Source organism: Saccostrea cucullata, unplaced genomic scaffold (assembly GCF_032062105.1).
Source record: "Saccostrea cucullata isolate Sc308-1 unplaced genomic scaffold, CSIRO_AGI_Scuc_v1 ctg4553, whole genome shotgun sequence".
In the NCBI taxonomy this organism is placed as follows: Eukaryota; Metazoa; Mollusca; class Bivalvia; order Ostreida; family Ostreidae; genus Saccostrea; species Saccostrea cuccullata.
Genome location: NW_026937090.1, coordinates 5,188 through 77,276, shown reverse-complemented (window position 1 = coordinate 77,276; position 72,089 = coordinate 5,188). Strand labels below are relative to the sequence as shown.

The 72,089-nt window shown below is 32.6% G+C and overlaps 2 protein-coding genes and 2 pseudogenes across 5 annotated transcripts in view; 3 read left to right on the top strand and 1 right to left on the bottom strand.

Moving 5' to 3' along the window:
* Nucleotides 1-3,819: 3,819 nt before the first annotated feature.
* On the top strand, nt 3,820-14,446 carry LOC134247277 (uncharacterized). Of its 3 annotated transcripts, none has more exons than XM_062729643.1 (5): nt 3,820-5,400; nt 6,319-6,367; nt 7,114-7,293; nt 11,636-11,883; nt 12,450-14,446. In XM_062729643.1, the coding sequence occupies exons 1-5, from the start codon at nt 4,321-4,323 to the stop codon at nt 12,501-12,503; spliced, it is 1,611 nt and encodes a 536-aa protein (XP_062585627.1). In that variant the 5' UTR covers nt 3,820-4,320; the 3' UTR covers nt 12,504-14,446. The 3 variants fall into 3 exon arrangements, with proteins under 3 accessions (XP_062585627.1, XP_062585626.1, XP_062585624.1); XM_062729642.1 differs by having other exon boundaries at nt 6,319-6,382; XM_062729640.1 differs by having other exon boundaries at nt 6,319-6,400; nt 12,450-14,445.
* A 14,466-nt stretch (nt 14,447-28,912) lies between these two features.
* LOC134247279 (uncharacterized) lies at nt 28,913-30,921 on the top strand (annotated as a pseudogene).
* Nucleotides 30,922-36,868: 5,947 nt separating this feature from the next.
* On the bottom strand, nt 36,869-38,947 carry LOC134247278 (protein IMPACT homolog; annotated as a pseudogene).
* Nucleotides 38,948-67,478: 28,531 nt separating this feature from the next.
* LOC134247276 (uncharacterized) overlaps nt 67,479-72,089 on the top strand; it is a 4,644-nt gene continuing 33 nt past the window's right edge. Inside the window, exons 1-8 of one of the 2 annotated variants that reach the window (XM_062729639.1) lie at nt 67,479-67,641; nt 68,763-68,860; nt 69,130-69,253; nt 70,475-70,629; nt 70,719-70,831; nt 70,943-71,082; nt 71,324-71,552; nt 71,854-72,089. The exon at nt 71,854-72,089 is cut by the window's right edge and continues 33 nt beyond it. In XM_062729639.1, the coding sequence (XP_062585623.1) occupies nt 70,477-70,629; nt 70,719-70,831; nt 70,943-71,082; nt 71,324-71,552; nt 71,854-71,869 (651 nt within the window). In that variant the 5' untranslated portion in view covers nt 67,479-67,641; nt 68,763-68,860; nt 69,130-69,253; nt 70,475-70,476 and the 3' untranslated portion in view covers nt 71,870-72,089. The remainder of the gene's footprint in view (nt 67,642-68,762; nt 68,861-69,129; nt 69,254-70,474; nt 70,630-70,718; nt 70,832-70,942; nt 71,083-71,323; nt 71,553-71,853) is intronic. The other variant, XM_062729638.1, reaches the window with a different exon arrangement.

Sequence of the window (72,089 nt, the reverse complement as noted above, 5' to 3'; positions counted from 1 at the left end):
AAGTTATCTCGTGGTCTTTGATGATATAATTGTCGTGGGCCTTGCTGGTAGTGTTGTTGCTGTGTATGTTGGTATTGAGGTTGCTTATGGTTGTATTTAGGTCGAGGTCCAGAGGGGTAATGATTTGGTGGAGGAACACTGTATTGGCTTGGATGATCCTGTGAATTACTGTTAGTCGATCGAGCAGTAGTATCCAAGCTGGTGTTGTTTGGTACGCTAGAATGCATAGCTGCAATTGTTTGTTGAAGCTGGTTAGTAACATTACACACTGCAGACATGGCGTTGATAACACTATTTTCATCATTGTTTGTAAGTGTTTGAGAATCCATTTTGATTGTCATTTCTGCAATAGAAGCTGAATTCAGCAAGTTTTCTATTGTTTGTGGGAACTGTGGCATCACTATTTTTCGAATTGGGGCGTGCAATCCTTTCATGATCATCGTAGTAAGACAGTCTTCCGGCATGGTGGAGTCAGTGGCTACCTTTTGAATTCTTGAGATATACTGGTCAACGGACTCTGAACCCTGTTGTTTTATATCGAATAATCCAAGACTGAAGGGAACTTGTGGTTTAAAACAGGTCAGGAAAGCAGCTTTCAGACGGTCCAGGGATGTTCGAATTTCTGGTGCAAGTTGAAAGAACCAGTCTCTCGCTGTGTCTTTTAGATAGAAAGAAAAGAAATCGTGAGCAACTTCGATCGGTATGTTCATTAGGGTTATGAAGGTCATAAACTGTGTCCAGAATTGGGCCGCAGAGGTCTTCCCATCATAATGTTCAAGGCTAATATTTGCGCGCGGGTAAGGCACAAATGTTGATGTTGGTACTGTTTGCGGAACAGCCGTACTACTCTGTGTAGGTGGAGGTAGTACATAGACAGCTGGTGTTGCGGGTATCGCTGTGTTCTGCATTATGTCTGTAGTTAGTTGATCGTTCTGAGAATGGTACAGGGCAGCTCTAGATGGTGTTGGTGGCAAGTTGTTCTCAACACATTGGGATGTATCTGTCTCTTGGTGAAGTTGAGGTGGTGGTGGGGGAGGATCTTTTGGTGGTGCCAATGAAGATGCAGATGTTGTCCCTGAATAGGGATAGTTGTCAGCTGCAGTTGCGACTGTTGCTTCCATCTCGGGATTGTTCGTAGAAGTTGCTTGTTTTTGATAATTTAGTGGGACATTTGGTTTGTATCCTAAGCGGCGGAAAAGAGAACTACTGGACGATTGGAGTCTAGTTGTAGGTCCAGGCATAATGTAGATAAATCACGTGAAGAATGCTTTGATGGTGCTGACTTCGTTGAAAGAGATGGTATAGTTGTAGTAACTGTGGGGAATTTGTTGAGTTTGGGGAATTTCTCTGGTAGAGCACGTCAACTTGGCAATGAGAGGTTGGGGTCGAATGGATCTCCGCCACTTTGTCTCACACGGTTTGGGTATGTTTTTAGTTAACTGAGCCCGATCCGTATATTGAGACAATTCTTTTTGTCAATTAGACTATCCTTGCAATCAGGTTTGTCCTTGATCTAGAAATAGAGGCGAAGAGTGGGAAATATAAATGTTATGTCTTTATTAGCGCAATCATAGAATGGATCAAATTAAAGTAACACGGTCAACGGTCAAGTTGAAATAAATGTTACAAAATACATTATATGTATATACATAAAAACATTAATGATGACCGGATGTGACAAAAGAACAGCAACTTTCACAATAAAACAATGTACAAATTATTTGACAAAATAGACACATAAAAAAAATGAAATATCAATTAATTCAGCTAGGAATAAAGAAATAATTATTTACATATCGCTAACAAATTTTGAACTCTTACAAAGTTTTAAGAATAGAATTTTCGCTCGTCATTATGCACTTCTCAAAACGATTTACATATTTAAGAATTACAAAAATTCTTTCTCCCTACATACATTGTAGAAGAGTTGTACTTAATGATACGTCTTATTTCCCTTTAGCTAACTATATTTAAAATTGTCAAAATAATTAAACAAGATATAAATGCAATAAGCGTATTTACAAAAACCATACTTAATTTTTGAGAGTACTAAATGCAAATCTTAATTAATTCCAAAATACATTAAATTCATATAAAAGAAAATAAAATGAAAGTAAATAATTTCAATACAAGTACATACCTAGAAATAGAGGCGAAGAGTGGGAAATATAAATGTTATGTCTTTATTAGCGCAATCATAGAATGGATGCGCATTTCCCAACTCTTGCCCAATTTAAAGGAATAGGGTTTGAAAAAGAACCAATCAAAAATTTAACTCAAGATTTTAAGATAACAATTAGTGAAAAGGCAATTAACGAGTAATGATAATTAAATGACAGTTATGATTAATTTGAAGCGAAAACAACTCAACATGAGAAAACAAGGTACTCGCTCATGACATCTTGGACCTGAACAATTAATTTAAGTTTGTTCAAATCAAGGCCCATGTCTATACCAAGTAGATATTACCAAGAAGTAGTTAAAACTGGGTGGTGCTATTTTAAAAAAAAAAACTTCTTAAGAACCAGGGGATTTGAAAAATATGAATCTTATTTGAAAGATTTTTGACAAAGAGATAGTTTTACTTTATGTATAACAGATTGCCAATTTCTATTAATTTCTTTCTAACAAATATACCAATTTATGGACTCAACTTTGTGCTTTCATTTCTATTAAAAATTTTCTCCTGAAGACTTGCTCTATGATAATTCAATGTTCTTAAATTTTAAGAATTAACTATATGATCATTTGTAAATAACAACTTGAATTAATTCTATCGATTATTTATAAAATCTTGTAAAAATGCAATACTTGATAGCAATACAGTTGAGTAATAGAGGAAAGTCTTACGTCAAATATGACGTCATCAACCTTGACATGACGCAGCACAAGTGATCCAAAGGACTAGATTTACTGGTTAAATAATTATAAGAATGCTTATTATGACGTCATCAACCTTGACATGACACAGCACAAGTGATCCAAAGGACTAGATTTACTGGTTAAATAATTATAAGAATGCTTAAATAAATTTGATATTCCTTACAGAAATTTCTGATAAGTGACTTATAAGTGATTTATTCTTTTACTTATAAGTTGTTTATTCTGGACTTACACTTCACTGATACATTTAACTTGTAAGTGACTAATATGTTACTCATTAGGATTTTATATGCAAATGAGCTGCTTGACCTATGAGTGACTTATAAGCCAGTATTAGCCACTTAATAAGTGGATTATAAAACACTTATAAGTTTCTATTAGTTTTTTCTGTAAGGGATCATGGCTAATTTTTAGATCTAATCATTTAAACTAAAAGAACATAATTTATTAAATACAATGTGTATAGAATATAAATTTATCTAGTAGCAATGGAGCTGCGCAGGGACAAGGAATGTAGAGAATATATTGCTAAAACGATGAGCATATTCGTGATTAACATCAAAAGTGCAAGGGCATAGACTATTTTGTTTGAGCTGAAATTTGGAATATTTATTGCTTATAAAGTGTTTATTTTGAAAAATGCTGTGAGCTGATCCTGGTCTGCATAAAATTATTTTATTTATAACAGAATTTAAGCGAAGTGAAAATTTTTAGCTAATATAAGAATTTTCGGCAAAATTTTCAGTACTTCGCAAACAGCACTGACTAGCTTCTAGCACTTTTTGGGTAGAGGAAATAAACATATTTTAATGTGTATCAATTTTTTTCTTGAAAACCAAGCGTATGCCCTTGCACTGTCCCCATTTCCTACCTTCAGCTTAACAATTCTATTTTGAAACAAGTCACGTGACAAACAGCTGATATGCGGTATAACTGGTAATAACTACGGCCCAGTCCTATCCATTATTGATAGCTATATTACATTTTCTACAAGTATTCAGTTGCTTTGTTACAATTTTTTAAAAGAAGCAATGCATATTAAAACGGTGCTAAGGTCACATTTTCCATATCCACAGTTTGTGATCAAAATTTTAATTATCAATATAGAGAAGAAAAATCTCAATAACATAACGGCTATGTTTAATCATGTTGACATGTAAGGATCCTAATGTAAGGTAATGAAGATTCAAATTTCTCTTAATCAATCTTTTAAATGATCCCTAAGTGTAGGAGGAAGTCACAAATGAGGATCAAATTTTTACGAAGTAAAATAAAAAAGCATTTTTTCAAGAACAGCTAAATCCATTGTCTGCTAGCTTCATACTTTTAAACTCAATAACTCTTTTTTACCAGGAGAAAGAAAAGTTTTTCCGTGAGATATGGACAAGCTTGGAAACAAAGGATGCGTCTCTGCAAAGGCATTTTGACAGGGAAAGGATGTTTGCTGTTGGATTCCATGAGAATGAATGCATTGAAAAAATCAAGCTGTCAGTTGTTTATGTTGTCAAAAATCTTGATCACTGCGGAGAGAAACTTCCATACTCCTGGGCAATGTTTGAAAAATTCTTCCAAGAAAAGAAAAACCTTAAAATCATCAACAAAGAGACACTTTTGGCTTTCAATGACGCATTGCCACAGGAATTGAAGCTGGAAGCAGTCAAAGATATTAACACCATGCTGCACTTTTTCCATGACATCAGAGAAATTTTACACTTTGACCAAGAATTTCTTAGAGGAATCATAATTCTTGATGTTCAATGGTTTGCAGATGCATTCAAAAATGTCATTACCGATAAAAACCATGCAGCAGAGGATTTATTTAAGCTTGCCTCACAATGGGATAAATTTAATGAAACTGGAGAACTGAGTGACACACTGCTGTCTGCGATATGGAAAATGAACAACAATGGGTACCTTGAATACAAAGAAGATTTCATGTGCTACATGGAGAAGCTAGGACTCCTGGCTAAAATGGATGAAAACAAATGGTATGTCCCCTGTATGAACAAGAAACCATTTCCTGCGGAATGCTTTTCATCCTACCCTGCCTCATCCATCCTCTGCTACGTCTTTGATGCTCTTCCTGCTGGAATTTTCCAGCGCCTGGTAGCTATTTGCATTCAAATACCATGGAAACACAATTCAAGTCGTGATGAACTATGCATTTACCAGACAGTAGCTGTGTTTCGTTTTGAGAATCATAACATTTTGATTGGTATGACACCAACAGAAATTCAGTCACAAGTGTTTGTAATTGAAGGAGAAGTCGATAAATCTATATGTCAACAAATAAAGCACAAGATCGACAATATACTGAACATTCTCTCAGAAACATTTCATACAGACTCTAAATTTTCTAACGCTTTCAAATGCAAAGCTACAGGATTCTGTGATAACAATGAAAGTTCCGTGATCAACGAATCAGAGTTTACAAAACCTAATTTTCAGTGCCCTGCCTGTCCAGTTGGGAGAATGCATAACATCAACTCAAAGGATATCACGAAATTTTGGATCCAGGTATTTAATTTTAATAGCTGTTTTTTCCAGAAGAAAAAAGGAGTTAAATTTTACTGTAAGATTTAGTTTCTGAAAATTTTTAATATTCTGGATCATACTTTGAGTGTTCTGCACGTATATCTTGGCTACATGACTCCTATTTGAACTTTACAGTCTTAAGTTAACTCAATTAAACCTCAGAAACGTATTGGAAAGTATATCATTCATAAAAACTGTTGAATAAGTTTTTCAAAAAAAAAATTTAAAAAAAAAATAAAATAAAAAAAAGGTTACGATGGAAGTTTTAAATCTGAAGAAAAAGAGGGGGAAAAAAAATCATTAAATTTCTACAAAAAATGTTAAAATGGGTTAGATACGATAAATTTGAAATTAAAGAAGGAAAGGCAATCTAAAATTCATAGAGAGTAAATACAAGTTGTTTAATTAATTTCCTAAAATAAAGGAATTTGGTAAAATTTGAAGTATAATTCCTATTGGGGTAAAAAAAAGTCTTTAAAGGCTGATTTTGATAAGAAGGTCATCGTAGCGTTCAGAGAAATATACATCATTATTGTGCAACATATGTGTATACTTATTCAAATCATAATTCCAATATTTACTGGGGATGTGTGAAAAAAAATGTAGTTTTGCTTTATTTTAGTTAAAATCAGAGTTTATATATGTATATATTATGTAGTTTTCAATATGAAAACTGCAAGTCGAGAGCAAAAATGGAACTTGTCATTTCACTCACTCATTGTTTTCACTGAAACATTCATTTGTAATGTGAGAGTTCAACGAAAGTTTGTTATACCTTTTCCGTGTTTTCCATTTGTGAAATTTTGTGTGTAGTATTATTTGATTTCAATTGATCATTAATGATGGGCATACAGTGTGCACCGTTTTTAGTGTAAATATTTAAACTTTTACATATTAAAGGTACACGACGATGAAACTAAGCTTACTGGAGATAAACGTTCACCATCAGGTAGTTCTGGAACCAGTGGGTCACATCCTAAAGGTATCTCTACTAAATTTTCAGATAGAATCCTCTGTTCGTTTCACATTTCCCTTGAATTTACGTAGCACAGATTATAGAATATCAGAGAGACTAAGTTTTCTAGTAATATATTGTCTTGTGAAAGGGACATTGGTGTACACAGAATAATTCAAATCAATGAAAATGAATCAGTCATATATATACAAATTATATATGTATGTAAATTTTCGCTAGAAATGATTCTCAATAGTATTGTTATTTTATATCATTTTGTTAGAAAAAAGAGAAACTTATCAAAGAGTTCAGTAAATCAATACAAAATTCTAAAAATATACAATTATGAGGATTTTTCCAATTTCAATATTCACTTAGCATTGAAGCAACATATAGATAAATGCATTAAAATCAAATAATTTGTCAGATATGTCCCCTTATCTCTTGCGTATCCTGTTTGCTTAAACTTAAACTGTATGTATCATATGTATAAACTTAAACTGTATGTATCATATGTATAAAAGGAAATCAACTTAAACAATCACATGAGGAGCAGATACGGCCTTTTCTTTTCCTAATATTTATTAATTAGTTCATATCCTTTACTGTAGACTTATTTTCATTTGATATATTTGAGAAGGTATTGAATGAATAATTTATATTTTTCATTTTCTTTCATCTTACCCATATTTTTTTTTTTCGATTAATGGAGACAATTTGGTTATATTTCTATTATATAGATAATTTTGCCAAGATATTAATGTTATTGCAAGTTGGAACTGATGCAGTAAGAATTTGCTTTGATAAATTCTTCCCAAAAGAAGAACTAGGAAAGACTCTGAAAGAAAATGAAACAGACATAAGAAGAGGACAGTTTCGATTCCAACCACCTCAGTTAGAGATTCTGTTCCCAAAACAAGGTACTTATTGGTTTTCTTCTTTTAATGAGGAATGTTATGCTTCTAAAAAATGTTATGGTATAAAGGAAATATAAAAGTTTGTAAAAAAAAAAAAAAAAAAAAAAAAAAAAAAAACTTCTTTACTTAAAATTACTGTAAAATATTTTCTATTCTATATATTACACAATATTTGTTTTTCCTTTAACAAAGAAATTGAATCCCTTCAAACCTCTAAGTTTTTCTCAAATCAAGAAAATGTTACCCCTAAAAACAGTGATTTTACAACTTTCAACTAATCACTTAAAGAACAAGATCCTCTTATTTATTTACAAGTTATTCCTTTTGAAATAGTATTGGATAAAAGAGCAAAAAAAAGTTAACAGAATATTAAAAAAACGACAAACGTCTATAAATAATAAAGCTAAGCAATTTTAATATTAAAACTAGAACAGAAGAGTACAAGTTGAAACGAATTTAATGTTAAAAAGGATAGAAAATAAGAGTGGTTTCAATACCAAATTTAAATATTAGAAATGTTTTGCTTGATTTCAATGTTTCTTCATATAAGATATTGTAATTACCAAAAACATTTTCTTTTTTTTTCTTTTTCTTTTTTAAGGTCTTCCGTCTTCATGGAAGACCTTATAGTTATTCTACTGTTTCTTATTATTATTAGGGTCTTCCGTCTCCAACGGAAGACCCTTCTATTATTGTATTGTTTCTTTTTCACTTTTATTATTATTATTATTATTATTATTATTCCACTTTTTCTTTACAATTTTTGTGCAGACGATATCTCAAAAACGGTTTGATCTATTTTAATGAAATTTCCAGTGATAATGTGTTTTGATCTGAAGATGATCCTTTTTTGTTCAAATCCTAAAAATTCACTTCCGGTCGGAAGTTATCGCCCTTTAATCGAATTTTTAGTGATCATTTTGTCGACACAAAAACTCAAAAACGACAAAAGCTAGAATGTTGTCATTTTCAGGGCTAATAGACAACATATTGTTGTTTTGCACCTATACTTTCAAATCTTCCGGAAGTGCTTAGTATGGAAGCTCGGTAGGGGTCAAAATTTAGGACACGTTTTATGAGTGATTTTTTGAGACATTTTGCATCATATCTTTTAAAGTATAATAATTTTGTTAAAACATACTGAACATAATTTGTGCAGAATGACAAGATCTGAAATATGATATCAAGAAAAAAGTGCTGACTCATCACATTAAGAATCAAAAGTGGCCAAAAGTCTTTTTTCGATAACTCTTTAACAATCAATATTTTGTTATACATTACTGAAGCAAAAATGTTAAGCTTAACAATCTACAACTATATATTATGATATTCATGTTGTATGATGCATAATTAGGGGCCACAAGGGGCCAGAATGCAAAATCTTTGATGCTTTATATCTCGAAAGGGAGAAATATTTTGATAAGCAATATTGAACAAAAGATGTCCAAAATAATGTTCTGAACAATATGCAACCTTTCATTTTTTGCTAAACGTCCCCATTAAGGAGTTGAAGGGTTGGCCCCTAAATATTTCTTTTGCTAATAGCTCAAAAACGAAAAAGAATTTCTGAATAGTTGTTGAACAAAAAATGTTCAAAATCTTAAGATCTTTAAGATGAAATCCCGAAAAAGGGGCTGGGCACTCGAATTAGGGACCAAGAGGGGCCAAAAATCTTTTTTCGATAACTCTTTATCAGTTAATATTTTGTAATACATTACTGAAGCAAAGATGTTTATCTCAACCATCTACAACTATGTATTATGGTTTTCATGTCGTATGGTCAAAATTAGGGGCCGCAAGGGGCCAGAATGCTAAATCTTTGATGCTTTATATCTCGAAAGGGAGAAATATTTTGATAAGCAATATTGAACAAAAGATGTTCAAAATAATGTTCTGAACAATATGCAACCTTTCATTTTTTGCTAAACGTCCCCATTTAGGAGTTGAAGGGTTGGCCCCTAAATATTTATTTTGCTAATAGCTCAAAAACGAAAAACAATTTCTGAACAGTTGTTGAACACAAAATGTTCCAAATCTTAAGATCTTTAAGATGAGATCCCGAAAAAGGGGTTGGGCACTCGAATTAGGGGCCAAGAGGGGCCAAAAGTCTTCAATTGATAACTCTTTGTCAGTTAATATTTTATAATACATTACTGAAGCAAAGATGTTTATCTCAACCATCTACAACTATATATTATGATTTTTATGTCGTATGGTACATAATTAGGGGCCACAAGGGGCCAGAATGCTAAATCTTTGATGCTTTATATCTCGAAAGGAAGAAATATTTTGATAAGCAATATTGAACAAAAGATGTTCAAAATAATGTTCTGAACAATATGCAACCTTTTATTTTTTGCTAAACGTCCCCATTAAAGAGTTGAAGGGTTGGCCCCTAAATATTTCTTTTGCTAATAGCTGAAAAACGGAAAAAAAATTCTTAATAGTTGTTGAGCAAAAAATGTTCAAAATTTTAAGAGCTTTAAGATGATATGAATAAAAAGGGCCGATTCCTAAAATTAGGGGCCGTTAGGGGCCAAAGGCCGATTTCTTAAGTCTTTAATGTTCAAATGTCTTTTTACAGATTGTGGTAAATCATTATTTTAGAATGAAAATCACAATCAAAATCTTATTTCATTTCATCAAGAATTGGACGGAAGACCCACTCGTTGCTCGCAACGAGATCGTATCTAGTTCTTTTTATTATTTTTTTTCCAAAATTTTGTGCACGCAATTTCTCGAAGACTACTGGATGAAATTACATGAAATTTTCAGAAACGATGTGTCCTAATGTGAACTTGATCTATCTGAGCGATTTTTTGAAAATTCTTATCTGGTGCCAAGTTACGGGACATTTCCTGATTTTAAAATGACATTTTGTCTGTGGTTAATCTCAAGAACGGTAAAAGATATCGATGTGAAACTTTCAGGGATTATAGATCGTGATAGATACTATCCAGGATTATCCGCGTCGTCAATACTTCCTGTCGTTAGGAGATGCGAATTGATAAAAGCGTATTTTCTAACTTTTTTGTTTTCCAATATTTTTTATTTAATTTTGGAATATCAATAGAGACCTTTCTACTGATGCTTACTATATAAGTTGTTTGAAGATTGGTTAATCTGAACTCAAGATATTAATATTTGAAAATCTGAAGCGGCCCAAGATGGCGGCTGCCTCTGTCAACTCCGCCATTTCGCGAGTAGGGGTTAATGGAGGCAGCTGAGCGTTTGATTAAATGATTTTGACATAAGGATACATGAAATGTAAAAAACTACTTCGACTCTCACGTAGTAGTGAAATAGTTGGAGGATTACATCCCGTTACTTTTTTATATTATAATAGATAATCAATGTAAATATTGTAATTAATTGGTCAATTGACAAAAGAATTATACAAGTATTATTGATAAATGATGTTCTGTTAGAAAATAATAATAGTGTTGCCAAAAGAAAGGCAGTCTGTTGTATTTTATCAATATGATATCAGATATCTGATAACATGATCATTGATTAAGTTGAGGTACAAGGGGGCTGTACAGCCAATTGGCTTGTGTCTTCACTTTGGTACAGAAACCAATTAGTGTATCGATCAAATCGAATTGTGCAAAGTTGCCGTAGTCAGTGACTAGTTAAAATATAGCTGTGTGACGTTAACTATAGGTTTGTCATTAGGACAGAGAAGCTCTTACAAAGTTAAATACTGTGTAAGTATATTGTATCTACTTGGCTAGAGTTATATAGGCAACTTGGTAAGCAGTAAGACACCAGGCAGGTGTTAAAGGCTAAATCAAGAGGCACCAGGCAGGCTGTTGGGGATAAAAAAGTAAAAAAAAAAAACGCATTCACGTTGGCGACATGGGTTCAATCCTCCTTGTGACCAAAATTTTGAATCTCTTTTCAGCTCGATTTTACGTGGGTTTCTTTTCCTAAAACGGACGGAAGACCTCTCGTTGCTCGCAACGAGATCGTATCTAGTTTTTTTTCTTTTTTTTTGTGCTACAAGTGATATCATGTACATAACAAACTTACGACTGAATTACTAAATTGTTCAAAATATAACAAATCTTTATTTTTATACAATTTTAAAGCTATTCTGATCTATGTTTACTAAACTTAAAGACATTGAAAGCATTGTTTTAGCCTATTTGAAGAGTTCCAAAATGAATTTTGGAACTGATTGTTAATTAAATTAAAAACCACATACTCCCTTGGCAAGTTAGGTTGTGGGGGGTTAAGTAATTCTGACTGTGTATATAAATAAATGAGTGTAGAAGAAAATCATAATCTCTACTTTATTCGTTTCAGACGAGAAGGTCTAGTAATTTTTAGTAATTTATTGAAGGTGGACCCAACACTGGCGTATCATCTTTATCTATGGACGTTACCATCATGTATAAATTGTTGAGGAATTTCTCTGACATTGCTCCCCCTGGAAATGGATGGGGAAAAGAACCTAGAATAGTGGACATCACAGAGAGTGACGACGTAGAGAGAATCCGTTTATATAGAAATAAATACAGCCATGATCCAGGAAGTAGCCCCGTGATGAGTGATGATGTATTTAACATAATCTGGGCTGATATTTCTCAGGTGAGTTTAAGTAATATGTGTTTAAGGTAATTTTGTTTTCCAACAGTGAAATTTAAATGAAATAATTTTAATTGTGGTTGTGGAACATCTCTCAACTGTTAAAATTTATTTCCTCTGATAGAGTAAGACCAGGCATTCATTAATGTTTATGGCGTAGGTAAAAAAAAATATAGGGCCAATTTTATATCTAACAATAAATTGATTTTTAGAGCATATATCTCTCAGAAGAAAATAATGCAAATTAAATTATACGATAGAAACAAAAAAAACATGGGGATAAAATTTACATCTGTATAAAACAATCCTATCTGTATTTTTGTACCTCTCTACAGTATTTGCAAAGTTCAAGTATTTTCTCAATTATTTAATAATGCCATTTATTTCTAATTCGTATAATTAGTCTAAAAATAGTTTTACAATAAAAAATCTTTTTAAAGACTAATTTGTTCAATGTCTGTGTTTTTTTTTATATAAAAAAAGAAATAGTCTCTATATGATAATCCTTGTCAACTTAATCTCTAAAATGTTATATTTTTATAGGAATTATCTGATTTATTTCTTTCCAGGCCATATTAAGACTTAGTGGTGATGTTTTGAAGAGAAGAATAAGTGAAATATAGCTGAGTGGATAATAAAATTTGACAACATTCACGTGACAACAACACACATTTTAATGAAAAATGTCTTTATAATGAAATTTAGGTATCTCCATCCTCCTATGATGTCATAGGTTTTTGCAAAAACTGTTATTAATCTAAATTCATATTCAAAAGAACAATATCTGTTGAAAGAATGATTTTTTAATGGTGCAATGATAGATTTAGAGGTTTTAATTTATTTTTTTTTTTTGCTTTATGCCTGTACACTCCGGTAATATTTTCATTGTATTTAGTTTTACTTTCAAAGCTTTAAGGTGATGTAGTTTGGTTAAATTGAGGTTATAACAAATGTACAGATTCAGACCGATGTTAGATTAGAACTAAAATGAGGAATAAAATTGTACAGTTTCTTTGCATATAACATTTCCTTAAAACTCTTTTTAGAACAGCAATTGCAAGATGATGTTATTATACCCCCCGCAAACGAAGTTTAGGGGGGTATATTGGAATCACCATGTCCGTCTGTCTGTAGAAGAGATTTTGTCTGGACCATTACTCAGAAACTATTGGAAGGATTTGTCTGAAAATTTGTACAAATATTATTCACCATATGAAGTTGTGCATCTGATATTTTCATCTTGATTCGATTATTATTTTGAATTTTACAGGTGTTTTTTTTTTCATTTTTATTTTGTGGTTTTGTCCGGACCGTTTCTCAGAAACTATTGCAAGGATTAATCTGAAAATTTGTACACTTATTATTCACCATATGAAGGTGTGCAATTGGAATTTTCAACTCTTTTTGTTCATTTTACAGGTTTTATTTTTTATTTTAATTGACTTGTTCATTTTGGGCTCATGTATAAGGTTTGAGACATAGAATCTAGATTATCTGTGCAAAAATACTACAGCTTAAAACTACTCATATAAACTTTAAAAAAAAAGAAACATCAAGTGTTAAAAACAGTTTTTATATTGCATAGAAGATAATGTAATTTTATTTATCTCTTGGGAATAATGACTGGACATGCATCCAGTTAAAGATAAATTAATGAGTTTGGTGTGGGAAGTTGAACATTAAGGCATCTTATTATCAACCGTGTGTAATCTCCTGGGAATCAGGCACAAGAATTAAAGATCTCTCTTCTCTTATTCTCTTAACTGTAATTTATTGTCTGTCAAAGCACTTCATTACTGGATGACCAGCTCTTTATTTTCAAATGAATTTGATATAAAGTTATCAAGATTAATTTGATTTTGTATAAAATGATTTTTTTTCAACAATTAGTTTGCAGAGTGACATAACACATAATTGCAATATATTTTTTTAATGCAGAAATAAAAAAAATTAAATAAAAAAAATAATGTTACAATAGAATTACAATGTGTTAGTATTGATGTTTCATTTGGTTGCACCTTTGTTTCATTCATTAAGAAACATGATGAGCAATTATATTTCACTGCAAATTTTTGTAAGTAAATTGTGAACACCTCTAGATTCATAAAGTATTTTTGAATTGGCACCTTCTCTGAAAAACCCAGCGGGGGGTATTTGTCCCTATTGGACAGTTCTAGTTGATACTGAAAATGAAACGCACTTTTGTAGCGTGCATTCAAAAACCTTTTTATACGCCCGTCTTAAGACGGGACGTATTATGTTATAGGCTTCGTGTCCGTCCGTCTGTTAGCTTTTCTCGTGTCCGGCTCATAACTTTAATACTATAAGGCCTAGAGTTATCAAACTTTGTCAGCTGATACATCTTGGGTAGAAGGTGTGTCGCACACAAAAAGTAGGTCGCTCTGACCTTTAATAAAGATGCTATAGCCAAATATGGAAAAATCCTGTCCGGCTCATAACTTGAAAACTATGAGACCTAGAGCTTTCAAACTTGGCAAAAGTATACGTCTTAGGTAGAAGGTGTGTCGCGGCCTATTTCAAAGTCACTGTGACCTTAAATTTAAGTGATTTTTAAAAAAAAACTAAGTCTTTTAAATTTTAAATTTCATAATCCTAAAAAATGTAAAAATATAGTGGTATCCTTATTAAAAAATGTTAAATTAAGTAAAAACTTATTTTTTCATTATATACTTTACAGCAATCTGTAACAAATGTTTATGCTTTGAGAGGAATTCAGTTTGTCCCATGGGCATAATTATCAAGCACTGGTCAAGAAGAATTTTGATAGCAGAGACTTGCATGTCAAATTGGAGAGAAATTTATGAGTTTATTGTCAGGAGCTAAGAGCATCTGTAGATCTGATGCAGCTGTTATCTTAATTTATCTCTTGGGAGTTGGGCAAAAAGAAATGGCCTCATAGTTCCTTTTGTTAATTAAGAGTTCTTGATGGCTAGTCCAGATAAAGATCTTTCAATTGGTGTAATGTAATTAAAACAAATTTATGTTTTAGTGATTATTAAAACTAAATTAGTATTGTATAATATAATTAAAACTAAATATACATGTGTTCATTGAAAAAAAAATTATATTTCAATTTTTATATATTTGCAACAAATTGCAGTTATGTCTCACTTAGAATTTTATAGTCTGAAGAATTATTATAATTTATGTTTGATTTTTTTTATTAAACTGTAGCATTTCCATTACTTCATAAAATATGCAGTAAACAATTTAAGTTTAAGTAAGCTGCATATGGATTAAATTTGTTATGCTCTAACACAACCAGTTTTGAATGATATGATGTATTTGTTATAATCAATCCCTACACTGTAAGTCTCTTTGAGATGTATGATAAGAAACGGAAATTAGATCATTTAAATCTGTGTCAATCTGTTAATCAAGGCCTACCTGAATGAATTAACATAATCTGAACATATATAGATCAATATACAGGTATAATGAAAAAAATGCGGTTGGATCGGAAATCAAACTGGGAGCCTTGAAAACTAGCTATTGAGGTTCAGAAACTACTGAGCATTCCAGGTTGATGTCTTCAGTCCACCCTAAACTACTACAAAACAATACAAATTATTAGCAGAGGTGGGAATAACCATTCCATGCAGAACAAGTTCTATCCATCGAGTCTCAATTGCATGATTTGATAAACTGGTGCATTTCGGTGTCAAAAATATAATTGATATGTAGGGATGGCAATTTGTAACCTGGTTATCGATAAATTGGTCGGAAGGATGGTATTAGTTAGAAAATCTGTATTCGTTTAATCGAAAAAAAATTTCAATTTGAAGGTTATTTTCTTAAATTTTAATTAAGATTATTTAGGGTTAATAATGGTATTCAAGATTAAGATTGCGGGATAATTGATTAAGAGTTAATTACATAGTTATAGATATTTCTTTCATTCAATAGATGTTCAATAGATCTTCCTTCGGTATGAAGAATCCTTGAAATACTATGGTGGCAGAGTAAAATTTGTAGATATTTTTATCACTTTATTATGATTAATTAATTTAGTATTTTCATTAGTTAGAAAATTATTTGAACCATGAATTTGTTGAATGTGAATATATATTTAAACTACTGTAAGTTATTTTCTAAATGAGTATATCACTCATGTGAGTATTTTAACTTTTACACACTGTACCTATATTTAGAGGGAATACCCTTTTCCTTGCTTTTCATTGGTCAGTGTGGTCAATTGTAAAGAATTTGGTCATGTGATACTTTTGGGGGGAGATTTACTGTTGTGTGTTATATGTAGTTCCTGTGCTGCATTCTGTGTTGTGTCAGTCAGTTTTGTCCAAAATTTTAAGCTGTAATTGGAATCTGTTTACATAATCAGGTCAGAAAATTTGTATTTACCTATATAGTCTTTATATTAGATACATAAGTATGTGTTCAGTAATATTAGAAATAGTTAGATACCAATTCTATTAAAATGGCTGATCGTACTGAAAGAACGAGTATGAGTGTAACATTTATTTTGAAAGGAAATACAGGATTGGTAATATAAATATAGATACAGCACAGTGAACTGAATAGCTGAATTAAGTTAGTGAATTTATTTTTACCTTTAGATAGATTTCACATGATCAGAGGATGTAGGCTTAACTTATTGTAAGTCTACCTTTACACCTCATGTGAGGTAAGCATTATTTCTAGAGTTTTAGGTTTGAAATATATATGTCCTGACACATTTATGATCATAATACTGATGAAACATACATGTAAACATGTTCTTCATGAATTCATGTGAAATAAGGTTTTACATGATAATATGCAGTGAGACTTAAATGAGTATATTATCAGTATATTTATAATACTTTGTTTGTCATAATAATGAGCAGTCATAGATAATTTTCACAGACACAAATATTTTTGAGTCTTGTGTATAAAGGGAAATAACTGGTATTTTCATTTTATTCGGAAACATGAACGTGAGAGTGTTCGTTCTTGCAATGTTGTTTATTAAGCTTTTACTATGTTACAGGGTCAAAACCTCAACCGATGTATTATCGTTAAATAAATGGTGTAAACTTTACTATAGTCATTTCATCCCTACTAAATCCAAAACGCCATAAGACCCCGGGTTACACTATGATTAGCCTAGAATAGCACTTACCTTGTTAACCCGAAATTCCTTTGACGATATGTAAACTTAAACAGGATATTTCACCTCTTTTATCTAGAAATATATTAAGAACTCATTATATGGTAAGATTATTCTGAGTATGGATCATTCTTCGTAAATTAAAAACAAAGAATTCCTCAACAAGACTGCTGAACATTATTATAAATGTTGGGGCGAAGAGAATTTTCAAGACCAAACAAATTCAGTCTGATGCGCGTTACAACATTTAAGAAATAATATACAATTATTGCTGTTTTTTGAGGTCAATACAATGATTTAGCCATCTGAGGAGTGCAATATTTACCGAGCCCGAAGGGCGAGGTGAATATTGTACTTCGAAGATGGCTAAATCATTGTATTGACCGAAAAAACAGCAATAATTGTTTTATTATATGATTCACTGAAAAAATAATACATCTCATTACTTGTTTGCATTTAATTAAATCCTAGCCAACTACAAGAGAGAAGCAGAATTAAAATGTGAATAAACCTTACCAGTCGTATCAATTTGAAATGGTTTTTTTTAAATCAATTTTAGTTGCCATGAAAAAATATATAATGTCAGTCTATTTTATAGGATAGATTTTGAAAGGAAGGAGTATTATCAGGAAAAAAAGACTGCCAAAAAGTTAAAAAAAATTGTTGTTCAGTAAAAGTGTTGGAGGGGTGTCCCTGCATCCCCTCTTACCACCCTCACCCTAAAATATATATTCGTTTATGTTTTGTTCACATGAAGAAAAAATCATAGTCGTTTAAATAGCTTTCCAAAACAATTTGTATCAATTTGGAATTTCCCAATCTATTTTTAGATCAATGTAGAGGAAATAAATCCTTGTATTGACCTGGCACGTCACGTGCAGGTCAATACAACGTAGTATTTTTCTAACATAGTTGGATCTCAGCCAATCAGAGAGATGGAAATTATTCAATCATATAATAAACAACGTTATTCAGTGAACATGGCGTTATGAATAGCAATTGCTCTGCTGGCATATTCCATGATGCGCGCTAGCGCATCATGGAAAATATGCCAGCAGAGCTATTGCTATTCATAATGCCATGTTCACTGAATGATCGTTGTTTATTACTTATATTTGCATTCTTTGATTTTTTTCAAGAAAATCAGAGGAAATCCTAACTTACCCTCGAATCATGAGTTTTCGTGGCATTACGGTTAATTTGTAATAAAGTCCTTCAAAACTGAATAATTCAGATGTTTGTTATTTATCACATATACAAACAATAATTCTCCTTATTTTAAAATGATTTACCATCAGATAGCATTTGTTATTTGTTCAGATGGTCATTGAATTCTTGCATAATTGCTCTTTCGATTTTTTTGCTGACGTCATATGATTTCGTGGTATTTATAAAACAAGTAAACTATGGAAATCCAGTCGGGGAAAATCCTTATAAATTTTACAGTGTCCAAAATACTAGTTAATTGACAAAATGATTACATTATTTGACATGGTAATTTATTTGTTGTTAATTAAGACCACATCTATCTAGGCGTGCCTAAGCTGTATTGCTAAATAATGTAAAAAAAATTTCTCTTTCTCAAGAGTGGCCTAGAAGTAATTTTATAAAGCTTTATTTGAATGTTTCATGTTTTAAGATATAAATTACATGTATATTTAAAAAAAATTAGATGTTTAATTCAATTAATTATCAATGGCACAATATTTTTTTTTATCGTATAACTTTTTAACACCCCCGATATTTTCTTTGAAAATTATACAAAAAATGACGTTACTAGATCACCGTAGAAAAAATTTCAAATGTGGGAAATTCCAAATTATTGTCACTTGACCGGTAGCTGTATGGATAGTTAACAGACGATGATATGCAAGATCGCCGGCTATAAGTTTGTAAGTTTGGTATTCTAGTTCAAAACACGACGAATAAGCGTATATTACGCAAATGGTCAAATTTGCGAACTATGCATAGCTCACTCGCTATATTTTATTTTGGCAAAGGCTAAAAGGTTTAACACTTGGTCATAAAACGTGCAGAGGGTTCCCCTATATTAATAGCAAATATGACGACATTTCGATCTCGCATTGTGCGATTATTCCTAAGAATAAAAAATACCACGAAAACGTATATACCACGAAAATACATGACGGGACGGTACATAACACCCAAAGTCAATAAAAGCGTGCAATTAAGGGTTGAGAAAAATGAAAATTTCAGTATTGGTATTTTCTTTTCAAAATATAGCAGAAATATTGACAAATACCTAAATATGTCTATGCTAAATGGATTTCAAGTTAACTTTCGAGGTTTTTGTAAAACCATCTTTCAAAGTATGGTAACATTTTTCACATTTTTCTATGGTGTAACATCCGTTACTGTTCACCATCGTTTGAAATTTATTAAATAAATATTTTTCCCTGTATTCTTGGATTAGGTAATTCTTAGTTTCACTTCAAATATGTTTCGATGAAGAAACAAAACGACAGACAGATAAATTATGCATCAAATTTTATTTTAAACTGTAAAGGAAAAAGAGTAAGAAAAACGACCAAAGAAAAAATTGGCAAAACACAAAACATGACTAGATTCCAATATCAATACTTTTTATTTGCGATTAGAAATTGAACAAAAACCAGGAAAAAAATCTAATATGGTATATAAATGATATAAAGTAAGCGTGCACGAAGGTTCAAGTGCTATTTACACAAAAATATATAGATGAAATTTAAAAGTGTAATCACAGTAACGTATGTTACTCCGTTTTTATGTGTACATAAAACAGCTCTGTAAAGTGCATTCAAATGAAAAATAACAGTTTTTTTCCTTGAACACATACATATCACGTACAATTTAACAGCTGGTCATACCAGAATAAAGCAATGGTATTTTTATTATTAATTCAAAGTAAAATTATTGGACAAAATCATAAAAATGACAACTGTACATTTATAAAATGAAATTGTACATTAAGGTTGTCTTTCTAGCCAAAACGATCATCGTAATTCCTATTTCGTGTCTAATATTCAACATGATAAAAACATTTTTATCAAGTTAAGCTTGTATTAATGTTATTTACAGTAACGTATGTTACAATTCAAAACTTAAATGTACACGTTCAACTGACAGAAAAGAAAATCCACAAATTACTGAAACTTAAAAGCAGTTAAGACACTTGTTTAATAATGCATTTTACATCCTTAATGTGATTCTGTAAGTGATTCTGTAGATTACTTAATGTATCATTCTATTTGTTAATAAAAGAATCAAATTTCTCTCTAAATTTGACTATGTACTGCTCAAATCTATCAAATTTCTTCTGCCTTGTCCTTCCTTTTGCCAGAAACTTTCCTTTTTTTGGCCTCTTTTCTCTCTCTGTACATTTTTTTGAATTTCAGCACTCGAAAGAACTATTTTTGTCTAAAATAAAGTAACCAAATATAGTAACATACGTTACCCAATGTCTTATATATTTATTATCGTCTATATTTTTGAATACCATTTCATAAAATGCTTTTCCCAATTTAAGTGAAGTAAAGTATTTAAAAGGAATTCTTATACAATGGCAGCATAAAATTTCCCACGTTTGTGATCAAATCGTTTGTACAAAATTCCGAACAAATAGAATTGACATTAAATCCCAGGTAGGGTCTAATTATTCATTTTACGGTTAAATGTAATAAAATATATTAAAGAGATTTATTTTATTAAATCATCTTATCTGTATTGAAATTAATATGCAAGAAGTTTTGATTTTTCACATTATTTAATGTTTTACTGAACTGTGAAAAGTTTGAGTAGCATACGTTACCAAGTGTAACGTATGTTACCTTTATTTTATTGCCAAATTCCAAAATATCCGAGTAAATTTGAGTAAATATTTTTTTTTCGATTACTAACTAAAGGTTTTCTGTCATAATTTAAATAAGAGTCGTAAGAATAATTTCACCTTATTGCCTTATAACAGCTCAACATAACAAACCTTACTATTTACAGCTGTGATATGCCAGGATCGAGGAAAAATTGTTCACACGTGCTTTTGTGTTGCACGGTTCATGTTAAGGCGTTCTTTTATGCTCCACGTGACACCGAATTTCGCGGGTAAATGTCGCAGTGTAGTCAGAATAGAAAATCCTGGTATCGTATGTTACATCACGTATGTTAATCACAATCTTAAATCTTCCGATGGAGTTTCAGAATCAGTCGTTGCCTGACCTTAGAACTTTTAATTTATTAACAAATGAGCATGATTGAAAGTGCAAACTTTACTAACCTGTCCCATTAATAGATAACCTTAAAAATGAGGAAACGTATGTTACATTCTTATTTCGAGAAAAATAAATTTCCCAATTTTGAAAAAGTTGTCATCAAAATAGCATTACAATTGTGGTTTTCTCTTTTTTAAAATGATTCATCATATAATATCTCCAAATTAAACGTTAACATTCATGAAAAAATAAATTAAAAATTCGTCATTCGGAACATTTGAAAAACTATATATGTTTAAACACTAACCTGGCGACACAGTAATTGTTCCATGAAAATCATAGTTAACAACCAAAATGATAGTGAAGACTACTGCAAATTCAAAAAGGAGCATTATATACAGCAATTAGTGCTATTTGAAAAAGCAGTGCAGCATTTTTCTTTTATTTTAAGAGCGTTGAAGATGAAAACTCCATCTGGCGACAGTAACGTAAGTTACCAAATGACGCATTCAGAGCTCTCTCCTTAAGAAATGTTTTGCCAGAATTTTCAAAAAACTATATATTCAAGTCAATTAAGGTATAAATATATTATCACTAATAATACATGGATCTTATCGGTAACCACTTGACTCAGAAATGCCGGCGACATTAATTGCACGCTTTTATTGACTTTGGGTGATAAGGACGCGGCTACTTGTCTTCAGAAAGAAAACATACGGCTTTAAAATCAGTACACCTGATCAATGCTCCTTTTCTCTAATAAAATACAAACAATTTTTAAAGTATTTCCCTCTCAAACACAGTTATCTGGATACAAGCAGCGCCGTCATCACATTCTCTTAATTTTTGTTTTGATGCAGTTGTGACGTCATCGATCAACGTTATTGAAACCCTCTGACAAAAATCAATAATTTAACGCTATGATGAAAAATGAGAATGCTTCCATAATGATCATTACTCCAGAATGCTTTTCTGTGATTTTTTAAAATTTTTCTATTTATTTTTAATAGCTGAAATCATTCTTGAAATAGATATACTAGTTAAAGAAATTTTCTCTTTCTGAAAATTATTACCCAAGTTTGAAGAGTTATCGTTCTTTGTACAAATATGCATGATACGAAAAAATAAAAATATGGCAGTTCTCTAAAACTTTTTAAAATTTTATTTTACAATTAAATACATTGACCAAAATTAAATTTTTAAAGATATAAATTAGCAATTTTAAATATTCTGAATTTCTCTTTATTTTAAAGAATACTATAAAAAAAAATTATATTTATTCCTCTCACGAAACATTTCATATATATACTTCTCAACATGTAAAGTCATTGTAGTAGATCTTGAACTACACGAGTGCGATTGAGCAATTGCACTCATAGCAGGAGCAGTTGCGTCTATAGTCCTATAATTGCAGTTGGTACATACATGTTCATAGTGGGAGAGAGCAGTGGATATGCAAATATAATAATATGGCGGCCTGTTCGTGTAATAATTGTAATTTTTTTCTGCAAAAGCTGCGACCGTCAATTCTAGTAATAACAAACAAAGAAAGACAGTTTATTGTTTATATTTATATCTGTTCAAATAATCATTTAAAGAAGGATTAAAAAGTTTAATTATTGTATTTATGATGTGAACGTCTTTATACGTTTCATTGATGGAACAGCCACTGATCAAGAAATCTGTACAGGCTGCATGCCTAATTTAGTTCATGCAGTGATTAATGCAATGAGTTTTCTTAAGAAATAAAGGAGAAAATATTCAGTGGATGTAAATTTATGTGAAATAGCTATCTGTTTACTTTACCTACTGCTAAATGAACCGCAATGCATTGTGGACTAATATAAGTACCCAGCAGTGTTGAAAATAAAGGGCAACTTGAATTGTCCCTTGGAAACTTATTTTCAATTCTTTTTTTAGATTTGTGAAAGAAATGTTTAAAATGATGTATAATCTTTCATTTTTACGCTCACATTTACAAAATTTACTTTATGAAGCCTTATATCAACTTATAATACATCGGCTTAAACCATTGTTCAAAGAGACGTAGACCTGTGCTATCGAGTCGATAAAACATTGAGATTTATTCACGTGATAAACGTGTACAAAGTTTTAGCAGGTGGTATATAGGTCCTTGGTTTTAGACAGCGGGAGAAGGTGTGCAATTATTATTTAACCCCTCAATATTATCAGGAAATGTTTTATGTACATGCAAACGTCAAAGCGTTTGTACGGTATTCGAAGCAACTATTAATCATCGAAAACAACTCCAATATCAAATGGTTAAATGTGAGCATGGTGCAATGTCTTTAGAATATAATCTTTCAATTACGGTCTTATAAGGTGATAAAGAAGCTCTACACTTTTTCCGGTGACGAGTTAAATAATGTGCAGTAAACCGACGAAAACTACGTATCGCCATTGAATCGTAAACCCGTAGTAGAGTGTCATGCTTTGGGACTCATTCACTTGATTGGAGAACGAGTGTGACGAAGACATCGTCACGTGTTGAAAATTGCCTTCCATATAAGGTAGTGGTCTCGACCTGTTTAAGGTTGATAAGGATCTAAACTGTAAAGATAAAATGGTCAATAGAGAACTTAACTCCCGATGATTATGACCCTTAAGACATGGAACAGTTGTGGAGCTTGAGGATAGATGACAAAAACACATCTTTTCTTTGAAGAAGACTTAATTTCATCTCACAGGCTTAGTAAAATGGATGATTCCTTGAATTTTTTCTCCTTAGGGAAAATGAAATAGAAGTTGAAAATACTATGCAAAAGACAGACATAAACAGGTCGGAGAGAATACTCGAAATCGGGTATTATCCGTGAAATCGCGTATAATGCCCGATATTATGGTATCGTTTAATCCGCAAAATCGGGTATAGGAGGTGTAATCACCTAATTAAACATAAACAATGGTATGGCGCATGTTGTCGAGTTAATTTTCATCTAGATACAAATGTTTTCTAAAGGTATCACTAGCCAAGTAAGAATCTGGGCGTCAAGATTAATGCGCTCAGGACAACAAATACCCGTGGAGCTCAGTGCATTTCATGATCTGCACACAAAAAGGCTTTCGATTTGCTTTATATTTTTCATAATGTTGAAAGTATATGCATCTTCCCCATGTTCATTCCCAACACAACAGAACTGTAAAGTATCAGAATTCGGGAATTTATAATAAATCCACATCAACACGACAAACATGAACAATTTGTAAATAAATCAAATTATACGGAAGAACATTTCACACACAAGATATAATGCCATGTATAAACAAGAGATTGTCTAACGTATCTAATTATGCGTCATTAATTACTTTCACATTCATCTTGTGCATAAAATCAAATTTATTTATCAATGTATAAATAATGTAATGATAAAAATGTCTAAAATTTAGGCTAAAAAACCCTCCTTCTCTTCTTTTTTTTTTTTGAAAATCTTTTTCTTTCATTCATACATATTTGCAGAATATGTCTTCAACATTTTAGCAGAGACAGTGATAGTTTCAGGAATACAACTTATGAGAGAACATAACTGTTGATCGTTTAATTTCGCTAAGTCCTCAATATTTTACCATTTCTTAGCGACTTCAGGGAGGGGGGGGGGGCTAAAGGCTTCTTGACCACCTCTGACAAAACAACCTGACTGTGTTCTGCATGTGTCCAAGAGACCTCTCCTTTCGCAATTATTGAATTAAATGTTAATGCAAAGTTTTTTGCTATATGTCTTTGAATGTCACGGTCGTTTAAACTCGGTTATATATTTTTTACTGTAGGGAAGATTTATTCATCAAATAAAAATTATACAGGTAAACAAAAAGCAACCTGTTATTTTCTGACACAATACTACCAGTACTAAATTCATGTTTATTTTTTTAACACATTTTTTCTTTATAGATGAGTATTAGGGAACGTTATTGCCATGAGTAATAAGTATCATAGATAAAATAAATAAAAGAAAACTGTGACATATTGTCTAGAACCAATCAGTGCGTTGTATAGCATATTATAATGAGGTTTTAAGATAGCGATATAAAAAAATGCGTAAAATAGACAACAGAAGGTAAAATCTACCCTGTCTATCAAATAGTATAGTAAAGAAAGGAAGTGGCTACAATTTTTATGAAATTTTAGTGCCCGATGAGGAATTAGATTCCCAAAAAGTAAGACAAGAGTTTCCAAGGAGGAATTGAACACTCCATCATTTCAGTTTGTTCATTAACATGTTCATAAACGTAAAAACTGTAAGAAATGTGAAAACTTAACTATGTAATTCATATTTGAATATGACTGTACCTCGATCTATATTGAGAAATTCAATGCATAAGCTCATGAAAAGATGTACACATTTGACTTTTATTTATAACCCCCCCCCAAAAGAAACCCCCAAGAAAATCCTGTTCTCATGACTTCTCGCTCTCAATTTTCACAGAAATGCATAAAATAAAGGTAAAACAGCATATACTGTATCTATTAAAATGCAACCAAAAAATTTACTGTGTCTTTGAATAAAAATTTCCATGCTAAATTTACATTAAAAAGATACTCACCTTCAATTACCTATTTTCAACCTGTTTTCCCGTGGGTATTTATTTAATCTTATTCTATTTTCTTCTTTATAATAACGTTGGTATTCTATTATGGCAGACGTATACAATTATGATTCGCTTATCCTGTTCTCTCTAACTCTTAGGAATAATTTATATTTCACGTGAAAGGGACGCCATACATTTTTCAGTAAAATTACATAACACGGCGTTAGTCGTTTAATTTCTCTAAAGTTTCACATTTTGTGAATAGTGCACAAATTAGAAAATTAAGTATATGGAATACTTTAATGGGAAATAAAGACAAAAGAAGTGTAGATATTTGCTTTTTAGAAATTATATTGAAAAATAATAACGCCATCGTGTCTTCTTTGTTTCCCCAGCAGTGTTTGTCGTGTGATTTTAAACTTATTTGACAACCATATGAAGTGGGTTTAATAAAAATAAATCCACAAGATACTGATGTACAAGTAACAGTAACTGGCATAATGCGCCGTTGGTTTATCCTTTAGTTTTTATAGAAAGTTGCACGGAATACCCGATTTCGCGGATTCAACGATACCCTAATCACCCCTACTAATGTGTTCGGAACCTTTTATTTTTCGGTGTTCTGCAAATTATAAAACCCGATGGGTTCAGAGTAGCTCTGGCAGTGGCTCTGGCGAGAGTTAGGAAGACTTCAGCGAGATAGGGTAAATTATTCACGGAAATGTGGCTAGGAAGTGACTTGCACGTGGAGGCATGGTAAACAGAAAAGTTACGTTGCGTTTCAGTTTTCACCACCCTAGAATCAGCTGATAATGTCTGTAGAAATGTACTTCAATCAATCGATCTCTCTTACATTCATTCAAACTTAAATAAGAACTCTCTATAATACAATTTTCTGCAGTCATGAATTAAAATTTCTTTTTGGACAAATATTTTTGCATGGGAACCGGGACTATATTTTTTGGCGTCAAATTAGCAAATGAGGCACCAGCGTGATTTTAACTGACCAATCAGCTGAATGAGTATTGCATTATGGGTTTCTACGAATACTGCAGGAATTTTACGCTTTAAAAAAAGGAAAATCTTATGGTAAAACTAAATAAAAAGCATTTTTAAAAATATCATTTTCATGCTCATAATGACAAACAATTCATTTGTTAAATAAAAGGCGGAAGTCTAGGTTTCAGAAAGTCATACTGCAAAAGCGATTTGCGTCTGTATTAATTCCTTTGTTGTACTATCGGTGAATACAATTGCCAGGTGAATTCCCTGGCTGAACACGTGATCACGGACGTAAACAGAGTTTTGTCCATTTAAATGCAGATGCTGCTCATTTTTCTTACCCTTGAAGCGCTGGTGTTCTGAACTAAACACAAACTACATTTTATTAAACATTTTCTTTTCCATTAAACAACAAATTAAAAACGCCCATAACATCTTTCATAATTTCTTATCTTTGTATTTTGTTCGTAGGAACATTTTTTGTTATTAATTTTTGCAGTCCATTTACTTGATCGTAGATTGACCTGAACTACGTGTTCGAAGTAAAATGTAAACATGTATTTGGCGTAAACGTTGCTATTCATAATCATTCAACGATTGGTCAGTTGCTCGTGATTTATAAGATCCTCTGTGCGCATTTATAACAATAGCCATATAAGGCAAACAGAGGTTTGTCAGTGTAGATGATAATGCACATTTTTTACCAGCGAATCGGTCACTAGTGAGCTCTAATTTTCGTCGAAAAGTATAAGATATATTGTTAATTTAACATCCCCTCCTTTAGCCACCCTTTTTCTGTTGAACATCATGAAAGTCTTTCAGAAAAGTTTGGAAACATTAATTACAGGACATGTTTTCACAAGAAACAGGCTATAGCAATATCATGTTTACTGCCAATTTTATTTATAAAACCGGTTCTACCCTATAACCTTTGAATAGATCAACCTAAACCACGTGTCTTGAATTTAAATCACAATAACATTAGTAGGGGTGCTAATATCAGGTATTATACGCGATTTCACGGATAATACCCGATTTCGAGTATTCTCTCCGACCTGATAAACTCCCAATATTGATCTAAACTCTCAGTACAAATGATATCACAGTCAAAAGAAAACTAAACTCCCAGATCAAATAAAATCATAGTCTAAAGAAAACTAACCTCCCAGTACAGAAACAATGGTCAATAGAGAATTAAACACAGAATGTTTATGACTTTTTGAATTGGGCACAGCTTAAGTCATAATAGAGACGCAATCCTCCAATACAGATAAAATCAGGGTTAAAAAGAATGAAACTCTCTATGATTATAACTCTCCCAAAATCTAAATTTAAAAGCTGTTTAGCTCAAGTCATGTGCACTGTGCAGCTCTTGTAGAGAGCAAAATGTTAAAATCAGTTGGTTTAAAAATTCAGTTTCAAAATTGAAATCTTTTCAGCCAATGAAAAATGTAGAAAAGTTTCCGTCATAGATAACGACATAGCACTTTGTGTTTTGGACAAATTTTCTCGACGGCGAACAGAAATTTGATACTCTTTACTTCATAGATAAAATATAGGAAGCCGTCCATAAAGTTTGTTGAATTATTATCGTAGAAGATAATGGTTAAAACAATATTTCTCTGTGCATTGTCCCTGAAAGTGTGAATGACTGCACTTCTGGAGAGATGGATATTCGATGTAATTCTGAGTAAAATACGTTACGTAATTTATCCTAATCATTTTTTTTTTTTTTTTACATTTTTATTACTTATTATTACCAAACCGTTTGATGTATTGAAATCAGCTGTTCTTGGTATGATAAAATCATATCATTACGCCTTGTTTCAGTCTTTACTTAACTCATGTAATTCGCATCAGAAAAAAAATATTGAGTAAGAGAGACCGGACATTGAGAAACATTGACATTGTCCGACGTCATGAAACGTAACGGCGACAGCGCCTGATGATCACACAGTACCTTCCGTATAAAATGATGATTTAACCAGATATCACAAGTTATAGTTAAAGTACATTTTATCGAGTGTATCATGGATAACCAAGGGGGCGGTGACGAGTTTGCAAAGCAAACGAGTCTCCGCCCCCTTGATTATCCATGATTCACGAGATAAAATGTAATTTAACTGACCTGTATCAATGAACCAATCAGAAAGCTCGAAATATTAGGGCAAAAATTTTCCATGAAACAGCGTGGGAATTTATTTCGGAAAATAACCCGCGAAAATATCGGGGTTTTCGTAATACAGGCTCGAAAGTATCGGCAGCATTCGATAGATTTCGTAATCATTTCCCGCGCTGCAACCGGCATATTATTGGTTCTATAGACTCTCGGGACATTCCGTAGTCATTTCCCGCTAATTCTTCGTGATATTCTGCGCATTTAGTCATTAACGTAGATGAAGTTGAGGAGGATGGACGTATTAGGCCTAATTAGGCGTATTTGCATTTGTCCACTATTAACCTGTGCGATTTAGGAGATTAAGACTTTTTTAACATGTGTGGAGTTACTGACGAAGATATCGAACTCTTGCAAGTATGTAATGAAATTGAAGAAGAAAATGCCATATCCGAGGGTCTATGTGAAGTGCTGAATTTAAATCGTGTCGAAAATATGGACAGTGAAATTGGTACCAAATTTACGTCTTTCAACCTAGATACAGTGGACCCAGTAGGTAATATTTCCGATGCAAAGCCTCGACCAGTAAAATCGGAACCTGGTGATGATAACGTTGAACGGTTCTGAAAACCGGTGACAGATGATGAAATTTCAAAATTGATTGCGTCGAATGAGAATATTAACACCAAGAAAAATACCACCTGGGCTCTCAAGGTTTTCGAGGAATGGCGAGAAAAAACGTAATGATAATTCCGTTGATGAAATACCCACTTACATTTAATGACGGCAGAACAGTTGAATTTCTCCTTGGGGTGCTCTATTGTGGAAACTCGAAGAAAAGATTGCTTTGAATACTCTCCCCGATTTCTGTACCTTGTATCGTGTGGGATATTGCGCCACCTCAGAAATAAAAAAAAGTTTTCGACAAAAATATTTTAGACAATAATGACCCAAGGTTTAGTGAATTCCGGAAATTTCTTGACAGCAAAATGAAAGACATTCTGAAGCGCAGGTTTAGGACGGTGATTAAGCAAGCTGAGCACATTATGCCACAGGATGAGGAAAGCATGTGGGAGGAAGGTGTATTTGAGGATGGGAGTTCCGAAAGTCTTACATACTATGTTTTTCTATAACTATAAACTCTTTGGTTTAAGGGGGCATGACGAGCATCACGAACTTGAGTGTAGTCAGTTTGATCTTGGGGAGGACAGCTCTGGAAAATACGTGGAATTCATTGGACGTGCTAGCAAGACTTAAAAGGGTGGGTTGGCCCAAATGCAGCTGACAAACAAGCAGATTCGACATTATAGTTCACCTGGTAAGATACGATTTCATTGAGTATATAATCTAATTTTAATTTCAGAATTATTTGTGCATCAATATTGATACGTAACGACTCGGAAATATTCATGAATAACATAACCCATATGCACCTCATTTTATTTATTACTATTAATCATTCAATTTAGGTGAACGTTGCATCGTCGACTTTTACAAGACTTATTTGGCTGGCCTTTGTAACGAGGGACCATTTTATCGACGTCCGTTGCAAGGACATCCGCCGAAATACGGGAACCAGGTTGTTGGTGTAAACAAGATGAAGACCATGGTGAAAACGATCTGCGCAAAAGCTGGACTGTCTGGACAATACAGTAACCATTCCGGAAAACGCACGTGTGCCTCTCAATTATATATGGCAAGGGTGGACGAGCAAGAAATAAAGAGGAGAACAGGGCATCGAACTGAGAAAGCAGTCCGTAAATATTGATAATAAACCTTGTGACGAAATTTCCAGAAAGGTTTCGGAATTACTCGATCCCGGAGTACCACAGTCGCGAGAGAAAAGAAAGCGCGAGGAGTCCGACATGGGAAGTGAAAGTGAAGGCCATCTAAAGAAAACACCCCATGTTTTTGATTCCGATATAACAAATGTACAACACTTTCATAACTGTAATATTTCTTTCAATTTTTTAGAATTGAGACTTGCTAAAAGAAAGTATGTAAATGTAAAGTTTTGGGGCAAAAAAGTTCAGTTTACTGATTAATGTTACAAGAAGTACTAAAAATGTTGTTAAAATTGTTTTCCTTTTTTCAAAAGAAGGTGGGGTTTCCTAAGACTTGGTAAGAAGCTACTGTACAGTTTTCTGTACAATAACTGCCTGATATTGGAAGTTATTGTTTGTTTGGAAGCTCCACCTCCTTGATGTATCAAGATTTAATGAACTGCTCCCAGTAAAGGAAAATACACAGGTACGTGATACAACATCAAGTTAACATTTTCATCGGTTATTCAACTTTCCTTGATTGGTGTTCCTTATAAGTTTATAAAGCACCAATTGCATAGAATAAATTTTATTTCATTAGTTCACAATTCTTCTGATTGCACCCTCGTAGCTCGGGCTAATCATACTATAGGTAGCTACATACCTACTTTTCTGCTTTTTCTGCATTTCTTGCGAGTATTTTCTGCGAGTACCAGTTTTCTTGATACAGTCATATTGACGATGAACTTGCGACCCAAAAGATTGGTCGAAAGATTAGTACATTCCAGCTTATCAATTCTGTATTAATCACTTCGCCCCGTTTTGCTTTCTTGGAGATATAGGTCAAAGGTAAGAAGCCTTCAAAATGATGTAAAATGTTCGAAAGAAACTTTCCACAAACACACATATACACACAAATAACCTCTCCTTCAACAATCTTTTTCTCTTTAAAATTCGTGTTAACTCTTTACATTAGCTGTTTAATTTTGTATTAAAATTTTTTACAGACAAATGACCTTTAATCACTCGTGTCGTACATATCTATTGGTTATGCCATCATCTTTGACCAAACCAAAATATTAATAAATATTCCGCCAAATAGCGCAAAAAAATCATACATGCTTCCTTTTTTTTTATCCTATGAGATCAATTATCTTAAAGCTTTAACCCCTCACATCCCCTCAAAATTATAAATTCTGTTCTTTCTATTTTAGGAAAGTTTTTTTTAATTAAATCAATAAACATGCGTCCTCAGATTCAGATTTGTTTTTAAAAAGGTTTCCGGTGTCCAGGTTGGTGTGTTTTAAACATCAGAGTTTAACAAGAGATATGGGAGGAACAAATTATTTAGAGGGATACAATACAACATTGATTAATAAAGTAGCAAATATGCCTTAGTTAAGCTGATTTATTTTTTTCTCTCCAGAATTTGAAACCCTTGTAGTTTTAAGTTTATAACCCTTTTATTTAAAAGCCCGGGCTTTAATTTAAGATTTAAGATGACATGTGTGCACGGCAAAATAAATAATTTAAATGTTTAATTTGTTTAACATTTTTTACAGTTATCAAGAACGCATGAACAGCCTGCTTATAACTTCATTTGCAATGAAACTTAAACTAAGAGTGGTCAGTTTTCTTTAATTGCTACTAGCATTTAGTTCATACAACAACAAAAAAAAATCCAGAGAGATTAAACTGTGATGGAAATTGATAATCAGATAGAAATACATAGGAAAATTCTTTAAAAATTATCTTCTCAAGTATAGCAAAGCCATGACTTGTCATTTGACTACTTTTGGAATTTTTTTTTTAATTAATATCAATTGTCACATTATACATGTTTATAATATCTTATTAACATAAATGCATCTTATTAACATCAATGCATCATTAATACATACATAAATAGATAATAAATACAAAAAAAATATAATAGTGACAATTGAGAGGGGGAAAGAGAAAGAGAGAAAGAAAGAGGAGTGAGAAATGGTGAAAGAAGAACAGAAGAGCATGTTCAAAGGAATAAGGTAATGGTATATGTATATGTCCAAGCATTGCAAAAGGTCTCTTGGTGTCTGGTTTCAGGGTCTTACATAAGTAAAACCAGTCTTTCTATTTATAATTAAATTCATTAATTTGATTACTTATTGTTGCACCATATTTCATCATAGATAGCAATGTTTTAATATCTCCACGTAATGCTTAATCTCAAAACCTCATTCCGGCATTTAGTTCTATAAATAAAAAAATATTGTGTTTAATTCAGTATTGTTGGGTTTTGGATTTCCAAATATGAAATTACAACTATCTTTTGGAAACTCTAAATTATGAGCTTCAGAAAGAATGGTAAAACTATGTAAAAGCTCCTGAACCTTCTGGCATTCCCACATGTTATGAAAGATTGTTTCCTCACATGTCTCACAGAAGCTACATAGTTTAGTATCCTCCAAACCTTTTGACCAATCTTTTGTCATAGTTGAGTTTTGGAACTCTACTTAAGTCAACATCAAAATAAATACCCAATACTTTAAATTGTGTTGTCCATTTAAAATCCATTTCATGAAGAAATTTTTCATTTGAATATTTTTTGCTTCCTATCCAGACTATTTGTGTTTTCGAGAGATTTATTTTAAGTCCTGATAATTTATAAGATTGATTTATTTCTTCAATGCAATTTATGAGGGATTTTTCTGTTCCATCTAGTATAACTGTCGTTCGCATATTGAGACATTAGGTATTCCTCCCCATCAATTTTAATCCCTTTAATATTTTTATTATTTTTATTTTTAAAGCTAGAATTTCTGCACATAGTAAAAATAAATATGGTGAAATTGGATCACCCTGGCAACAACCACCTAGTTTAAAGAAATTAGATAGGTGGCCTGCTTGATTGATTGCTGATACAATATTACATTGAAATAATGAATCCCATGTTCTTAAAGAAGGACCAAAATTAAAGAATTCCAAGGCTTTATCAATAAAATTCCATGACACAGTGTCAAATGCTTTTTGAAAATTAATCATTAACAACATTTCAAGGATATTTTTTTCTTCTGTATAATGCATTAGATCATAAATTAATCTTGTATTTTCTCCTATGTATCTTCCGGGTAAAAAACCTGTCTGGTCTGAATTTATAACTGTATTCAAGATATTTTTTCATTCGACTTGCTATACAGCCAGAACCTATTTTATATACAACGTTTAATAATGATATGGGACGCCAATTTTTTATGAAAAATTTACTTTTTCTTTCTTTGGGTATACAAGTGATAATTCCATGTTTTTGTGTTACAGAAGATCTCCTTTTTGGTAACCATAATCTATTGATCTTACTATGAAATTGCCCAGCTGTTTCCAGAAAACTTTGAAAGATTCTGTTGTAAAGCCATCGCTTTCAGGACTTTTATTATTTGACATATTTTTAAAAACTAGTAATGCTTCATTTAAAGTTATCTCCCCTTCAAGACTATTCTTTTGTGTATCACTAAGTTTTTCTGCAGCAATGTCCCACGTATGATCCTTCCTTCTCATTGCTTTTTTTTCTTTACATAACTAGAATAAGAAATTGTCTTGCCTCTAATTTCCGTTAATAGTGTAAGCTACCCCAGGGGTGGCTAGTATTTATGAATCCTCAGCATATATATAGGCCATTGTTTATCATCTAAATAATTCATCTTCTGTCTGGATGTAACAGTAATTAAATTTGTTCTTATGTAATTTAAACAACCAGGCACCACTCTGTGTAGATTCTTTGTTGAATGATACTCAAGATGATTGATCAGTCATACTCAGCATTTATTGTATACATGTGCAGCATCTCATAATCATAACAATACAATATATAAATATCAATATAAAACAGCTGATTCTTCAGAAACACAAGTTTACGTCGTCCAGTGTGGTAGGAGATTTCTAACTAGGTTAAATATACGTAAATAACATTCTAAGTATCTCACCGTTTTGGTTTTCTTTCTTTTTAACTTTCAAATGTAGCCGCCATACAACTAGCTGAAATCTGTCGTAGCGTAGTACGCGCTTGGTTTTAAAACCTCCTATTCCCTGTCACATGACTCGAATTATCCAATGAAATTATGCCGTATGAACTATTAACCAATCAACAGCTTGTACGGGAAGCTGAGTTCCCACACAAGTTCCCACACAGAACTACTTTTGCCACACAAGCTACCGTACAACATCGTAACAAGTAAAACTATGTAAAATTAACATGTGGAAATTTAACACATAATATAAGCTTGACTAGACGAATTAATAAATTCCTTCAATGTTTATAAAACATCCCTAGACTGTACAATATATGCTGAACAATGTAGCGTATGAATATCTAGCATACACAAATGTAGTCCCGATAAAGCTGACTGATTATAAAGTTATTGCTCACAATAAATAACACCTTGTAGCTTCAAATCACAAAACAACTCAAACTAAAATGTAGAATACGATCTCATATTCATAACTTGAATAGAATAATACATTACTAGTAAATACATATAGGTCACCAAACCGAAAATGACGATCCGAGTAAATAATGATGACTTCCAAAACATGAAATGTAAAATCCACCCTCTATTCCCCGATATAATAAGTCCTACGATATTACATGAAGCGACAACAGGTAAATTATGATGATAATAGCTATTACTAAAATCGTATTTAGATAAGTTGACATATTATTTTCAATAAAATCATAAATGAACAATTTTCCTGGCAGGCACATGTTGAACATAGATTTAACAAGAATGAGAACTGGACGACTGCATAATATTACGTTTACAAATCAAGTGATATATTACAATAGTATTTCAAGAAAAAGCTGTTCATCTGTAGTAAACTGAATTTCTGCATCTGATATTCCTTTCATACATTCTTTAGAATAGTTAGGTAATACATAATTTTCCTTTGTTTCCTGAATAACTTTGTTGACTGTTTCAGTATCTTTAATATCTTTAAGAAGTGAGTTATTAAATTTCCACAAACCTTTTCAATGAGTAAACTCATTCAATTTAATCTTTAGGCATATCGGTGAGTGATCAGATTTATAACTATTCAAAATTTTACTTTCTTGAACGTTATTTAAATAAGAATTTGATATAAGAAAGAAATCTAATCTTGCTTGTTTACTAGGAAAAAGTTTAAGCCAAGTATATCTTGTTTCATCAGGATGCATTTCTCTAAAAATATCACTGAAATCAAAATCAGAGATGATTTCTAGAACTTTGCTTCTTGCCTTTGGATTATTGATATGAAGATAATTAAAATAATCTTTTTCTGGGTCTAAAACTAGATTAAAATCTCCAACCAAAATAACATCTTGATTTGATAAATCCTTTATAATATCTGACAGTCTTTCATAAAATGAGGGTGAGTCCTCATTTGGTCTATATATTGATATTAAACTCAGACGCTTACTTTCAATTGTTAAATCTAAAGCCAAAAGATTCCCCGCATCATCAGCTATTATATTATGAACCTTATGCTCAAAATTATTATTTAAAAAAATAGCAACACCTCTTGACTTTGACGAAAATGAATTAAAATATGCCTCAGATCCCCATTCATTTCTAATATCATTCTCCATATCACTTGTAAAGTAAGTGTCTTGTAGACACAGAATATTGCATTGAAGTTGCTTATAATATTGGAACACGTCCTTTCTCTTTTTAAAATCATGCAGACCCTGACAATTCGCTGAAACTACTGTAAACCCAGACATGAGATATAAAACTGAACTGGTGCAAAAAACTTTGACAAACATTTACTCACCATCAGAAAAAGTGTTGCTCTAAACATGCTAAAGGTAGAAGAGTAGATAGAAGAGGAGATTAGAGAATGGTTTAGTAATAAAGACACATGCAACAAAGTGTGATAGATGTGCACGTCGTGTTAGAGATTTAGTCGATATGGCAAAAACATTTTTATATATAAATCATATCGAATATGTAAATCCGGAAAAAGTACAAATATATTTACCAAGTTGAAAACTATTTTTAAATCCGGTTTTACACATTTATATGTTAAACAAAAATAATATTCTTAATGAAAACTTTCATTATATTAAATTTGAAGAGAAAACGGCATTGATATTCGTACTTAGGCCTACATATGAAAAATGAACATATTTACAAAATCAAAAAGGTCACCTGTTATTATGGATACGTCAGTCTTAAACTGCCTGACTTATGTGTGTATATCTGTATGACATCGAAAGTCACATTTCCAAAGAATTGGCGACTTCATTTAATAGTTTTTCCATGATCGAAAATCTCTGAGGTCCAATATGGCCTCACCCATCCACCTTGTGATAACGAAAGCTGCATTGTAAATGTTGTTTTCTTTCATGTAGCGCAGCATCTTACGCCCAGCTCCATGTTCTGAATCGTCATGATAATTTTCGTGCACGGTACAGTCCTCTGTAGAGAATCTGTATACCAAGATTCGGTTATCTGCACTTGCTGCGTAGGGATCTATTAAAACTTTGCTGTACATATTCTTCACCCCACCTACGGTTTTAACTCGAGCACCGAAAGCCATAAATTCCGAGCTGTCCTTTTTGATTGGGTCTGAGTTTTTTATTTCAACCGAGTCTAGGTGTTCTGTCTCTTCAGGTGTTACCAATAAAGCATCTGCATTTGTAAGAAATGGTACGTCATCTTTATATCTGGAGCCGTTGGGCAAGATGACCTGATTCTTTTGAATCTTAACAGTGATGTTTTGGCTGCGCAAACACTCTGCCGTATCAAACACCTTGTTTCGAGCGGAAACAATTGATGCAGGTTGCTGCGTTGTAATAAAGAAAGGCAATGGTTGTTTAAGCAATTTTCTTTAGCTTTTGGGCATTTAGAATTGTATTGATTTTACTACGGTCAGTGAGCTTTGCGGTAATGGATACAGGTCGGTCAGAATTATATTGTGGACGCACCCCATTCCTATGAATCCTTACAAAACTGACATCCACCCCCAGAAGTTCTTTAAAAGTAACTGGCATCGATGTGGTTAGATTTTCGTTGGGTTCGTAAGGATAATTATGAATAAGGATATTGTCCCGCATAGACCTTGATCTTAGATCTGTTACATCATCTTCAATAACGGACATTTTCCTGTCCATTCGGATTACATTCTAGTTCTCTCCTCAACTGAGCGTTTTCTTGACGCAGCAAAGATATATCTTCATAATTGCTCTCACTTTGTTCTGAAACGTATTTTAATTTTGCATGTACACACTGCTCACCCTCCAACAGATCATTTCTAATAGTTTCCACTGATGTTTTAATGTCCTCAATAGTGGCAACAATAGACTGATTATCGGCTGGGTCTTCTAACGGTTCACTACCTGCATTCTTCTGTGAGCACTCCTCAGACTGTTTTTAGAAGTAGCCCCGGTTTTTCTTCTGTCTGACGGCATTGTTAATGCAGAAATTTCACAAATATCACAAATAGCCCCCTCAAAGCACAAAAGTAAACAGTTAACCAAGATACGAATATTAAATCCTTCTAGAAATGCCTTAAATTGACCAAAATCTCCGGAGCTCAAAACTAAGCCGCCATAACCTGAGATGTCACGTGATCTTTTTTACTACTTTTGGATTTAATCTTTTCAATAATAAACCAATTTCTACTTTTTCCTAGCATCAATGCTCATGTGAGCGATGTGGCCCATGGGCCTCTTATTTATAAGTACTATGAGTTACGAACTTTCATGAATTTACGTTCATATTATTTTACATGTATATCTTTGCTTCTTACCATTCCTCATCTAATTAATATTTATACATGCGTGCATGAGGTCGATTTAAAAATAAAGTTTCCATTAGTTGGTTATCACCTTTGTTCGCCGCCGACTAGATATTTAAACGTGTGTGCCATTGATCTGATATTTACTCCTGTGTATGGTAGACCGTTAGTTATTACTTGTATAAGCTCTTGAATGAAGTAAACGTTTATGTTTGTTTGCGGTCGGTTCGTCATTTATTTTTATCTATCGTTCAATTTTCAAATTGTATATAACATGGACGATGAATGAACGTATTAAATAATCGACGTTGACTTAAAGTGTATTCGATGTTATGTGCCTTATGGGTTATATCATTAAGACAAATGCTAACTGGCGTTTTTCAAACCAATCGTAAGACCATTATCCATATGCCTGATTATGAATACACAGTATATGTAGGGTCTCACGGTGATAAGACCGGTCAACAAAGGGATGCTTCTTCCTCCATGGCACCTGTTGGACATAAAACTTAGACGAGCTTACTTTTGATCTCAGTCTCACTTTACCCAAAGGCATATATATAGCGGAAAAGACAGACTGAGATCAAAAGTGAGCTAGTCAAATTTTATGACCCCCAGGCCAAATCCCACCTCTGCTGTTTTCGAGATCGTATAAAAATTTATTAAGGTCTTCCGTTTCCAACGGAAGACCTTCTACTGATTCTGTTGGTCAAGATTATTATTCTTTTTTTTTTCTTCTACTTCCTAGACACAAACTTTGAGGCCTCATATCTCACTTAATTATCAAATTTCGCTCAAATTTTCAGAGGTTATAGACGTTTATAAACTCTATCAGAATAATGACTAAAATTTCAAAAAGTCACTTCCGGTTTTGAGTTATTCCCCTTTAAACGAAAAATCATAGGCTTTCGTTTCCGGATAAAGGCTCAGAGACCACAAAAGCTGGAGCAGAAATTTTACTTGTTTTAGATACCAGAAGGATTGAAGTTGTGCACATCGGTTTTTGTTTCTTGATTTCTGCATTCAAAATGGCGCTATATAGGGGTCAAAAATTAGAACGCCTTAAAGAGCGAAAATTTAAAGATATTTTCCTTTTTATCTTGAAAACTAAAAATATTTTGTTAAGACATGTTGAATAAAAGTTGTGCATAATTACAAGCGCTTTCATTTGATATCATTAAAAAGGGGCTGGCCCCTGAAATTAGGGATCTAGTGCCCTTGAAAGTTTTTGCTTAATATCTCAAAAAGTATTGAGAATTTATAATACGTCAAATAAGCAAAGTTGTTCAAAATGTCAAGCTTTATCTAATGAGGTTGTCAAAATACGTCCGGGGATGTCACTTCCGGTCAAAGCGGAAGTAGTCAAAAATTGCATATTTTTTATGTTCTTGACAGGTTTTTGGATATCATATGTAACTGGAAGCTTAAATCTTAATTTTCCGTCCGTTGACGGTACTTCCGGTCAAACCGGAAGTTGCCAAAAATGGCTTGATTTTGCAAAAATGAACATAGATTTGGAGGATTAAACCATTTTTCGACTTCATTACTCTCTATTTTTTCAATTGAAAGTTACTTCCGGTCAAACAGGACGGAAGACCTACTCGTTGCTTTGCAACGAGCTCGGCTCTAGTTCTCTTCCTCATTTGTATTGAATGGACCTTTGAGTTTGAATAATGATAATTATCTCCATATTTTTTTCGTAGGTTTGGGAAATTTAAACAAGTGTTTCAATTTAAAATAATTTTGCATAATTTACTATAGTATTTAATAAAGCAGCAAAGGGGATTTCATCACTTTTTAATCCTTAATTGCATTTTTGCATTCAAAATTAAACAAGCGTTTAATCTTTTGAAAATGTCAAGATTTTATTGAATTTACTGTGGAATGAAATAAGTTGCCATTTATAAAAGAAAAAAAGGGAATTGTCAAATCCTAAAATTGACTGTTTTTGCCTTTCCAAATATTGTAATTTTCACATGAATATACAATCTATTCTAAGAGACTTTGAAATGCATGGTCTAATAGACCAATACTCTTGATAAATTAATATATTGGTCCATGTTAAACATACTTTTTATGCATAGAAAGTTTTTTTTATGATAATTCAAAGAATATTTTCTTTCAAGATTAAAATTTCTTCTCAATATGAAAAAATAATCAATGTCAATCCATCTGTCGCAGGAATAAACATAAAGAATGACATATGATGAATTTGATAATTTGTTCACTCAGCGTGAAAATCTTATTATGGAATTCGAAGTTTATTAGTTAAAAAATTTATGGTGAGTAGATTTAAAGTGTTTCTGATTATTCCTTCCGTCAAACATGAAAGGTCTCACTTTAAACATTCAGCCTAGTACTTCATCATTAAATTTCAGAAAACAATCTTATCATTTTCATTGATCAAGAAGCTGTATAATTTTCATCGGTCTAGAAATCTTAAGATAAATATTACAATTTTCTTCTCAAAAGTCATTTTGATTTAATTTAACAAAATGATGAATACGGTTATAATTTCCAAATGCTAGTTATATTTGTCGGTCTTGGATACAATATTGCACACAGAATATGTGTAAATTTCTCTAAAAATACCGGGGATATACTTAATAATACTGGAATTTTTGATATACATAATATAACCTGAGTTTAGGTGACCTAAAAACACAGATAAAGAGAGGGAATTCTCATCTCAAAATTAATAAAAGATCTTTCCTTAAACCACATGGCAATTTTTCTGAGCAAAAAACGACTTAAATTTCAAAGTAAATATGGAAAATACAATAATTCAAATGATAGAGCTCCAGTTAAAGTGCATATTTGCATAAATATTCATAGAATTTTACAAAAAAATGAATTAAAAATCAAAACTGGACATACAGTTATGCAATATAGACTAGTTATTTAATGCAATTCCAGGGGTTGTCAATGGCACTAAATCTGTAACAGGAAAGTAGAAAATGTATGGCTGGACCGGGAATTGAACAAGGGACCTCCGCATCAGAAGCCCCCCCCCCCATCTCTTATTTTTTGTAAGTTTTTGAATGAATGGGGAGGAAGAAAATGGGCCATTGTTTTATATTTACAATTGATTGAATAGACAGCAATTTATATAAATTTAAAAAGAAATCTAAGCTAGATATAGACACTTGTGGTCATCTTCATAGAAGTCTGTTTTTGCATGTAGAGACCCCCCCCCCCAAAAAAAAATGTTACCAGCAGGCCTACCATGCAGGTGCATAGTGTTAACCAATGGTAAATCTTAAACAATCCATTGATGCTTATTGGTGTATGGCCAGTCTCTTAAAGTCACATAAAGTATAATCAACTTGCATTAAACAAATTAATGGTGACCTGTGTCTGACATGCGAAGTCTCCTTTTTTTAATTTAAAAAAGCAATTGTTTCTTTTTTCTAAATGTGTGTGTGTTGGGGAAAGGGGGGTTACACCTCTGGAGCCTGTGATGCTTGTATATAATTCTTGTATCTGATCATATAAATTACAAGTTATTTGCTCTGCCTCAAAAATTAATTTTGGTGCTTGAGGAAATTCGAACAAGATCTCAAATAGACACTTGATAACATGCAGGAACCAGGATCTTCGAGATCTTACACCCAAAGATTCTACAATTTACTACACATAAGGTTACGTATCTGCTTAAACATCTTTCTTTAGATTGCATTGCATTCAAAAACTTACCAAATCATCTTTGCATGGAATCCGTCCGTCAGTCTCAAGTCTGCCAAATCTCGGGAAATATTCCCGCGAACTTCACTCGTCGTGTGACGCAACGATACTTTTTTTTAAATATTCAGGTGTTTTTTTTTTTACATTGTGCAAAACTACAAGCCAATAAGTAAACTTTATTTAATTTTGAATTAAAAATTATTTTTATGTTTTCGAAGCGATGACCCCTGAAATTAAAAATATTAGAGCTGATTTGCTATCCTTTACAGTGGTTCTTTTAAGAGATAATAATGGACCGAGGTATACTGTATATGATACTGTTAGGCTTTGCTAGTTGAAAGTAATAATATACCGTAGTAGACCGCACAGTCTAAAAGTCTAACTTTATGAGTTTTACAGACATGCTAATAACACTAATAAGTTTGTTATAGTATCAGCTAATAAGTATCGGATGGGGTGAGTTTGAAGGATATCAGCAATGAGAAAGTCTGATATTACGGTTAATATCAGACTGCTCACTAATATCGGACTGCCACAGATAAATTATAGACTACAAGAACAAAGGAATGGCATCACAGCAATGTTTTAATTAAAGCGAATTGAGACTATACTTTGAGAATCATAGATATACACATGTAATTAAATGACATAGAGAAACAGAAAATGAAAGGAGATCAAATTCTACCTGAATCACGAATAAACTTTTGTACACGGTGAAATATCTGATTTACATCAGTAGATAAGGAATAATTTCCGATTAATAAAAGTTGGGTTTTGGTTATTGTCAAATGACTGTATTTTTAAATATTGTTGAAAATTTCATTTCTTGGCCGCTAATACCGTATTTTTTACATGCAAGAAAGAAATGGTAAATTGCAGTTTTGAACAATTAGGAGAATCAATTATATTTTTTCGATATATATCATGATCTGTGTACTATAATGCCTTAGTTTATGTATATATATATATATATATATATATATATATATATATATATATATATATATATATATATATATATATATATATATATATATATATATATATATATATATATATATATATATATATATATATATATATATATATATATATATATATATATATGAATTATATTTAAATATATCCCTATATATATATATATATATATATATATATATATATATATATATATATATATATATATATATATATATATATATATATATATATATATATATATATATATATATATAATATTCCAGTATTAAAAATACGAAGGATGTAAACATATATATATATATATATTTTTTTTTTACTTTTATGAAAGAGGTTGTGTGTCTTACTGACAACTGAAGCATATTCGATAAGGGCCTGACAAGAGTTGTATACACTTTAAAAAGAGTGTTTCGTCCAAGAGTGATACATAGAAAATGCTTTTGATCTTTGTAAATCATAATGTTCAATTCTGGAAAAATAATAATATAAAGACGTCATACATAAAATAGTCAAAATAACTTTTTTTTAAATTGTTAAATGCGTTTCCAATAGAGGATGTGGTATTCTTATTCATATTTGTAAATGTCTTGTAAGCTTCTTCCATCATAATTTTTTTAAGAGACATATAAAAAAAAAATAAGGTGAGGCAAAGCAAATGTTTCATTAATATATAAAATTCTATATCTAAAATGTAAATTGCAAGGTATTTTTTAATTTTTAAGATTCAGATCTTCATACATTATTTGGAAATTCTAGTATGTGAGTGTACATTAACCCCCCCCCCCTCCAAAAAAAATAAAACAAAAATAATCATTTTTTTAGTGAAGGGATTTTAATGATAACGAACTATTTACTAGAAGCATATGGAGATTACGAACAGTATTCAATCTTAAAGTCCATAAAACAATACAAATAGGAGCAGAGCAAACACGGACCTCCGAAACATCAGAAGTGGGATCAGGTGCCATGGAGGAGTGAGCATCCCCTGCTGACAGGTCACACCTGCCGTGTGCTCATTGTCATGATTGTACAATAACGGAAAAATCCGTTATCAATTCAGTGTATAAATAATGGACTAACAATTGGTATGAAAAACGTCAGTCAGCATTTAACTCAATGGTAAATTGTATTTGCTGACAAGGTCATTGTAGCGACCATAGAACTTACGAAATGATAACTTTAAACGAGACTGCTGATATTCTTCTTTCATCAACTTGTTCGTCAATAATTTACCTCGTTTTAGAAATTGTTCATACGTAGAGCATGCGCTTGCGTATCGAACCAACTGAGATATATACACGCCGTATGCAGGTGATGAAGGTATATTGCTGCATAAGTAAGGGAAGTTGACGATAGAAAAGTTAAAGTCGTCACGTTTATCATATAACTTGGTTGTTAGGTTACCATTAACGTCTATTTCAAGTATTCGATTACAATAAACGTACGACAAATTGGTCAAAGATTAACGTCTTTAAATCAAAGTCTCGTATAATTACAAACATAGATACTAATAAATATCTTGTCGTTGGTCTTATTTGCTCCTTTGCCCTTAGATTAGAAAATTAATTTATCATATGCTTTTTTGTAACAAACGCTTTCTTTTTATCTACATATCTTATTCTTTTCTTCTTATTTTCATATATGTCAATTTATTTTAGGGGAATGGCTTCTCTCCTTTGACAAAATTAAAGGTTTAAATACCTCCCGTCGTGTGCTCCTTGTCATGATCAGGAAATAACGGAAAAATCCGTTGTCAATTCAGTGTATTAATAATGGACTAAGCATTTGACTCCATGATATATTGCATTTGCTGACATTGAATCAATATAAATTGAGAACAGGGAAAACGAAGGCTTCTAAAACATCAGAGATAAACACGCACAAATCTTTATTGTTATTTCTATGTTGTTTCCTGGTTATTGCTTGTATTTCTACATTAAAATCCCCTCACACGTTGAATTCTCTGCCTTGCAAAATCCTGGCTTATGATTGGTCGAAGCCTGTCATGTGAAGGAGGGTAATTACCTATACCCAGTAAATTGTAAATCAATATACGTTCGATGTATTACACAATTAACACAACGTGACGTCATAATAGGCACAGTACGAGGGTTGTCCCAGAAAAATGCGAACTTTTTGAATATTTCAAATACTATTCAACCAAAACTGATAACTTTTGGCATGCTGTTTGGAAATCATCTTTTAGATATTTTGACAAAATATCATAGGCCTGTGATGTCATATGCATATAAAATCAGCATTTAAATGTTAAATATCCGTGGTCGGTGCACGACAATTTTATGACTTATACAAATAACATTGTGATTGAAGTTTGCGTCGTTATCAGGGTATATGACAATACAATGTTAAAACTTTTACTTACATCAATACTCCATGATTTAGTGAACTTGTGTTTGAAATTTAATTTATTAACAATTTGAAATCTACACTACCATAGGATGCTTTGATTCCCCATTGTTAAAAATTGATTCCCCATTGTGGCTCCGCTCTTCCCCCAGGGATCATGATTTTAACAATTTAGAATTTACACTACCCCAGGATGCTTCCACATAAGTTTCAGCTTTTCTGGCCCAGTGGTTCTCGAGTAGAAGATTTTCAAGGATTTTTCCCATATATTTCTATGTAAAAATTTGATTCCCCATTGTGGGCCCGCCCTACCCCCAGGGGTCATGATTTTTTCAATTTAGAATCTACACTACCCCAGGACACTTCCACATAAGTTTCAGCTTTTCTAGCCCAGTGGCTCTTGAGAAGAAGATTTTTAAAGATTTTTTTCTCATATATATTAATGTAAAACTTTGATTCCCAATTGTGGCCCCGCCCTACCCCCGGGGGTCATGATTTGAATAATTTAGAATCTACACTACCCCAGGATGCTTCCACATAAGTTTAAGCTTTTCTGGCCCAGTGGTTCTTAAGTAGAAGATTTTCAAAGATGTTTCCCATATATTTCAATGTTAAACTTTCTATGTAAAACTTTGATTCCCCATTGTGGCCCCGCTCTACCCCCGGGGGTCATGATTTGAACAATTAAGAATGTATACAACCCCAGGATGCTTCCACATAAGTTTCAGCTTTTCTAGCCGAGTGGTTCTTGGGAATAAGATTTTTAAAGATTTTTCCTATATATTTCTATGTAAAACTTTGATTCCCCATAGTGGCCCCGCCCTACCCCCGGGGGTCATGATTTAAACAACTGGAATCTACACTACCTCAGGATGCTTCCACATAAGTTTCAGCTTTTCTGGCCCAGTGGTTCTTGAGAAGAAGATTTTTCAATGACCCCACCCTACTTTTGTCTTTTCTTGATTATCTCCCCTTGTGATGTGTCTTGGTCCTTTATTTTCACAATTTAAATTTCCCTTCACCCAAGAATGATTTGTACGAAGTTTGGTCAAAATTGGCCCAGTGGTTCTTGAGAAGAAGTCGAAAATGTGAAAAGTTTACAGACGGACAGACAGCTAGACAGACAGACGGAGAGACGGACGACGGACAAAATGTGATCAGAAAAGCTCACTTGAGCCTTCGGCTAAGGTGAGCTAAAAAAAAGATGTTAACGATGAAAAACACAAACATAACTATGAGGAATAGGCTTATATTTAGTAAAAGAGGTTTCAGGCTGACTTGACTGGTTATCCGATAGAAGAGAATAGACCACATAAATAAAGACAAACTGAAAAGACAAAAGCGAGACGTCATAGGCCTACGTGAGGACCGCTGTTAAATAATTCGATCAGGTAGGTTTATGGTCAGGAATTTGAAATTGTCTATTGAAAGAATTAATTTTCCAATCTTTTAGTAACACTAGTATTTGAGATGTTTAACTTGGTAACTAAAACAAAATTAAATACATTGCCGAATTTGTGCTTAAAAATGAATATTTATAGATGCTCAGTTTTCAGAACAAATTCGTAAACGAGATACGTTTTGACGTCGTCAGTGTTGCGCCGACAGCTGATTTCATAGAGTCGTTTACATAAGAGGAAAATTTTATTTATAAAGATATTTCACTGAATTTTCAGGCATCGTTCAAAAAATATTGATCATGATGTATGCCATTTTTTAACTTTATAGTCCTATTGAAACAAAAGATATTAAAAATGTTGGCGTTTTTCTGGGACAACCCTCGTATATGCGTGATGAAGCATGTAGCAAAGAAAATCATCTATAAACCACAGATAATATGTAAATGTTTCATCAATGGGGTAAATTTGTTTCATAGGTTTTTTTAGTGACAGGTTACGGGATGATACCTGGTTAGTAAATATCATACCTGACTTGACTCCGCCTCTCAAGGCATGAAATTAACTAACCAGGTATCATCCCGCCCCTGTCCATAAAACACTGTGTTACTACATGTAATATTGCAGGCCTGCCTCACTAAATTTTTTATACCCCTCCCCCCCCCCCCCCCGCTTGAAAAGTGGGAGGGTATATAGTAATCGGTATTTCCGTCCGTCCGTCTGTTACGCTTTAGGGTACCCATCTCTTATCCGCAACTCCTCTTATACTACTGGGTGAAATTTAATGAAACTTTCACAGAATCTTTATTACATATTGCCATTGTGCACCTCCTATTTTACTTTTTTATTCGACACGTATTTTAGGTTTCCCATAGCAAAACATGGACATTGCCATTATATGCTTACCTATGACGTCACATATAGAAGCTTCTGGATAACATTTGATATGACGAGTTATTCCTCTTTACACATTACCGTAAAACAATATAAAGCAAAACATGGACATTATGGGAGGCGGGGGGTATTATTTAGTGAGCTCACAGTACCTCTAGTTTAATATTTGTGTTTTATATACATGTACATGTATATTTAATAAATATTGGATTAGGCATTGTTTTGAGTTTACAAAATGATCAAAGAACCCCCTTTCCAGACGTTCAAAAATTATATTATTTGATTATAAACATGCCACTTTATTACAGGGGTTTTCCTGGCTTGTTTTTGGGTCCGTTTACCGGACCCATTTCCAATCTAAAAATCAGCCATATTTTCCCAATTTTGAATCTTTTTTTTCCCAATTATGTATCCATGAAAAAAATTGAGAGTTCAGAAAGAGATGAAATATTTGTTTGAATTGTTTCCTTGCAGGACGTCTGTAAATCCTGACATGATCAACATTGATTGTATCAATGAGCTATAAAAATAAGTGATGCAACACATCTGGTAAATCATCAACTTTGTTTAGCATGTTTAGTGATTAGTTATTTAATCACTTTTGAGCCATTAAACTTACCCAAATCCTATAGAGAAAATAAAAAAAAGGATTGCAGATATCACAAAAGTTGACAATGTGCAGGCCTTGTATCATCTAAAAATAGCAAGGGTTAGACTAATTTGCCTAGACGCACAAAATCTGTCATCCGACTTTTTTTTTTACTTTCTCATTAGAATAGGCCTATTCTGAGAAATATTTTTATTAACTTTTGTTACTATATATAATAAAATCACTGGAAAACAACCTATTCCCAACATATAATTTACACAATTGTTTTTTTTTTTTACTCCATTCATGAATGTTAATTAAAGTAAATCAAATTAAATATTTGTCAATGTTTTATCTCCCTGTAATTTTTAGGTCACCTGAGTAAACTCAGGTGACCTACTGCTATCCGTTTTCGTCCGTCGTCGTGCGTTGTGCGTTGTGCGTTAACATTTGAACATTTTCAGATTCTTCTCTGCAACCAATGAACCAATTTCAACCAAATTTGGCACAAAGCATCTATGGATAAAGGGAAACAAAAATTTTGAATTTTATGATCCCTGCCCCCCGGGGGTCTGAGGGGTGGGGTCAAAACCACTAAAAATAATGCAATCTTTAAAAATCTTCATCAAGCAGTCAAACTTTTTGCATGATTGTAATCAGCATTGAGTCCTCTACCAAAATTGTGAAATTCATGGCCCTGGGGTCAGGGGTTCTAGTGCTAGAGCGGGGCTAAATAAGTATATAGTGAAAATGCATTATTTATTTGAAAATGTTCTTCTCTGCTCCTGGGTATTAAATAAACCAACTAAGTACATAGTTATGATGAGCAAGAGTGCCTCTACCAAAATTGTGAATTTTATGACTCCAGGGTCGGGGGTTCTGGTGTTAGGGCAGGGCTCTGTTGATTATATAGTGAAAATACACGAATTCTTTGAAAATTTTCTTCTCTGTTCCTAGGTATTAAATAAACTAACTAAGTGCATAGTTATGATGAGCGAGATTGCCTCTACCAAAATTGTGAATTTTATGACCCCAGGGTCAGGGGTTCTGGTGTTAGGGCGGGGCTCAATTGATTATATAGTGAAAATACATGAATTCTTTGAAAATTTTCTTCTCTGCTCCTTGGTATTAAATAGACTAACTGAGTACATAGTTATCCTGAGTAAAAGTGCCTCTACCAAAAGTATGAATTTTATGGCCACAGGGTCAGGGGTTCTGGTGTTAGGGCGGGTCTATTGATTATATAGTGAAAATACATGAATTCTTTGAAAATTTTCTTCTCTGCTCCAGGGTATTAAGCAGATGAACTACCTATATAGTTATGATGAGCAAGGGCCCTAATCTTCCAGAATTGTGAATTTCAAGGCCCCCGGGTCAAGGGTACCATAGATGGGAGGGGGAACTGTACTTATATACTGAAAATGAATGAATTGTTTGAAATCTGTTCCTTGGTATTAATCAAATATTTTTGAAAAGCAAGGATGCCTTTTCAAAAATTGTGCAATTTGTGGATCTAGGCCTAAGGGTCCGGGGTTCATGTGTGGTAGGAGCACTATTAATTATTGCTGAATATTACTGATTTGTCGAAATGCAGTTTTTGTTCCCCTACCCTGCCTATTGGTATCAAATAAACAAACTACGCAATTGCTTAGTGTATAGTTATGATTGGCAATGGTGCCTCTTTCAAAATTGTGAATGCCATAGCATCTAGCTTTAAACGCTTAAAACATAAAGCAAATTTAATCATTTGAAAGTTGTTGCATGATGCTCAGGTGACCGATAAGGCCCATGGGCCTCTTGTTATTATTCACAATGATTGTTATGATATTAAAATAATATTTTTTTCTGAAATTTTCCATTATCCAATAAAATAATATTACTTCCTCTGAAACTTTTTTCTTCACATCATGCAGTCATGAATATAAATCTAATTACTTGGGGAAGTAAGATTTGTTCTTTTTGAAATTTTCCCAATTTGACCATATTTCGAGTCAATTTTCCCAATCCTGCGGACCCTGGACCCAGTTTAAAAATGATAGGAAAAACCCTTTTTAAAACAGACGTAACTGGCAAATTAATGTATATATACTAGTGACTATTATATGTTCATTAATTTGCCAGTTACGTCTGTTTTAAAAGTGTTTTTGAAATTATATGTATTTTTTCAATATGCGCCGAGTCTACCTTTTTTTAGTTTTTAGTTGATTAAGATCTAGTGAAGCAATATTTCTTGGCATAAAACTATCAAGATAAGTATTCCCCCTCACTTCAGCTATTAATCGATATCGGTGTCTGTGGTCCAATCACAATAATTTAAGCTATTTCGCTATATATAAATCAGTCTCTCATTTTTCTTTTTGATACACATTGATGAAGAAGTCAAGTTGTCCAGAGATCCGATAGCAAGGAAGAAAAAAGGTGACAATATTTTTCCACAAGGATCGAAGATTTCTGTCGATTGGTGTCTTTTCTGGAGGTAATTTCATTGAGATTGAAAGAATTTCTGTATAAGGTCACTTCAACTATGTTGTCGTATATATTAGATTTGAGATTTTTTCTCGAACGAAAAAATACGATGCATGTATTAATAAATATTGTTTTTAAATTTTCAAATTCATTACTGTAAATTCCTTATTTTTCGCGGGTACTTTTTATCGCAAAATGGTTCTTTGAGGTCAAATCGCGAGAATAATCATTCGCGAATGGAGGTTGATCAAGAGAATTTACATGGATTTTAGAACCAAGAAAATAAAAGCGAGTAATTCTATTTCGCGAGTGATACTTCTCGTGAAGTTACACTACAATTAATTTCCTCTCGTATAATTAGGAATCTACAGTATCAGTTCTGAAAAAAAAGTGTAAAAGAGAAAGTCAAATCTAAATTGATATTCCTTGTTAAAAACACTGACATGTTAACATTGCATGAAATATATTATAGAGATAACTAACAGTTTCAAGCTATAAAAACTAATTAAACAATTCAGAAAAGGAGCTTAGCAAACACGTACCTCCAAAACATCAGAGGTGGAATCATTTGTCATGGAGGAGTAATGATTCCCTGCGAGTAAATCTGCACAGTTTCGTTTTTTTCCCTTCGTATGATTCAACTGACTAATAGACTTCAATTAATTAATGAAATAATAATTCAGTTTATCAATGAAACAATCATCCTCACAAGCCAAGGTTTCTGATACCTATACGCTACTCTCTTCATAAGTCCAGATCCTTGGCATACGGTGTTAAAAAAGTTTTTTTTTTCTCATGCTTTGATTGGAGGCGAACGACACCGCTTGACGAATCGGCAATTTTTTTTTTTTTTTTTTTTTTGGTAATGACAATATCTGCGTTCGGGACATATTTTGACACTCCCCTCTCAGGAATAAAAACGCAACTAAACAACGACCACATGTTTTTCTCTGAAAGGATATGGTTTCATCCAAAATTTTAAGATATAAGAAAAATATAAATTAAAATCTATATTGAAGATGTAGATTTGCACATTAAATAACATGAAAAATCAATACCTTCTTTTTAATTATTCTTCAAAACATGTCACTATCTAAATAAACAAGATCAGGTGAAAAAACAATCCCGTCTTTTCACAGCACCGAATGTCAGACTGCGTGGATTATGAAGAGAGTAGCGTATTAAAAACTCTTGGCTAGCGAAGATGTCTAATGTATAATATCAACTTTGACATAAAGTAATCCTAATGGATACCACTTTAACATTCATTTAATAGGATATTGCCCTGAAAAACAAAACAGTAAAATATTCTGTGTATCAGATTTTTGATGTTGAAAAAAGATGATTGTTTATGATAAAAGAATTAAGCACACACCACAATATTAACATTTTTTAAATTTCAAATATGGTTTTAAAAATCTGCAGCATACATGTAAATCAAATTTGAGAATTTTCTTTGAAACAAAAACCCAGCGCGTATGTAAATGTTACAAATATGCTTGCATCATTTGGTAGTCCAGAGGCTAATTTTATTCCATAAAGTGCTTCAAGGATTTAGTTTCAAAGAAAGTATGAAGATTTAACATTGTTATATACAAATTAAATGTATCAATAAATCAATATTTTTGAGTAGCAGAGCAATACTGAATCATACCAAAGTTGGGTTATTTGATATGTAACTGTTGTTTTCTTTATCATATACAAATATATTTGCAGATTATCAAATTGTTGACAATGCTTCATGCAAAAGCAGAACTGAAATCATGTCCTATTTAGCAAAATCATTAATTTTGGTGGGGTTGTAATTTTAGTTGTATTTGAGGCATAGGGAAACCAACAAATTTATGACCGCCATATGCTTTATACAAAAATGATCAAATTCTAAAATTAAAACGAAAAAATCATAGTTGACAGAAAATAAAATATAATATATAAAAAATAATAATAACTATATTGATCTATTTTAGAAAAAGAGCTCCATGTTAAATATACAAAATTGATCAAATTATAATAATGGAGACTAAATCTTTCCAAAAAAATTTGCGAATTATTTTAAAGAAGAATAAGACAAGACGAATTTTTTTGTTAATTGGAGTAGGGGTCTACTCTGCATTAAAATATAAGTGTGAAAAAAAAATGGAAAACATAAGATTGAACTATTTACTCAAAAAGTCCCTATAAGATCAAATCAATTAAACTAATTTTTAAAAAGAGCTACACTGGAAGAAATACCTAATTAGTTTGACAAGTGTGCCTCGTAAGGGTTTGTCATGATTAGGAATCATTCTGTTTACTGGCTAAGATTGAGTAGTACTGTATTTATGGAAATTTTCACCCTTGGTTTATTTTCGTCCCTTTCGCCCTACCCTCATTTGGGCGAATTCAAAAGGGGGCGAATTCAAGGAATATATATATACCCATAGTTTCTTAAACAAAACCATGACTGTGCGAATTTAAAACGGGGCAAATTTGTTTGCAAGTGTGAAAGAGCAAAATAACACGGGGCTAAAATAACTGTATACAGTACAGTATATGTCCCTTTGAAACTTACAGCTGTAGTATTACCCAAAAACTTTGATTTACTAATGAATTTAACCTTCAAGAGAAACATGACATCATTTAGATTTGTGAACTTTTCTCTATACCTTAACGAGGCCGAGTCTAATTATTTCTGCACTAGGGATTTTGATAATTTTTTGATAATTAATTTTTACTGCTATTTTTATTGTTTTAAAGTTAAAAATTCGAATGTTTACCACCCCGATTTCTTAGGAGGCAATTTCAAAAGTTGTCAAATTTTATCATTGGACCCTATGGGACTTTGTTAGAAAAGCACCAAATTATCACATTTTTTTCATATTTTAGTTATTTTTGCCCTGGCGATTTCTTTTTCATTCAAGTAGACAAAATTTAGTGTGATAAGTTACCAAACTGAAATTTCAAAAAGTTGACCATCTAGGTTGATCTAGGAGATAATTATTAAGTTTATTTTTTCAAAGCCCAATACCTCTAAAATTGCCATATTACCGTATAAATACATATCAGTGCAGATGAATTATCGATACATATGATTTTTTTGGGGGGTAAAAAATAGCAATGTTCAGATTGCTTGTATGTTTCTTTGGATGTTCTGTCATCAGTTTTTAGTATAATATCCATGGGTGTCTTAAACATACAATCGAGTATTGCGTCATTTTCAGCGTCATGCATTGCTTACAAAATCGGAAAATGATGACGTCGTTCAAGTCATTTCAGCGTTTTTTCCTAATTACTGTAAAACGAGAAAAATTGGCGAATACGTATTTTAGCGCAAACGCAAGTGGGAAAAGATTGGCGCAAATAAATTTTAGCGCTTGCATGCACTTGTCATTAAAATATATAAATGATAAATGTGATATTGTTTTCTTTTATCTACGCCCGTATTTGACTTTTTGGTAAGTCAAGCACGGAAAAACACAATCAAAAACTTGTATATAAGTAATCATTCGTCAAATTTACCGTGGCGTTGCAATAACATGGTCGTGGCACAATGTTAAAATTTATTATTATTTTATTGTAAAGTCATTGTCCAAATTCTAAAGCTAGTTTCTATCATTGCCTATAAGAATCATACTCATCAGGATTTTCGTCGATCGAATTTTAAGCATTTTGAGAAAAAAAATTATAAAACTATTTAAAGGTGAATATTTTTATTTGCTAATAAGAGACCGTTTGGGCATTTCAATGATGGCCATCTGAAAAGAGAAGTGAATAAGTAAAAGTGCTATTACTTTTTATTTTCCTGTTTGTCTGTTTTTCTGTCTGTCTGTTCAACTTTAATCTAATCTTTATCTATTAAGTGGGCGGGGCTATGGCTTTCATATTTCATAGGTGTGTTTCTAGTGACAAGACCTTTCCTTTGGGTACAATCAACTTGACCTCTTGACCTTGGAGTTTGTCTTACTTGTACAAAACAAAATACCACACTTAAACCTTGGTCATAACTTTTGAACAGTTGAAGCTAGGGCTTTCATACTTAACATGTGTATTTATTGTGATAAGAAATTTCAGCTGGTATAAATAATGTAGACTGGCAAATAATCAAGATGGTTTTAATTTTGTTTAGTTCGCGATTTATCATTTTTCCACGAAATCAAATGCATTGTGAAAGCTGAATTATTTCTTTAAAAAAGTTTAAATGTTTATACAAATTTTGAATGTATTTCTTGCAGCGTGAAATAAAAACTATCGCAATCGGTACTTTTGAGATATTGTGAAATTTTAACTTTGTAATATTAAAACAATTTACAGTATTTATTTATCTTTTGACCTTGAACTAAGAGTTTCACCCACTATTTAAAAACAGTGCCTTGTTCATAACTTTTGAACAGTTAGAACTAGGGCTTTCATATTTCACAGGTGTAGACTTTCGTTTTGGTACCAACACTTTTGACCACATGGCCTTGATCTTAGACGTTTGGCATACTTTATTTAAGAATTCAACATTCGCTATAAGCTGCTATATGTAGTCGTCAGTGTGTTTAAAGCTAAACAGTTTGGTTCGTGGGTCGACAAAACGCCAATTGCCAGAGAACATAGTCAATGAATATTTTATTATAACATTTAATTTTTATTTTGACATGTAATGATGTATATTTCGTTTTGTCGAAGTCCAACAAATATTAGCGAGCAATGGCAACCCCGCTTATTTGACGTATAATCGACAATCAAAAAGGTTTCACCCTCTGTTAATGTACATCCATTTTACATGGCCGTCAGTATTAACCATTGAAAATAGTGTTTTATGAATTGCATTAGAATTAAAAAGGCAAGTTTTAAAGAGTTTATTTTTTTTTATTTTTATTTTGACAGTGTAATCCATGTACAATGTTATTAAAATAAGAATGGAAATCCTGTGGTCTTCAATGACAAATGAATATATGATTTTTATTGTAAAGTCATTGTTTTACATAAATATCTACATTTGTGTTAACATTGCTCTTTAGAAAGAAAATACACAATACACAGTACAGTATTAAAGCCGCAGTGCTAAAAAAAATTATAAAACTAGTGAAAGGTTATACATTTCCATTTTTTTGATCTAAAATAAGACCGTTACGGCAAATGATGGAGACTGGCCATTTTGAAATTGGAAGTCATAAGAAAAGTGCTATTACTTTTTAAAAATTTGTCTGTTTTTCTGTCTGTCTGTTCAACCTTGATCTAACCTTTAACACAAGTGGGCCATGCTATGGCCGAGCTTCGCAATTTCATAGTATATATAAGAGTTTCCTGGTGTGCAATCAATGTTCACCTCAAACATCGATGTAGTTTGTTCACCACTTGTACAAAACAACATACCACCGTTAACCTGGAACATCTTTTTAACAGTTAGCAGCATCGCTTTCATTTTTAACATGTGTATTTTTGTGATAAAACCTTTTAGCTGGTATAAATAATGTGACTGATTCTTTAAATTACAAGATGGTTTTAATTTTGTTTTGTTCGCATCATTATCATTTTTACCGCGAAATTACAATGCATCGTAAAGCTAGAATTATGTGACCTTAGGCAAGTAAATGTACATACAAATGTATATAAATGTTCAGCGAGTACAGTAAATAATATAATGTATAACTTCCTGAGGAAACTCTCGTTTGTTTTGATTTAAATAATCATTAAATACATGTGTATATATCCTCTTAAGACAACAGAAATGATTATGCTTTTATATTTTAGAAATTAATGCGGAATAAAATGACAACAAAGAAAGACACCAAAGAAAATGTTTCCTTTGGAAGGACCTTACTTCAGATTTTATGTTTAGTAGCCATTTTCCAATTGAAATGTACAAATATAAATTTTCAGGCAAGTACAGTAAATAATATAATTATAACTTGTGAGGAAAATGTAACAAAATTTGTTTTGATTTAAATAATCATTAAAGACATGTGTATATATCCTCTAACAGACAACAGAAATGATTATGCTTTTATATTTTAGAAATTAATGAAGATAAAATGACAAATGTAACAGAAACTGAAGAAAATGTTTCCTGACAAATGTAACAAAATTACTTCAGATTTTATGTTTATGACAAATTTCCAATTGAAAATGATTTTGACAAATGTAACTAAATTTCTGAAGATAGTTGATGACAAATGTGAAAATGATGTGATGACAAATGTAACAGAAACTGAAGATGATGTGATGACAAATGTAACAAAAACTGAAGATGATGTGATGACAAATGTAACAAAAGAGACGATTGAAGTAACAACTGAGGCAGATGGTGATTCTCAAGATACTGTCACATCAGATTGGTTTCTTAATTCAGAGGTTGAACAAATGAAGAACGACTCGGAAATATTAGATATGATGGAAAAAAGCAAGACAGACAATACCACACAGATTCTGACCAATAAAACAGAACAGGGTATTCAGTATTCCTCTCTGCTAGTACCTGTAAGCACAGTATCAGTTGGATTGCTTATTATGGCCTTCAATGGTTTAGTTTTGATTATTACTGGTACAAACCGTAATCTACGAAATAGCACATATCTCTGTTTAGTATCGAGTCTCTCTGTTAGCGATTTTATCTTAGGAATATGTGCATTTTCCAATGGTATTCGTGTCTCTTTACTCACGAATTCAAGCATCATTGAATTATGTGTTTTGTTAACCGTGTTTAGCATTTCATGTTTTTTGACGTCTTTTTTCCAAATCGTATTCATAAGTTTTCATCGATATCTTGTCATTACTGAAAATAGCTTAGACGAAAAACTTTTTGGTAAAAAACGTAAATACCTCGTGTTCATTACTGGATGGGTTTTAAACGTGGCAATTGTGTTCGCCTGTGTATCTCCTTCTCAATACAACTCTAGTAATACTTGTAATTACAGAAATGTATTCGGAGAAAAAATAAGTCTTCTTGGATGGGTTAATACTGTACAAATTACGATGTACTTATCTCTTACACTTATATTTTATTGTTTATCTATTTACAATCTGAAAATCCATTTTCTAAACGCGTCATCCAAATTTTCCGATCATATCAACGATTCAAAACGAAGAAAACTGATAAAATCTATGAAGTTGATCAGCATTTTACTAATTGCCCTATTTTTATTAACACTACCAACTTTAATAATCCGCGCTATTGAAAGCATCATGAACGTTCAGACCGTTGGAAAAAGCATAGTTGTATTTTTATATTTGTTGGCACACGTAAATTCTCTGATCAATCCAATCATATACCTTTTTAATATCCCAGAGTTTCGTAATGCGTTGAGACATCCCAGGTTAAGGTCTTCAAGTACCTAGCATGAGAGCAAATGATAAATTATAAATAATAAATAACCTCATTATCAAAGTTATCATATTTTTTGTAAATTGATCAAATTAATCAACTTAGTAATGTATATTTGGAAATTTTGCACGGCTCGATTCGAATTCAATACATTTAGAACCTCAGTCATTCAGAACAGTCTGTCGGAAGAATAATATTTTTGTTTTACATTCTCTGATCTATATCTATTGACAAACTCTTGAAATCTGCTGTTCTAATCAAAAACAGAACTTGCATAATTGTTTGATTGTTTGATTGATTGATTGATTGATTGATTGTGCATTGTAAAATTTCTCTCTATGGATTTTTTTCACTTATATGGAGACGTAATCACTTGCCGATGGAAATGTACAAGTTTGTCCTATACTCTCCACTGAGGACCATTGAGCAGCAAGGCATCTTATTCGTGCCAGCACCTTCTGCGACAGGGGACCTCGGTTTATACGGTGAAACATGAAACACTTGGAGATAAACAGTATTCAAGATTGAATGTCCATGAAATAATACAAAAAAGGAGCTTCAAAACATCAGAGCTGGGATCATGTGCCATGGAGGAGTGAGCATCCCCTGCTGATCGGTAACACCCGCCATGTGTTCCTTGTCATGATTGGGAAAAAACAGAAAAATCCGTCCTCAATTTCGTGTATAAATAATGGTATGAAAAACGTCAGTCAGCATTAACTCAATGATAAATTTATTTTCTGACAAGATCATTGTATCAACCCTAGAACTTACGAAATGATGACTTGACACAGGACTTTTGATATTCTTGTTTTATCAACTTGTTTGTCAATACTGTATACAGGGAAATTTTCGCCCCCGTTTTATTTTCGCCCCTTTTCGCTTTGTTGATTAAATTTAAAACGGGGCGAAAATTACACCTCATAATTTCTTAAATATTGACTGGGCGAATTGTTTTGTTCATAAGAACAAAAGGGCTTGAAAATTGTTTTTGAAAATAACCCTTGTCAATAATTTACCTCGTTTTAGACATTTTTCATACGTGGAACATGCTCTTGCGTATCAAATCAACTGAGAGTGAAAAACTCCGTATACAGGTGATGAAGGTATATTGCTGCATAAGTAAAAGATTTGACAACAATAAATTTAAAGTCATAGAGCTTGGTTGTTAGATTACCATTAACGTCTTTTTCAAGTAAAATATCCAAGTATGAAACATATGCTTCAGACTCCGTTGCGTCTTTTATTTCAAGCTCACCGGGATATATTGTATCGAAATAAGAATGACAAAACGTGTTTGATATATATAAATTTCGAGTTGAAGGCCACAGCAAGTGTTTTCTTCTTTCCACGCATAAGATTTTGCACAAATTCTGCTTCATATGAATACTAAAATAATAACAGGGCGCAATTGGTACCCATGGGAATTCCAAAAGATTGTAGGAAGACTTGGTCTCCAAAAACCACATACACATTGTCAATCAGAAACTCAAGCGTCTTTTCATGTTGACTTCAGAGTACTTGTGTGTACAATCAGAATATTTTTAAGCAAAAATTTTTGCAAATGACTAATGACAAGGTAAGTAAATACCGGTATATGACCTTCATTTTTATTGAAAAAAGCAGATGTCAATGATATCAAAAAGTCTGGACCTTGTTTTATCGTGGGGAATGGTGTACATGTATATAAAGTTGAAAAGTCGTAAGTTTTGAAGCTGTTGATTTTGGCAATATCTTGTGATTTCAAATTGTCCACAAGTCCCTCATTCGAAAACTGATCTCCACGTCCCACAGTTGGATTCGAACGCCAAGTAAGGATCAACTCCAAATTTCGCAACTTGCACAAAACTGTAGAAACATGCCAGATTATATAAGAAAATCTATCTCTGCAAGGGCAAGAAAATTTTTTCGCGGGGAGTGTATCATTTTTAAGTACATACAGTGTACGCAACGCACATGTACACTACGGAAGCGTATTAGTGCCACGCAATATTTTTTTTTAAGTTGGAAATTCCAACTTTAATCTTGGCTTTTCCAACTTTAAAGTTGGAAATTCCAACTTTAATCTTGGCTTTTCCAACTTTAAAGTTGGTAATTCCAACTTTAATCTTGGCTTTTCCAACTTTAAAGTTGGAAATTCCAACTTTAATCTTGGCTTTTCCAAATTTAAAGTTGGAAATTCCAACTTTAATCTTGGCTTTTCCAACTTTAAAGTTGGTAATTCCAACTTTTAAGTTGGTAATTCCAACTTTAAAGTTGGAAATTCCAACTTTAATTTTGGCTTTTCCAACTTAAAGTTGGAAATTCCAACTTTAATCTTGGCTTTTCCAACTTTAATCTTGGCTTTTCCAACTTTGACTTCTGACGTTTTAAGAAGGATTTTATTATGCATTTACTTATTAATTTTTTGCTTGTCAACATATTTCTGGCGGGGGTCATTCCCCATTCCTCCCACACCTGAAAAAAAATCCTGGATCCGGGCCAGGACGGAATTGATACAATTTGTATACAATTTAGTAGAAAATGTTTCATTTGATTAAATAAAATTTGTTAACATTGAGTATTTAATTCTTGTCTCATTCTTTCATACAATAAATAAAAAATGACTAATATCTGTAATTGGTTAAGTTGAAATCCTGTCATGTATGAAATACTGTGTACATAATTTATAGGAAGTTATTCTCAATAGAATTACAGAGAGAAGGATTTTTAAGTAAAAGTTGGAATATGTAAAGTCATAAGGAAGGTCAAGAAAAATAATAAAACAAACACAGATAAAAAGAGTTCAACAATTTATTTTAATGTGCTAATATTTATTTTCCATTGTAAAAGTGCCATATTATAACTCCCCATAATCCCGTCCGCTCTTCTAACCTCCCCCCCCCCCATTTCGACCCCCTACCCCTAGATTGCAATAATAAATTGCTAACAAATCTATTTCAGTATGTTATTTTCATTTTAATTAAGTTTGTGATACTTTTAACAAAAGAAAAAACTAAGAAAAGCGGGTAGAAAAGCCAATATTAAAGTTGGAATTACCAACTTTAAAGTTGGAAAAGCCAAGATTTAAGTTGGAATTACCAACTTTAAAGTTGGAAAAGCCAAGATTAAAGTTGGAATTATCAACTTTAAAGTTGGAAAAGCCAAGATTTAAGTTGGAATTACCAACTTTAAAGTTGGAAAAGCCAAGATTAAAGTTGGAATTACCAACTTTAAAGTTGGAAAAGCCAAGATTAAAGTTGGAATTTCCAACTTTAAAGTTGGAATTACCAACTTTAAAGTTGGAATTACCAACTTCAAAAAAAATATTGCGTGGCACTAATACGTTTCCGTAGTACACAGACTTTTCCCACTGATAATGGTCAAGATATTCTCAATTTAAAATCATCGTACCAAATGAAATGTTGTTGCACATTTAATATGCATACATTACCAGGAGATTTTGGCTGGTATTTTCTATAAATTTGGTAAAAAGAAATTCAAGTTCAATACTACATTGAGCATGTCATACATGTCTTCAATGTATACTTCATGTATCTTACATTGACGTTTCTAACTGAGCCCTCTACTCCACCATTGCCAACTTTAAATTGATATTGTTGACCTTTTTTTCGACTCAGGATTTTGAAATTCGGATCGAATTCATAGATGGATAAGATTTAAGAAAAATTAACATTTGTCGTGAATATTTGAAATCCGTTTTGGGGAAGGAATAAAAAATTGCTTTCCGGAATTTAAGAGTTGGGTCTTTGCCAATCAGTCGGGAGAGGTCAGTGTAAAAAATGTTAAATGCATGTCGTGATGAGAATTGTAATTCATTACGGTTGTTTGCCCGCATCTTTTAAATTTTTCAACAGACTTACTTCAATTCCTGATTCTGAAAAATATGATTATTATATTCGGATTTTTTAAGGTTCATTGACACTCTAATAAGAGAGATAACTGTAAGTCTAAATTAAATAAACATGCACAAATTTTTATTGTTATTTCTATGTTGTTTCCTGGTTATTGCTTGTATTTCTCCATTACTATCCCTTCATACATTGAATTCTCTGCCTTACAAAATCCTGGCTTATGATTGGTCAAAGTCTGTCACGTGAAGGAGGGTAATTACCTATACCCAGTAAATTGTAAATCAATACACGTTCGATTTATTACACAACTAACACAACGTGACGTCATAATAGGCACATTACAAGCGTGATAAAGCGTGATGAAGCATGTAGCAAAGAAAATCATTTATAAAGCACAGATAATATGTAAATGTTTCATCAATGTGATACATTTGTTACATAGGTTTTTTAGTGACAGGGTACGGGATGATACCTTGTGTGTAAATATCATACCTGACTTGACTCCGACTCTCAAGGCATGAAATTAACTAACCAGGTATCATCCGGCATCCTGCCCATTAAACACTTTGTTACTAAATGTTATATTACAGGCCTGCCTCACTTAATTTTTTTAATTTTTGTGTTTTATATACATGTACATTTATATTTAATAATTATTGGATTAGGCATTGTTTTTAGTTTACAAAATGATCAAAGAACCCTCTTATCAGACATTCAAAAATTATATTATTTGATTATAAACATACCACTTACAGGGGTTTTCCTTGCTTGATTTGAAGTCTGTTTACCGGACTCATTCCCTATCTAAAAATCAGCCATATTTTCCCAATTTTGAATCTTTTTTCCCAATTATTTATCCATGAAAGAAGTTGAGAGTTCAAAAAGAAATGAAAAATTTGTTTGAATTTTTTCCTTGCAGGACGTCCGTAAATCACGACATGATCAAGATTGATCGTATCATTGAGTTATAAAAATGAATGATGCAACACATCTGTTCAATCACCAACTTTGTTTAGTGATTAGTTATTTAATCACAAAGTTACCCAAATCCTATAGAGAAATTTAAGAAAAAAATAATGTTCTTTGGATGAAAGACTCTGTGCATTTTTATTTCTAGAAACCCTAACTTCACCCTTTACAAGTATGGACGACACATTAGACATTACGATTTCGTCGGTAGGTACATCAATGTAATTCACTTTTTTTCCTGCTTTAGGAATAAAATTGTCTGACGGGTTAGTGTCTTTAAAAGTATATAATTTTTTTTTCAAAAAGCGTCTACTTTTTTGTAGTTTTTACTTGATTAAGATCAAGTGAAGCAATATTTCTTGTCATAAAATCGTCAAGATAAGTATCCCCCCTCACTTCAGCTAATAATCGATATCGGTGTCTGTGGTCCAATCACAATAATTTAAGCTATTTCGCTATATATAAATCAGTCTCTCGTTTTTATTTTTGATACACGTTGATGAAAGAAGTCAGGTTGTCCAGAGATCCGATAGCAAGGAAGAAAAACGGTGACAATAATTTTCCACAAGGATTGAAGATTTCTGTCGATTGGAGTCTTTTCTGGAGGTCATTTCATTGAGATTGAAAGCATTCCTGTATAAGGTCATTTCAAACGAAAAAATACGATGCATGTTTAATAAATATAGTTTTTTAATTTTCAAATTCATTATTGTAAATTTCTTATTTTTCGCGAGTACTTTTTATCGCAAAATGGTTCTTTGAAGTCAAATCGCGAGAATAATCATTCGCGAATGAAGGTTGATTAAGGGAATTTACATGGATTTTAGAACCATAAAAATACAAGAGGCCCAGGGGCCACAGCGCTCACCTGAGCACATCGGGCTTGAATTTAACCCCCCCCCCCATAGGCATTCATCATTTGAACAAGCTAGAATCAACACTACCTAAGGATGATTCCATATAAATATCACTAATCATAGCTTTGAAGTACTTGAAAAGAAGATTTTAAAAGATTCCCCTATATATCCCTATGTAAAATTTGGGTCGGCAATTTTGGCCCCACCCTAGCCCAGGGGGTCATGATTTGAACAAACTTGAATCTACACTACCTGAGGATGATTCCACATGAGTTCCATCTTTCCTGGCCTAGTGGTTCTTGAGAAGAAGATTTTTAAAGATTTTTCCTATATATTTCTATGTAAAACTTTGATCGGCCATTTTGGCCCCACCCTAGCCCCAGGGGTCATGATTTGAACAAATTTGAATCTACACTACATGAGGATGATTCCACATGAGTTTCATCTTTCCTGGCCCAGTGGTTCTTGAGAAGAAGATTTTTAAAGATTTTTTATATATATATTCCTATGTAAAACTTGGGGCGGCCATTTTGGCCCCACCCTAGCCTAGGGGGTCATGATTTGAACAAACTTAAATCTACATTACCTGAGGATAATTCCACATGAGTTCAATCTTTCCTGGCCCAGTGGTTCTTGAGAAGAAGATTTTTAAAGATTTTTCCTATATATTCCTATGTAAAACTTGGGTCGGCCATTTTGGCCCCACCCTAGCCCGAGGGGTCATGATTTGAACAAACTTGAATCTACACTACCTGAGGATGATTCCACATGAGTTCCATCTTTCCTGGCCCAGTGGTTCTTGAGAAGAAGATTTTTTAAGATTTTTCCTATATATTCCTCTGTAAAACTTGGGTCGGCCATTTTGGCCCCACCCTATCCCCGGGGGTCATGATTTGAACAAACTTGAATCTACACTACCTGAGGATGATTCCACATGAGATTCAATTTTCCTGACCCAGGGGTTCTTAAGAAGAAGATTTTTTTAAAAATGCCATTAATTTTTCTCTAATTCATAATTATCTCCCCTTGGAAGAGGGGGTGGCCCTTCATATGAACAAACTTGAATCCCCTTCATCTAAGGATACTTTGTGGCAAGTTTGGTTGAAATTGGCCCAGTGGTTCTTGAGAAGAAGAAGAATATGTGAAAAGTTTACGACAACAACAACAACGACGACGACGACAGACAACGGACAAATTTTGATCAGAAAAGCTCACATGAGCCTTCAGCTCAGGTGAGCTAAAAAGCGAGTAATTCTACTTCTCGTGAAATAACGCTATTGTTAATTCCTCGCGTATAATTAGGAATCTACAGTACCAATTCTGAAATAAAAAGTGTATAAGAGCAAGGTCAAATCTAAATTAATATTCCTTGTTAAAAACACTGATATGTTAACATTGCATGAAATATATTAAAGATATAACTAGCAGTTTCAAGCTATAAAAAACTCATTAAACAATTCAGAAAAGGAGCTTAGCAAACACGTACCTCCTAGACATCAGAGGTGGAATCATTTGTCATAGAGGAGTGATGATTCCCTGCGAGTAAATCTGCACAGTTTCGTTTTTTTTTCTTCCTTCGTGTGATTCAACTGACTAATACACGCTAATTAATGAAAAAATAATTCAGTTTATCAATGAAACAATCCTCCTCATAAGCCATGGTTTCTGATACTTATACCCTACTCTCTTCATAAGTCCGGGTTCTCGGCATACGGTGTTTAAAAAGTTTTTTTCTCATGTTGTGAATGGAGGCGATCGACATCGCTTGACGAATCGGCAATTTTGTTTCTTTTATTTTTTTTTTTTTATTATTATTATTATTTTTGTAAATGACAATATCTGCCTTCGGGACATATTTTGACTCTCCCCTCTCCGGAATAAAAACTGCAAGTAAACAACGATCACATGTTTCTCTATGAAAGGATATGATTTTGTCCAAAATCTTAAGATATAAGCAAAATATAAATCAAAATCTATATTGAAGATGTAGATTTGCACATTAAATGGCATGAAAAATCAATACCTTCTTTTTAATTATTCTGCCCCGTGGGAATCCGGGTTAGAATAGGTCCTCAGTACCCCATTGCTTGTCGTAAAAGGCGACTAAATAGGGGCGGTCCTTCAGATGAGACCGTATAAACTAAGGCCCCGTGTCACAGCAAGTGTGGCACGATAAAGATCCCTCCCTGCTCAATGGCCCTGAGTGCCGAGCATAGGCCTAAATTTGCAGCCCTTCACCACCGGCAATGGTGACGTCACCATATCAGTGAAATATTCTGGAGAGGGACATAAAACAGAAAACAATCAATCGATCAAACAAAACCTGTCAGTATTTAAATATACATATTTATTTCTGTTAATGACTTAATTTGTGAGTACCTGTTCAAAATTTGATATCAGGTGAAAAAACAATCCCGTCTTTTCACAGCACCGAATGCCAGACTGCGTGGATTATAAGGAGAGTAGCGTTTCAAAAGCCCTAAGCTAGCGAAGATGTTTAATGCATGTCAACTTTGGTATTAGTATTCCTAATGGATACCATTTTAACATTTATATATTAATATATAAATGGTGCCTGTTTTGTAGGGTAACATTTGAAATTATTATACTTTCATGTTAAATACTAAAATCTGATTGGTTTAGACGCAGTTAACAATCCGTTCGATTACCCTGAGCCTTAGCAACACACGTGACAACGGGTAACACAACGGTAATGCTACATGCGTGGAAATTATGCGCGTACGGTTCACCGTAGAATTCTCAAAACGTCAGTTGCGCGTTTGAAAGAACCGGAATTAACTTGACGTCAAAAAAAGCTTGCGTCCGATATAGCTTACTTGAAAACAACAAACGACAGACGATACATGCTTGTGAGTGTAGGAAACATGCTTGCGAGCCAGAAATAACGAAACTTTATATGATAAATGACTCTAATTCCAGTATCAAACAAACAATAAGGAGATTAGTGAACCGGTGAGTGTGAAAGCTTTCTATACATGAACTTAACTATTCTATCGACGGTTTTTTTTTTTTTTTTTTTTTTTTGCTGACGTCCTAAATCAATAAGACATTCAGTATAATAAAATAAATGGTGCCTGTTTTTTAGGGTAACATTTGAAATTGACACCCCTCGGAAAACCATTGTCAACCTCCGCTGACGCGTCGGTTGACAATGGTTTTCCTTGGGGTGTCAATTTCAAATGTTACCCTCAAAAACAGGCACCATTTATTAGCCGGGCTTATTGCTCAAAGAGCAATAGCCGGCTTATGGGATCCTGTTCAACTTCCTGTTCAAGCAGGATGTTGACCCAATAGTCGCCAAATTAAACTGACGTTCTGAAATATAGTGTATCTACTTGTAATCGCTGTTGAAACAATTTATACTCATAATCTGATTAATTAAATGTGAATATAAACTGTACTGTAATTATTATTGTGCAGTTATCAAAAATACATTTGTTCTTAGTAGAGAACTTTTAACAAATTCCTACGCATAGCCTGGTTCCCTGTCCCTGTTTTGCTTCGTTTACTCTGCCCTCGTCACTGCCTCGGCAATGGCGAGACAGGGTACCAGGCTAAATTTTCCACTCATTCGGCAAACCTAATCAGCCGAGGAGTCCCTAATGATGCAGGTGTAAGGCCTACACAGTGCCCCCCTAGACATCGCCAGATTTCGTTTCTGGAGATAAACAAAGAAGACGCCATATTACACAAGGTATTAGGTATACGCGATTGCGGTTTGGCGTTCTCCATGGTCAAATGATACAGCTGGTACAACGAAACTTATGCGGAAATCGGAGACTGCCGTACAATCTGACCACGTTTTAAAGTTTGTGTATGACAAAGATGCGCAGTTTATAAGGGGAATTGTGCAAGCCTCCATGCGAGACCGGAGCTACAGGTTACTGTAAGTTCATCCCATTTCTTTGAGATTTTTTGAAGAAAGAAAAGTTGTTTTTTTTTTAAGTCTTTGCCTTGCCAATGACCAAATAAATGGTTGACTACAGTATCTGAAGAAATTTTAAGGAGTTGAATGAATGTCATACAGACCTCTGCCTATGGCTGCTAAATCAAAGCTTTACAGTTTTATGTGAAGAATTAAAAATATATAGGAGTATGTGAAGAAATGTTGTAACTGTAAATGGAAGTAACTTTTCTCTATTATAATTTGTTCAATTATAAAGTATGAATTTAGACCCTCCAGCCCCTGCATGGGTTTTAGTTTCCAATTTGTATAGCCATAAAATGTCTTGGAGTTGTAAAAGGGGTTTTTGAAGAAAAGTAGCTTGCACCCCCATCTTCAATAGAACTCCATTTTTCATAATATTTATTTTTTTTTATCTCTTGAAGAAAAAAAAGATGTAGAGCAAGTTATTGAGTATATTGTTTCTCCAAGGATGAATCCAGGATATGTCTTTGTACTCTCATGTCATCCAGAACTTGTGGGTAATTTTCGTTTAGTATCATTGCATGCAGGAGAATATTCATTTGATTTGCACCAAAACATGACTGATTCTGTCAGGAAAATGGAAAGCTAGCCGAAAATTCTATGGCATGTCCTGTCGCACGACTGCTTTTTGTGCGTTTTCAAAGACTTGATATATCAATGGTGACTTTATTAATTCTAAACAACTTTTTCTTTCTCCGAGACGATTTGGGGTTTGGAAAAATTGTGTAATTTATGTATTTTGCAAAAAATTTACAAATAAATACCGTTTGACAGATTTTTAAACATAAAAACGAAAATCGGCAATAATGGGTACTCGGCAATAATGGGTGTACTCGCACGTTATATGTTTTATCCTGCCTATGCAATAAATCCAGAACAAACCTCTTTCCGAATTTCCTTGACTGAAAGTGTCTATGCAATGTCTTAATACATAATAATAAATTAATTTACAATTCTTTTTTTTTTTCTCTCTCCACAATTTTCAAGTTTCCATGTAAACATGCTTTTTACTTTTAAAATTGATAGTATCAGATAATATAAGTAAAATTCTAGGTGGTTATTTTTTTTTATTTTATTAGATTACTCGTGGTTCTAACTAAACAGTTGAACAGAGTACCTGTGAATGTGTAAATGGGATGGACAAATGTCACCATAAAGCCAGCATTCTTCTCTATGGGTAATTTATATGCAATTTATGTAATATGTAAATTCACTTGGTCTAGCTGTTTTAGGTATGCTTTACCAAATTTAATGTTTAATAGAAATTATTTCAAAACATGCACACCAATATATATACCCGTTATATACAAGTGTGCAGTTCACCATGTGACTGTAGGTAGCAGGGTACTATTCGTGCCCTGGAAGCATACTTGTAACTATAAAATCTAACTTTAGGCCCAAAGACTATAATATAACTTAGTAAATTTATGGAACATGTTGATACAGGTACAAAAATGTCAGCAAAACTGATGTACGCCAGAGTTGGATTAAGCATCCAGAGTGCGCCACCTCGTCAAACTAAGACGATGGAAGAACTTTTTCCTGCACCTGACAGGTTAATAAATTACAGGTATGCATTTATTATGACTGTTTCATGAATGGTGCAAAATATTAAAAAATGACAGTACCCCAAAAGTGAAAATATAAAAATAGAGAAATAGCATATTTTTATGGGCAATATACACTTTTTTCAATGGATGGAACTGTATCTCTCTGGTCGTCCATCCTAATTTTTTCAGACCAGCAAGCTACAGATCTGCAGCTAGCATGGTATATGTAAAACCATTCAGTGTTGTATTATGCTCCATTTTTCAACTTTTGTCAAAAATTGCTAGGGCAACAAATAGGCCAGTCAATGATAGGGACAGGGAGTTCCTATATCAGAAATTGACAACTGTAGGGAGATTTTCAGGTTAAATATCTGGTGTTTTATTTTAGTGTCACATTGTTTACGAATTTATTTTATTGTTACTTTTTTGAAAATTTATACTGTGATAGGATAGAATGCATATACACACATGTATATATATATATATATATATATATATATATATATATATATAAATTCACAAAACACCTAACTAACTCATTACACCCGGACTTTGGACTTCAGATATTTAATGGCTTATTTGACATTGGACTGAAATTCTGACAAGATGTGCAGTCTTTCCATTCTTTTTGCTTTTTTTGTCTTTTACATGTTTAGTTTTGTTCTTGTCTCTTTTGTTTTTGTGTTGACTTTGTTTTAAACTTTTAATTATACATTTATACTATCAATTTCAATTCAGTGTGAAGTTTTGCATCAAGTCACAATCTTTTTTGACAGATGCATTCAGCGTAAACAATTCATGTGATTGATAAACTCATATTATCAACCTTGACACAGAAATAGTTTGTTGTACAAGCAAACAATCAGGGATTAGAAGAAAGTTCCAGTCGTAAAGCTTGCGGTTAGGAGGCGTATACTATTTACCTTGAACGCATCTGTCAAACTAGAAGATCGTGACGTAATATAAAACTTCAACTCAACTGCAACCTTTAGTAAAATGTTTAAATATTATTCACCCTATTTCTCATACATACTTAAAGGAAGTTATTTGTACATTCTTTTCACATGTATACATATTGAAATCCAAAATTTATTTGAAGTAGTAAATAAAATAAGTTTGAAAAAATATTTAACATATATACCAGTATGAAGAATTGGTGATGTAACTGCAATACAGGTTTATTGAGTATTTGTTGTCTTTTTCACTGAGGGTTTAATTTTTTTGTTTAATTAAATCAACAGCAATGCATTGGCTACTATCCCCCGAGCCGCCTGTGCCCACACTTGCAGTGCCTCTAGTTGAAGACCTCATCTCTAGCCAGGAATTTATTTCTGCAGAGAATCCAATCGCTTGGATGAAGCAAAAATTAATGATAAATGAGCAAGAAATCCAACAGGTAAAGACAAATGAGTTGCATAATGAATAGATTGTATTCTGTTTCATTATGAATGTTGTTTAAGTTTTCAGATTTTTGTCATGTTTTAGATTGCCTGTCTTACCACTGGTCAAAAGGAAAATTGCATGTGGTCATCTGTTAGGAAGAATAGATTAACATCTTCAAACTTTGGTTGTGTTTTGGCAGCGATCAAGAGAAATAGGTATACTGGTAGTTTACATGCCTTTATATGTATATGTAATTATAAATGATACTTGTAAAAGCAGTTAATTATAAAATCAAAAATATTGAAAGTTTGCTCCTTATATAACAGATATCCTGTCTCCTTATACAAAAGATTATGCTCAGCTTATGATCTGTCAAAGAAGGATGCCATTATTTGGGGGACGTGCAATGAAAAAGTCGCAATTGAAAAGTATAGAACTTTTGGGGATGCAGTTGTAGAGCCAACAGGTTGGTACATTTCTTTCCTAAGCAAAATTTCAATTTCTTTAAAGCAAATAAAAATTGATGATAAATAAAAATTTTTCTTGAGCTAATTTATTTAAAATTCAGTTATTAAACTGAAGTTGAAGATAATGAATGTAAATATACTGTTTGTATATTCTATTTATAACAAGTCTTCAATGCATAAGAAAATCAGAGTGTTGCATATTAATGCTATTTTGAAACTTTATAATACTGTTCATATTAGGTATCTGGCTACACTGTAATGGGGTTCTTGGGTCAAGCCCCGATGGACTCATTCGTCGTTCTGCTGCATTCGGATTCAGCTATCAGAATCCAGGACTTGCTGACATATTAGAGATGTCAAACGTTAAGCCAGAAATACTGGAGGTGAAATGCCCCTTTTCAGCAAAGAATATGACAATTCCAGAAGCTATTGAAAAAGTACACGATTTCTGCCTAGGTAATAATAGTGTGTATGTATTTGTTTGAATACGTTTCATGTACTGAGATATTACTTTAAATAATTCAATATATTAGTTTGGATAAATTTAAGTACAATTTAGCAATTGTTAAAAAAGTTTTTTTCCTTCTGTTGTAATGTTAGTCCACAAAGCAGATGATTTGCCTTCTCACTTTATTGTACAGTAAGGAACAAAATACTTATACATGTAAATATTTATTAGTTAAATAGTTTTGTCTTATATTAATGATTGAGGCACCAATGAAAATTCTTATTCTTTAAAAATCTTCAACATATATATTTTTTTCATATAGAGGTTCAGGATTTTAATGGAGTCAAGTCCTTCAAGCTATGAGAGAACCACCAATACTATGATCAAGTGCAAGGACAGCTTCATATAATTGGTAAATCCTTGTGTGATTTTATGGTCTGGACACCAAAAGACTGTGCGATTGTGAGAATTAACAAAGACATCAATTGGGAGATCAACATATCTGTTTTGACAGACTTTTATTTCTGTAAATTTCTCCCGTATTTACAACAGCTATAA

Coding starts and splice junctions, on each gene's coding strand:
- LOC134247277 (XM_062729640.1), top strand. CDS start 4,321: ATGTTTGCTGTTGGATTCCATGAGAATGAATGCATTGAAAAAATCAAG. Junction 5,401..6,318: donor TCACGAAATTTTGGATCCAG/GTATTTAATTTT, acceptor TACATATTAAAG/GTACACGACGATGAAACTAA. Junction 7,294..11,635: donor GATTCTGTTCCCAAAACAAG/GTACTTATTGGT, acceptor AATTTATTGAAG/GTGGACCCAACACTGGCGTA.